This window comes from Chiloscyllium plagiosum, unplaced genomic scaffold (genome assembly GCF_037043375.1).
Source record: "Chiloscyllium plagiosum isolate Xiang-an unplaced genomic scaffold, Cpla_swu_hap1 HiC_scaffold_27, whole genome shotgun sequence".
NCBI classification, from domain to species: Eukaryota; Metazoa; Chordata; class Chondrichthyes; order Orectolobiformes; family Hemiscylliidae; genus Chiloscyllium; species Chiloscyllium plagiosum.
In genome coordinates, this window is record NW_028270165.1 from 76,698,773 (window position 1) to 76,770,861 (window position 72,089).

A 72,089-nucleotide genomic window follows, 5' to 3' on the forward strand; every position below is an offset into this window, starting at 1 on the left:
TTCATTCATTCAATGAATCAAACTGTTAATTCAATGAGTAGAGCTTCTCTCATTAAATCCATGTCTCCAAATTAACGCTTTCATTCAATAAAATAAACTGCATTTATTCATTATGGATTCAAACTGAATTCATGCATTCAATACGTCAGAAGTGTTACATTGATGCAATGAAACTAAAAGTAACTCATACATTTTAGGAAGAAACCAGCACTCATTAATTTAGTGATTGAAGCTCTATTCATCCATTCAGTGAATCAAACAGCGCTCTTTCTCTGAAGGAATGAAACTGCACGTATGAATTCAATGAGTAGAGCGTACTACATTAAGTCAATGTCTCTAGCTTAACGCAAGCATTCACTGAGACACACTGCAGGCATTCATTCCTTGATTAACATTTCAACGATGCATTCAATGAAACAAACATATTTCATTGATACATTAAAATAAGCCTAAATCATGCATTTCATGAATCCAAATTCATTCAAATATCTACTGAAATAAATTGCATTCTTTCATCAATTAAACTGCACTCATTCATTCAATTAAACAAATTGCAAGTGTTAATTCAATGAGTACAGCTTCTCTCATTTTTTCAATGTCTCAAGCTTAACTCATTCGTTCAATGAAACAAATTGCATATATTAATTGAATCTAACTTCAAAACTTTTCAATGATCCAAACGTTTTTCATTGAATCATTTAAACAATAGTAATTCATACATTCAATGAATCCAAATTCACTTATTTATCTACTGAAACAAACTGCATTCTTTCATTCATTCAATGCAATGAAACAAACTCCATCTGTTAATTCAATGAGTAGAGCTTCTCTCATTAAATCCATGTCTCCAAATTAACTCTTTCATTCAATAAAATAAACTGCATTTATTCATTATGGAATCAAACTGAATTCATGCATTCAATACGTCAGACGTGTTACATTGATGAAATGAAACTAAAAGTAACTCATACATTTTAGGAAGAAACCAGCACTCATTAATTTAGTGATTGAAGCTCTATTCATCCATTCAGTGAATCAAACAGCGCTCTTTCTCTGAAGGAATGAAACTGCACGTATGAATTCAATGAGTAGAGCATAATATATTAAGTCAATGTCTCTAGCTTAACGCAAGCATTCACTGAGACACACTGCAGGCATTCATTTCTTGAATTACATTTCAACGATGCATTCAGTGATACAAACGTTTTCCATTGATTCATTGAAATAAGCTTAATTCATGCATTTCATGCATCCAAATTCATTCAAATATCTACTGAAATAATTTGCATTCTTTCATCAATTAAACTGCACTCATTCATTCAATTAAACAAATTGCAAGTGTTAATTCAATGAGTAAAGCTTCTCTCATTTTTTCAATGTCTCAAGCTTAACTCATTCGTTCAATGAAACAAATTGCATATATTAATTGAATCGAACTTCAAAACTTTTCAATGATCCAAACGTTTTTCATTGATTCATTTAAACAATAGTAATTCATCCATTCAATGAATCCAAATTCACTTATTTATCTACTGAAACAAACTGCATTCTTTCATTCATTCAATGCAATGAAACAAACTCCATCTGTCAATTCAATGAGTAGAGCTTCTCTCATTAAATCCATGTCTCCAAGTTAACGCTTTCATTCAATAAAATAAACTGCATTTACTCATTATGGAATCAAACTGAATTCATGCATTCAATACGTTCAGACGTGTTACATTGATGCAATGAAACTAAAAGTAACTCATACATTTTAGGAAGAAACCAGCACTCATTAATTTAGTGATTGAAGCTCTATCCATCCATTCAGTGAATCAAACAGCGCTCTTTCTCTGAAGGAATGAAACTGCACGTATGAATTCAATGAGTAGAGCGTAATACATTAAGTCAATGTCTCTAGCTTAACGCAAGCATTCACTGAGACACACTGCAGGCATTCATTCCTTGATTAACATTTCAACGATGCATTCAATGAAACAAACGTTTTCCATTGATTCATTGAAACAAGCGTAATTCATGCATTTCATGCATCCAAATTCATTCAATTATCTACTGAAATAATTTGCATTCTTTCATCAATTAAACTGCACTCATTCATTCAATTAAACAAATTGCAAGTGTTAATTCAATGAGTACAGCTTCTCTCATTTTTTTAATGTCTCAAGCTTAACTCATTCGTTCAATGAAACAAATTGCATATATTAATTGAATCTAACTTCAAAACTTTTCAATGATCCAAACGTTTTTCATTGATTCATTTAAACAATAGTAATTCATCCATTCAAGGAATCCAAATTCACTTATTTATCTACTGAAACAAACTGCATTCTTTCATTCATTCAATGAATCAAACTGCACTCGTTCATGCAATGAAACAAACTCCATCTCTTAATTCAATGAGTACAGCTTTCAATGTATCAAGAATGTACAGCTTTCATTCTTTCAATGTATCAAGCTTAACTCATTCGTTCAATAAAACAAAATGCATACATTAATTGAATCTAACTTCAAAATTTCTTTCAATGATTCAAACGTATTTCATTGATTCGTTTAAAGAAACGTAATTCATATATTCAATGAATCGAAATTTATTTATTTATCTACTGAAACAAACTACATTCTTTCATTCATTCAAAAAATCAAACTGCACTCGTTCATGCAAAGAAACAAACTCCTCCTGTTAATTCAATGGGTAGAGCAGACTACAAATAGTCAATGTCTTTAGCTTAACGCAAGCATTCAATGAGACAAATTGCAGGCATTCATTCATTGAATTACATTTCAACGAAGCATTCAACGTAAGAAACGTATTTCATTGATACATTAAAATAAGCTTAATTCATGCATTTCATGAATCCAAATTCATTCAAATATCTACTGAAATAAATTGCATTCTTTCATCAATTAATCTGCACTCATTCATTCAATTAAACACATTGCAAGTGTTAATTCAATGAGAAGAGCTTCTCTCATTCTTTCAATGTCTCAAGCTTAACTCATTCGTTCAATGAAACAAATTGCATATATTAATTGAATCTAACTTCAAAACTTTTCAATGATCCAAACGTTTTTCATTGATTCATTTAAACAATAGTAATTCATACAATCAATGAATCCAAATTCACTTATGTATCTACTGAAACAAACTGCATTATTTCATTCATTCAATGAATCAAACTGTTAATTCAATGAGTAGAGCTTCTCTCATTAAATCCATGTCTCCAAATTAACGCTTTCATTCAATAAAATAAACTGCATTTATTCACTATGGATTCAAACTGAATTCATGCATTCAATACGTCAGAAGTGTTACATTGATGCAATGAAACTAAAAGTAACTCATACATTTTAGGAAGAAACCAGCACTCATTAATTTAGTGATTGAAGCTCTATTCATCCATTCAGTGAATCAAACAGCGCTCTTTCTCTGAAGGAATGAAACTGCACGTATGAATTCAATGAGTAGAGCGTACTACATTAAGTCAATGTCTCTAGCTTAACGCAAGCATTCACTGAGACACACTGCAGGCATTCATTCCTTGATTAACATTTCAACGATGCATTCAATGAAACAAACGTATTTCATTGATACATTAAAATAAGCCTAAATCATGCATTTCATGAATCCAAATTCATTCAAATATCTACTGAAATAAATTGCATTCTTTCATCAATTAAACTGCACTCATTCATTCAATTAAACAAATTGCAAGTGTTAATTCAATGAGTACAGCTTCTCTCATTTTTTCAATGTCTCAAGCTTAACTCATTCGTTCAATGAAACAAATTGCATATATTAATTGAATCTAACTTCAAAACTTTTCAATGATCCAAACGTTTTTCATTGAATCATTTAAACAATAGTAATTCATACATTCAATGAATCCAAATTCACTTATTTATCTACTGAAACAAACTGCATTCTTTCATTCATTCAATGCAATGAAACAAACTCCATCTGTTAATTCAATGAGTAGAGCTTCTCTCATTAAATCCATGTCTCCAAATTAACGCTTTCATTCAATAAAATAACCTGCATTTATTCATTATGGAATCAAACTGAATTCATGCATTCAATACGTCAGACGTGTTACATTGATGAAATGAAACTAAAAGTAACTCATACATTTTAGGAAGAAACCAGCACTCATTAATTTAGTGATTGAAGCTCTATTCATCCATTCAGTGAATCAAACAGCGCTCTTTCTCTGAAGGAATGAAACTGCACGTATGAATTCAATGAGTAGAGCGTAATACATTAAGTCAATGTCTCGAGCTTAACGCAAGCATTCACTGAGACACACTGCAGGCATTCATTTCTTGAATTACATTTCAACGATGCATTCAGTGATACAAACGTTTTCCATTGATTCATTGAAATAAGCTTAATTCATGCTTTTCATGCATCCAAATTCATTCAAATATCTACTGAAATAATTTGCATTCTTTCATCAATTAAACTGCACTCATTCATTCAATTAAACAAATTGCAAGTGTTAATTCAATGAGTACAGCTTCTCTCATTTTTTCAATGTCTCAAGCTTAACTCATTCGTTCAATGAAACAAATTGCATATATTAATTGAATCTAACTTCAAAACTTTTCAATGATCCAAACGTTTTTCATTGATTCATTTAAACAATAGTAATTCATACATTCAATGAATCCAAATTCACTTATTTATCTACTGAAACAAACTGCATTCTTTCATTCATTCAATGCAATGAAACAAACTCCATCTGTCAATTCAATGAGTAGAGCTTCTCTCATTAAATCCATGTCTCCAAATTAACGCTTTCATTCAATAAAATAAACTGCATTTATTCATTATGGAATCAAACTGAATTCATGCATTCAATACGTCAGAAGCGTTACATTGATGCAATGAAACTAAAAGTAACTCATACATTTTAGGAAGAAACCAGCACTCATTAATTTAGTGATTGAAGCTCTATTCATCCATTCAGTGAATCAAACAGCGCTCTTTCTCTGAAGGAATGAAACTGCACGTATGAATTCAATGAGTAGAGCATACTACATTAAGTCAATGTCTCTAGCTTAACGCAAGCATTCACTGAGACACACTGCAGGCATTCATTCCTTGATTAACATTTCAACGATGCATTCAATGAAACAAACGTATTTCACTGATACATTAAAATAAGCCTAAATCATGCATTTCATGAATCCAAATTCATTCAAATATCTACTGAAATAAATTGCATTCTTTCATCAATTAAACTGCACTCATTCATTCAATTAAACAAATTGCAAGTGTTAATTCAATGAGTACAGCTTCTCTCATTTTTTCAATGTCTCAAGCTTAACTCATTCGTTCAATGAAACAAATTGCATATATTAATTGAATCTAACTTCAAAACTTTTCAATGATCCAAACGTTTTTCATTGAATCATTTAAACAATAGTAATTCATCCATTCAAGGAATCCAAATTCACTTATTTATCGACTGAAACAAACTGCATTCTTTCATTCATTCAATGCAATGAAACAAACTCCATCTGTTAATTCAATGAGTAGAGCTTCTCTCATTAAATCCATGTCTCCAAATTAACGCTTTCATTCAATAAAATAAACTGCATTTATTCATTATGGAATCAAACTGAATTCATGCATTCAATACGTCAGACGTGTTACATTGATGAAATGAAACTAAAAGTAACTCATACATTTTAGGAAGAAACCAGCACTCATTAATTTAGTGATTGAAGCTCTATTCATCCATTCAGTGAATCAAACAGCGCTCTTTCTCTGAAGGAATGAAACTGCACGTATGAATTCAATGAGTAGAGCGTAATACATTAAGTCAATGTCTCTAGCTTAACGCAAGCATTCACTGAGACACACTGCAGGCATTCATTTCTTGAATTACATTTCAACGATGCATTCAGTGATACAAACGTTTTCCATTGATTCATTGAAATAAGCTTAATTCATGCATTTCATGCATCCAAATTCATTCAAATATCTACTGAAATAATTTGCATTCTTTCATCAATTAAACTGCACTCAATTAAACAAATTGCAAGTGTTAATTCAATGAGTACAGCTTCTCTCATTTTTTCAATGTCTCAAGCTTAACTCATTCGTTCAATGAAACAAATTGCATATATTAATTGAATCTAACTTCAAAACTTTTCAATGATCCAAACGTTTTTCATTGATTCATTTAAACAATAGTAATTCATACAATCAATGAATCCAAATTCACTTATTTATCTACTGAAACAAACTGCATTATTTCATTCATTCAATGAATCAAACTGTTAATTCAATGAGTAGAGCTTCTCTCATTAAATCCATGTCTCCAAATTAACGCTTTCATTCAATAAAATAAACTGCATTTATTCATTATGGATTCAAACTGAATTCATGCATTCAATACGTCAGAAGTGTTACATTGATGCAATGAAACTAAAAGTAACTCATACATTTTAGGAAGAAACCAGCACTCATTAATTTAGTGATTGAAGCTCTATTCATCCATTCAGTGAATCAAACAGCGCTCTTTCTCTGAAGGAATGAAACTGCACGCATGAATTCAATGAGTAGAGCGTACTACATTAAGTCAATGTCTCTAGCTTAACGCAAGCATTCACTGAGACACACTGCAGGCATTCATTCCTTGATTAACATTTCAACGATGCATTCAATGAAACAAACGTATTTCATTGATACATTAAAATAAGCCTAAATCATGCATTTCATGAATCCAAATTCATTCAAATATCTACTGAAATAAATTGCATTCTTTCATCAATTAAACTGCACTCATTCATTCAATTAAACAAATTGCAAGTGTTAATTCAATGAGTACAGCTTCTCTCATTTTTTCAATGTCTCAAGCTTAACTCATTCGTTCAATGAAACAAATTGCATATATTAATTGAATCTAACTTCAAAACTTTTCAATGATCCAAACGTTTTTCATTGAATCATTTAAACAATAGTAATTCATACATTCAATGAATCCAAATTCACTTATTTATCTACTGAAACAAACTGCATTCTTTCATTCATTCAATGCAATGAAACAAACTCCATCTGTTAATTCAATGAGTAGAGCTTCTCTCATTAAATCCATGTCTCCAAATTAACGCTTTCATTCAATAAAATAACCTGCATTTATTCATTATGGAATCAAACTGAATTCATGCATTCAATACGTCAGACGTGTTACATTGATGAAATGAAACTAAAAGTAACTCATACATTTTAGGAAGAAACCAGCACTCATTAATTTAGTGATTGAAGCTCTATTCATCCATTCAGTGAATCAAACAGCGCTCTTTCTCTGAAGGAATGAAACTGCACGTATGAATTCAATGAGTAGAGCGTAATACATTAAGTCAATGTCTCTAGCTTAACGCAAGCATTCACTGAGACACACTGCAGGCATTCATTTCTTGAATTACATTTCAACGATGCATTCAGTGATACAAACGTTTTCCATTGATTCATTGAAATAAGCTTAATTCATGCATTTCATGCATCCAAATTCATTCAAATATCTACTGAAATAATTTGCATTCTTTCATCAATTAAACTGCACTCATTCATTCAATTAAACAAATTGCAAGTGTTAATTCAATGAGTACAGCTTCTCTCATTCTTTCAATGTCTCAAGCTTAACTCATTCGTTCAATGAAACAAATTGCATATATTAATTGAATCTAACTTCAAAACTTTTCAATGATCCAAACGTTTTTCATTGATTCATTTAAACAATAGTAATTCATACATTCAATGAATCCAAATTCACTTATTTATCTACTGAAACAAACTGCATTCTTTCATTCATTCAATGAATCAAACTGTTAATTCAATGAGTAGAGCTTCTCTCATTAAATCCATGTCTCCAAATTAACGCTTTCATTCAATAAAATAAACTGCATTTATTCATTATGGATTCAAACTGAATTCATGCATTCAATACGTCAGAAGTGTTACATTGATGCAATGAAACTAAAAGTAACTCATACATTTTAGGAAGAAACCAGCACTCATTAATTTAGTGATTGAAGCTCTATTCATCCATTCAGTGAATCAAACAGCGCTCTTTCTCTGAAGGAATGAAACTGCACGTATGAATTCAATGAGTAGAGCGTACTACATAAAGTCAATGTCTCAAGCTTAACGCAAGCATTCACTGAGACACACTGCAGGCATTCATTCCTTGATTAACATTTCAACGATGCATTCAATGAAACAAACGTATTTCATTGATACATTAAAATAAGCCTAAATCATGCATTTCATGAATCCAAATTCATTCAAATATCTACTGAAATAAATTGCATTCTTTCATCAATTAATCTGCACTCATTCATTCAATTAAACACATTGCAAGTGTTAATTCAATGAGAAGAGCGTCTCTCATTCTTTCAATGTCTCAAGTTTAACTCATTCGTTTAGTGAAACAAATTGCATATATTAATTGAATCTAACTTCAAAACTTTTCAATGATTCAAACGTTTTTCATTGATTCATTTAAACAATAGTAATTCATACAATTAATGAATCCAAATTCACTTATTTATCTACTGAAACAAACTGCATTCTTTCATTCATTCAATGAATCAAACTGCACTCGTTCATGCAATGAAACAAACTCCATCTCTTAATTCAATGAGTACAGCTTTCAATGTATCAAGAATGTACAGCTTTCATTCTTTCAATGTATCAAGCTTAACTCATTCGTTCAATAAAACAAAATGCATACATTTATTGAATCTAACTTCAAAACTACTTTCAATGATTCAAACGGATTTCATTGATTCGTTTAAAGAAACGTAATTCATATATTCAATGAATCGAAATTTATTTATTTATCTACTGAAACAAACTACATTCTTCCGTTCATTCAAAAAATCAAACTGCACTCGTTCATGCAAAGAAACAAACTCCTCCTGTTAATTCAATGAGTAGAGCATACTAAATAAAGTCAATGTCTTTAGCTTAACGCAAGCATTCAATGAGACAAATTGCAGGCATTCATTCATTGAATTACATTTCAACGAAGCATTCAATGAAACAAACGTATTTCATTGATACATTAAAATAAGCTTAAATCATGCATTTCATGAATCCAAATTCATTCAAATATCTACTGAAATAAATTGCATTCTTTCATCAATTAATCTGCACTCATTCATTCAATTAAACACATTGCAAGTGTTAATTCAATGAGAAGAGATTCTCTCATTCTTTCAATGTCTCAAGCTTAACTCATTCGTTCAATGAAACAAATTGCATATATTAATTGAATCTAACTTCAAAACTTTTCAATGATCCAAACGTTTTTCATTGAATCATTTAAACAATAGTAATTCATACATTCAATGAATCCAAATTCACTTATTTATCGACTGAAACAAACTGCATTCTTTCATTCATTCAATGCAATGAAACAAACTCCATCTGTTAATTCAATGAGTAGAGCTTCTCTCATTAAATCCATGTCTCCAAATTAACGCTTTCATTCAATAAAATAAACTGCATTTATTCATTATGGAATCAAACTGAATTCATGCATTCAATACGTCAGAAGTGTTACATTGATGCAATGAAACTAAAAGTAACTCATACATTTTAGGAAGAAACCAGCACTCATTAATTTAGATTGAAGCTCTATTCATCCATTCAGTGAATCAAACAGCGCTCTTTCTCTGAAGGAATGAAACTGCACGTATGAATTCAATGAGTAGAGCGTACTACATTAAGTCAATGTCTCAAGCTTAACGCAAGCATTCACTGAGACACACTGCAGGCATTCATTCCTTGAATTACATTTCAACGATGCATTCAATGAAACAAACGTTTTCCATTGATTCATTGAAATAAGCTTAATTCATGCATTTCATGCATCCAAATTCATTCAAATATCTACTGAAACAAATTGCTTTCTTTCATCAATTACACTGAACTCATTCATTCAATTAAACAAATTGCAAGTGTTAATTCAATGAGTACAGCTTCTCTCATTTTTTCAATGTCTCAAGCTGAACTCATTCGTTCAATGAAACAAATTGCATATATTAATTGAATCTAACTTCAAAACTTTTCAATGATCCAAACGTTTTTCATTGATTCATTTAAACAATAGTAATTCATACATTCAATGACTCCAAATTCACTTATTTATCTACTGAAACAAACTGCATTCTTTCATTCATTCAATGAATCAAACTGCACTCGTTCATGCAATGAAACAAACTCCATCTCTTAATTCAATGAGTACAGCTTTCAATGTATCAGGAATGTACAGCTTTCATTCTTTCAATGTATCACGCTTAACTCATTCGTTCAATAAAACACAATGCATACATTAATTGAATCTAACTTCAAAACTTCTTTCAATGATTCAAACGTATTTCATTGATTCGTTTAAAGAAACGTAATTCATATATTCAATGAATCGAAATTTATTTATTTATCTACTGAAACAAACTGCATTCTTTCATTCATTCAAAAAATCAAACTGCACTCGTTCATGCAAAGAAACAAACTCCTCCTGTTAATTCAATGAGTAGAGCATACTACATAAAGTCAATGTCTTTAGCTTAACGCAAGCATTCAATGAGACAAATTGCAGGCATTCATTCCTTGATTAACATTTCAACGAAGCATTCAATGAAACAAACGTATTTCATTGATACATTAAAATAAGCTTAAATCATGCATTTCATGAATCCAAATTCATTCAAATATCTACTGAAATAAATTGCATTCTTTCATCAATTAAACTGCACTCATTCATTCAATTAAACACATTGCAAGTGTTAATTCAATGAGATCGGCTTCTCTCATTCTTTCAATGTCTCAAGCTTAACTCATTCGTTCAATGAAACAAATTGCATATATTAATTGAATCTAACTTCAAAACTTTTCAATGATCCAAACGTTTTTCATTGATTCATTTAAACAATAGTAATTCATACAATCAATGAATCCAAATTCACTTATTTATCTACTGAAACAAACTGCATTCTTTCATTCATTCAATGAATCAAACTGTTAATTCAATGAGTAGAGCTTCTCTCATTAAATCCATGTCTCCAAATTAACGCTTTCATTCAATAAAATAAACTGCATTTACTCATGGAATCAAACTGAATTCATGCATTCAATACGTCAGAAGTGTTACATTGATGCAATGAAACTAAAAGTAACTCATACATTTTAGGAAGAATCCAGCAATCATTAATTTAGTGATTGAAGCTCTATTCATCCATTCAGTGAATCAAACAGCGCTCTTTCTCTGAAGGAATGAAACTGCACGTATGAATTCAATGAGTAGAGCGTACTACATTAAGTCAATGTCTCTAGTTTAACGCAAGCATTCACTGAGACACACTGCAGGCATTCATTCCTTGAATTACATTTCAACGATGCATTCAATGAAACAAACGTTTTCCATTGATTCATTGAAATAAGCTTAATTCATGCATTTCATGCATCCAAATTCATTCAAATATCTATTGAAACAAATTGATTTCTTTCATCAATTACACTGAACTCATTCATTCAATTAAACAAATTGCAAGTGTTAATTCAATGAGTACAGCTTCTCTCATTTTTTCAATGTCTCAAGCTTAACTCATTCGTTCAATGAAACAAATTGCATATATTAATTGAATCTAACTTCAAAACTTTTCAATGATCCAAACGTTTTTCATTGATTCATTTAAACAATAGTAATTCATACATTCAATGAATCCAAATTCACTTATTTATCTACTGAAACAAACTGCATTCTTTCATTCATTCAATGAATCAAACTGCACTCGTTCATGCAATGAAACAAACTCCATCTCTTAATTCAACGAGTACAGCTTTCAATGTATCAAGAATGTACAGCTTTCATTCTTTCAATGTATCACGCTTAACTCATTCGTTCAATAAAACACAATGCATACATTAATTGAATCTAACTTCAAAACTTCTTTCAATGATTCAAACGTATTTCATTGATTCGTTTAAAGAAACGTAATTCATATATTCAATGAATCGAAATTTATTTATTTATCTACTGAAACAAACTGCATTCTTTCATTCATTCAAAAAATCAAACTGCACTCGTTCATGCAAAGAAACAAACTCCTCCTGTTAATTCAATGAGTAGAGCATACGACATAAAGTCAATGTCTTTAGCTTCACGCAAGCATTCAATGAGACAAATTGCAGGCATTCATTCATTGAATTACATTTCAACGAAGCATTCAATGAAACAAACGTATTTCATTGATACATTAAAATAAGCTTAAATCATGCATTTCATGAATCCAAATTCATTCAAATATCTACTGAAATAAATTGCATTCTTTCATCAATTAAACTGCACTCATTCATTCAATTAAACACATTGCAAGTGTTAATTCAATGAGATCGGCTTCTCTCATTCTTTCAATGTCTCAAGCTTAACTCATTCGTTCAATGAAACAAATTGCAAATATTAATTGAATCTAACTTCAAAACTTTTCAATGATCCAAACGTTTTTCATTGATTCATTTAAACAATAGTAATTCATACAATCAATGAATCCAAATTCACTTATTTATCTACTGAAACAAACTGCATTCTTTCATTCATTCAATGCAATGAAACTGTTAATTCAATGAGGAGAGCTTCTCTCATTAAATCCATGTCTCCAAATTAACGCTTTCATTCAATAAAATAAACTGCATTTACTCATGGAATCAAACTGAATTCATGCATTCAATACGTCAGAAGTGTTACATTGATGCAATGAAACTAAAAGTAACTCATACATTTGAGGAAGAAACCAGCACTCATTAATTTAGTGATTGAAGCTCTATTCATCCATTCAGTGAATCAAACAGCGCTCTTTCTCTGAAGGAATGAAACTGCACGTATGAATTCAATGAGTAGAGCGTACTACATTAAGTCAATGTCTCGAGCTTAACGCAAGCATTCACTGAGACACACTGCAGGCATTCATTCCTTGAATTACATTTCAACGATGCATTCAATGAAACAAACGTTTTCCATTGATTCATTGAAATAAGCTTAATTCATGCATTTCATGTATCCAAATTCATTCAAATATCTACTGAAATAATATGCATTCTTTCATCAATTAAACTGCACTCATTCATTCAATTAAACAAATTGCAAGTGTTAATTCAATGAGTACAGCTTCTCTCATTCTTTCAATGTCTCAAGCTTAACTCATTCGTTCAATGAAACAAATTGCATATATTAATTGAATCTAACTTCAAAACTTTTCAATGATCCAAACGTTTTTCATTGATTCATTTAAACAATAGTAATTCATACATTCAATGAATCCAAATTCACTTATTTATCTACTGAAACAAACTGCATTCTTTCATTCATTCAATGAATCAAACTGTTAATTCAATGAGTAGAGCTGCACTCGTTCATGCAATGAAACAAACTCCATCTCTTAATTCAATGAGTACAGCTTTCAATGTATCAAGAATGTACAGCTTTCATTCTTTCAATGTATCAAGCTTAACTCATTCGTTCAATAAAACAAAATGCATACATTAATTGAATCTAACTTCAAAACTTCTTTCAATGATTCAAACGTATTTCATTGATTCGTTTAAAGAAACGTAATTCATATATTCAATGAAACGAAATTTATTTATTTATCTACTGAAACAAACTACATTCTTTCATTCATTCAAAAAATCAAACTGCACTCGTTCATGCAAAGAAACAAACTCCTCCTGTTAATTCAATGGGTAGAGCAGACTACATATAGTCAATGTCTTTAGCTTAACGCAAGCATTCAATGAGACAAATTGCAGGCATTCATTCATTGAATTACATTTCAACGAAGCATTCAACGAAAGAAACGTATTTCATTGATACATTAAAATAAGCTTAAATCATGCATTTCATGAATCCAAATTCATTCAAATATCTACTGAAATAATTTCCATTCTTTCATCAATTAAACTGCACTCATTCATTCAATTAAACAAATTGCAAGTGTTAATTCAATGAGTACAGCTTCTCTCATTTTTTCAATGTCTCAAGCTTAACTCATTCGTTCAATGAAAAAAATTGCATATATTAATTGAATCTAACTTCAAAACTTTTCAATGATCCAAACGTTTTTCATTGATTCATTTAAACAAAATAATTCATACATTCAATGAATCCAAATTCACTTATTTATCTACTGAAACAAACTGCATTCTTTCATTCATTCAATGCAATGAAACAAACTCCATCTGTTAATTCAATGAGTAGAGCTTCTCTCATTAAATCCATGTCTCCAAATTAACGCTTTCATTCAATAAAATAAACTGCATTTATTCATTATGGAATCAAACTGAATTCATGCATTCAATACGTCAGACGTGTTACATTGATGAAATGAAACTAAAAGTAACTCATACATTTTAGGAAGAAACCAGCACTCATTAATTTAGTGATTGAAGCTCTATTCATCCATTCAGTGAATCAAACAGCGCTCTTTCTCTGAAGGAATGAAACTGCACGTATGAATTCAATGAGTAGAGCGTAATACATCAAGTCAATGTCTCTAGCTTAACGCAAGCATTCACTGAGACACACTGCAGGCATTCATTTCTTGAATTACATTTCAACGATGCATTCAGTGATACAAACGTTTTCCATTGATTCATTGAAATAAGCTTAATTCATGCATTTCATGCATCCAAATTCATTCAAATATCTACTGAAATAATTTGCATTCTTTCATCAATTAAACTGCACTCAATTAAACAAATTGCAAGTGTTAATTCAATGAGTACAGCTTCTCTCATTTTTTCAATGTCTCAAGCTTAACTCATTCGTTCAATGAAACAAATTGCATATATTAATTGAATCTAACTTCAAAACTTTTCAATGATCCAAACGTTTTTCATTGATTCATTTAAACAATAGTAATTCATACAATCAATGAATCCAAATTCACTTATTTATCTACTGAAACAAACTGCATTATTTCATTCATTCAATGAATCAAACTGTTAATTCAATGAGTAGAGCTTCTCTCATTAAATCCATGTCTCCAAATTAACGCTTTCATTCAATAAAATAAACTGCATTTATTCATTATGGATTCAAACTGAATTCATGCATTCAATACGTCAGAAGTGTTACATTGATGCAATGAAACTAAAAGTAACTCATACATTTTAGGAAGAAACCAGCACTCATTAATTTAGTGATTGAAGCTCTATTCATCCATTCAGTGAATCAAACAGCGCTCTTTCTCTGAAGGAATGAAACTGCACGTATGAATTCAATGAGTAGAGCGTACTACATTAAGTCAATGTCTCAAGCTTAACGCAAGCATTCACTGAGACACACTGCAGGCATTCATTCCTTGATTAACATTTCAACGATGCATTCAATGAAACAAACGTATTTCATTGATACATTAAAATAAGCCTAAATCATGCATTTCATGAATCCAAATTCATTCAAATATCTACTGAAATAAATTGCATTCTTTCATCAATTAAACTGCACTCATTCATTCAATTAAACAAATTGCAAGTGTTAATTCAATGAGTACAGCTTCTCTCATTTTTTCAATGTCTCAAGCTTAACTCATTCGTTCAATGAAACAAATTGCATATATTAATTGAATCTAACTTCAAAACTTTTCAATGATCCAAACGTTTTCCATTGAATCATTTAAACAATAGTAATTCATACATTCAATGAATCCAAATTCACTTATTTATCTACTGAAACAAACTGCATTCTTTCATTCATTCAATGCAATGAAACAAACTCCATCAGTTAATTCAATGAGTGGAGCTTCTATCATTAAATCCATGTCTCCAAATTAACGCTTTCATTCAATAAAATAAACTGCATTTATTCATTATGGAATCAAACTGAATTCATGCATTCAATACGTCAGACGTGTTACATTGATGAAATGAAACTAAAAGTAACTCATACATTTTAGGAAGAAACCAGCACTCATTAATTTAGTGATTGAAGCTCTATTCATCCATTCCGTGAATCAAACAGCGCTCTTTCTCTGAAGGAATGAAACTGCACGTATGAATTCAATGAGTAGAGCGTAATACATTAAGTCAATGTCTCCAGCTTAACGCAAGCATTCACTGAGACACACTGCAGGCATTCATTCCTTGATTAACATTTCAGCGATGCATTCAATGAAACAAACGTTTTCCATTGATTCATTGAAATAAGCTTAATTCATGCATTTCATGCATCCAAATTCATTCAAATATCTACTGAAATAATTTGCATTCTTTCATCAATTAAACTGCACTCAATTAAACAAATTGCAAGTGTTAATTCAATGAGTACAGCTTCTCTCATTTTTTCAATGTCTCAAGCTTAACTCATTCGTTCAATGAAACAAATTGCATATATTAATTGAATCGAACTTCAAAACTTTTCAATGATCCAAACGTTTTTCATTGATTCATTTAAACAATAGTAATTCATACATTCAATGAATCCAAATTCACTTATTTATCTACTGAAACAAACTGCATTCTTTAATTCATTCAATGCAATGAAACAAACTCCATCTGTCAATTCAATGAGTAGAGCTTCTCTCATTAAATCCATGTCTCCAAATTAAAGCTTTCATTCAATAAAATAAACTGCATTTATTCATTATGGAATCAAACTGAATTCATGCATTCAATACGTCAGACGTGTTACATTGATGAAATGAAACTAAAAGTAACTCATACATTTTAGGAAGAAACCAGCACTCATTAATTTAGTGATTGAAGCTCTATTCATCCATTCAGTGAATCAAACAGCGCTCTTTCTCTGAAGGAATGAAACTGCACGTATGAATTCAATGAGTAGAGCGTAATACATTACGTCAATGTCTCTAACTTAACGCAAGCATTCACTGAGACACACTGCAGGCATTCATTTCTTGAATTACATTTCAACGATGCATTCAGTGACACAAACGTTTTCCATTGATTCATTGAAATAAGCTTAATTCATGCATTTCATGCATCCAAATTCATTCAAATATCTACTGAAATAATTTGCATTCTTTCATCAATTAAACTGCACTCATTCATTCAATTAAACAAATTGCAAGTGTTAATTCAATGAGTACAGCTTCTCTCATTTTTTCAATGTCTCAAGCTTAACTCATTCGTTCAATGAAACAAATTGCATATATTAATTGAATCTAACTTCAAAACTTTACAATGATCCAAACGTTTTTCATTGATTCATTTAAACAATAGTAATTCATACATTCAATGAATCCAAATTCACTTATTTATCTACTGAAACAAACTGCATTCTTTCATTCATTCAATGCAATGAAACAAACTCCATCTGTCAATTCAATGAGTAGAGCTTCTCTCATTAAATCCATGTCTCCAAATTAACGCTTTCATTCAATAAAATAAACTGCATTTATTCATTATGGAATCAAACTTAATTCATGCATTCAATACGTCAGAAGCGTTACATTGATGCAATGAAACTAAAAGTAACTCATACATTTTAGGAAGAAACCAGCACTCATTAATTTAGTGATTGAAGCTCTATTCATCCATTCAGTGAATCAAACAGCGCTCTTTCTCTGAAGGAATGAAACTGCACGTATGAATTCAATGAGTAGAGCGTACTACATTAAGTCAATGTCTCTAGCTTAACGCAAGCATTCACTGAGACACACTGCAGGCATTCATTCCTTGATTAACATTTCAACGATGCATTCAATGAAACAAACGTATTTCATTGATACATTAAAATAAGCCTAAATCATGCATTTCATGAATCCAAATTCATTCAAATATCTACTGAAATAAATTGCATTCTTTCATCAATTAAACTGCACTCATTCATTCAATTAAACAAATTGCAAGTGTTAATTCAATGAGTACAGCTTCTCTCATTTTTTCAATGTCTCAAGCTTAACTCATTCGTTCAATGAAACAAATTGCATATATTAATTGAATCTAACTTCAAAACTTTTCAATGATCCAAACGTTTTTCATTGAATCATTTAAACAATAGTAATTCATACATTCAATGAATCCAAATTCACTTATTTATCTACTGAAACAAACTGCATTCTTTCATTCATTCAATGCAATGAAACAAACTCCATCAGTTAATTCAATGAGTAGAGCTTCTCTCATTAAATCCATGTCTCCAAATTAAAGCTTTCATTCAATAAAATAAACTGCATTTATTCATTATGGAATCAAACTGAATTCATGCATTCAATACGTCAGACGTGTTACATTGTTGAAATGAAACTAAAAGTAACTCATACATTTTAGGAAGAAACCAGCACTCATTAATTTAGTGATTGAAGCTCTATTCATCCATTCAGTGAATCAAACAGCGCTCTTTCTCTGAAGGAATGAAACTGCACGTATGAATTCAATGAGTAGAGCGTAATACATTAAGTCAATGTCTCTAGCTTAACGCAAGCATTCACTGAGACACACTGCAGGCATTCATTTCTTGAATTACATTTCAACGATGCATTCAGTGATACAAACGTTTTCCATTGATTCATTGAAATAAGCTTAATTCATGCATTTCATGCATCCAAATTCTTTCAAATATCTACTGAAATAATTTGCATTCTTTCATCAATTAAACTGCACTCATTCATTCAATTAAACAAATTGCAAGTGTTAATTCAATGAGTACAGCTTCTCTCATTTTTTCAATGTCTCAAGCTTAACTCATTCGTTCAATGAAACAAATTGCATATATTAATTGAATCTAACTTCAAAACTTTTCAATGATCCAAACGTTTTTCATTGATTCATTTAAACAATAGTAATTCATACATTCAATGAATCCAAATTCACTTATTTATCTACTGAAACAAACTGCATTCTTTCATTCATTCAATGCAATGAAACAAACTCCATCTGTCAATTCAATGAGCAGATCTTCTCTCATTAAATCCATGTCTCCAAATTAACGCTTTCATTCAATAAAATAAACTGCATTTATTCATTATGGAATCAAACTGAATTCATGCATTCAATACGTCAGAAGCGTTACATTGATGCAATGAAACTAAAAGTAACTCATACATTTTAGGAAGAAACCAGCACTCATTAATTTAATGATTGAAGCTCTATTCATCCATTCAGTGAATCAAACAGCGCTCTTTCTCTGAAGGAATGAAACTGCACGTATGAATTCAATGAGTAGAGCATACTACATTAAGTCAATGTCTCTAGCTTAACGCACGCATTCACTGAGACACACTGCAGGCATTCATTCCTTGATTCACATTTCAACGATGCATTCAATGAAACAAACGTATTTCATTGATACATTAAAATAAGCCTAAATCATGCATTTCATGAATCCAAATTCATTCAAATATCTACTGAAATAATTTGCATTCTTTCATCAATTAAACTGCACTCATTCATTCAATTAAACAAATTGCAAGTGTTAATTCAATGAGTACAGCTTCTCTCATTTTTTCAATGTCTCAAGCTTAACTCATTCGTTCAATGAAACAAATTGCATATATTAATTGAATCTAACTTCAAAACTTTTCAATGATCCAAACGTTTTTCATTGATTCATTTAAACAATAATAATTCATACATTCAAGGAATCCAAATTCACTGATTTATCTACTGAAACAAACTGCATTCTTTCATTCATTCAATGAATCAAACTGTTAATTCAATGTGTAGAGCTTCTCTCATTAAATCCATGTCTCCAAATTAACGCTTTCATTCAATAAAATAAACTGTATTTACTCATTATGGAATCAAACTGAATTCATGCATTCAATACGTCAGAAGTGTTACATTGATGCAATGAAACTGAAAGTAACTCATACAGTTTAGGAAGAAACCAGCACTCATTAATTTAGTGATTGAAGCTCTATTCATCCATTCAGTGAATCAAGCAGCGCTCTTTCTCTGAAGGAATGAAACTGCACGTATGAATTCAATGAGTAGAGCGTACTACATTAAGTCAATGTCTCTAGCTTAACGCAAGCATTCAATGAGACAAATTGCAGGCATTCATTCCTTGAATTACATTTCAACGAAGCATTCAATGAAACAAACGTATTTCATTGATACATTAAAATAAGCTTAAATCATGCATTTCATGAATCCAAATTCATTCAAATATCTACTGAAAGAAATTGCATTCTTTCATCAATTAATCTGCACTCATTCATTCAATTAAACACATTGCAAGTGTTAATTCAATGAGAAGAGCGTCTCTCATTCTTTCAATGTCTCAAGCTTAACTCATTCGTTCAAGGAAACAAATTGCATATATTAATTGAATCCAACTTCAAAACTTTTCAATGATTCCAACGTTTTTCATTGATTCATTTAAACAAGAGGAATTCATACAATTAATGAATCCAAATTCACTTATTTATCCACTGAAACAAACTGCATTCTTTCATTCATTCAATGCAATGAAACAAACTCCATCTGTTAATTCAATGAGTAGAGCTTCTCTCATTAAATCCATGTCTCCAAATTAACGCTTTCATTCAATAAAATAAACTGCGTTTACTCATGGAATCAAACTGAATTCATGTATTCAATACGTCAGAAGTGTTACATTGATGCAATGAAACTAAAAGTAACTCATACATTTTAGGAAGAAACCAGCACTCATTAATTTAGTGATTGAAGCTCTATTCATCCATTCAGTGAATCAAACAGCGCTCTTTCTCTGATGGAATGAAACTGCACGTATGAATTCAATGAGTAGAGCGTACTACATTAAGTCAATGTCTCTAGCTTAACGCAAGCATTCACTGAGACACACTGCAGGCATTCATTCCTTGATAAACATTTCAACGATGCATTCAATGAAACAAACGTTTTCCATTGATTCATTGAAATAAGCTTAATTCATGCATTTCATGCATCCAAATTCATTCAAATATCTACTGAAATAATTTGCATTCTTTCATCAATTAAACTGCACTCATTCATTCAATTTAACAAATTGCAAGTGTTAATTCAATGAGTACAGCTTCTCTCATTTTTTCAATGTCTCAAGCTTAACTCATTCGTTCAATGAAACAAATTGCATATATTAATTGAATCTAACTTCAAAACTTTTCAATGATCCAAACGTTTTTCATTGATTCATTTAAACAATAGTAATTCATACATTCAAGGAATCCAAATTCACTTATTTATCTACTGAAACAAACTGCATTCTTTCATTCATTCAATGAATCAAACTGCACTCGTTCATGCAATGAAACAAACTCCATCTCTTAATTCAATGAGTACAGCTTTCAATGTCTCAAGAATGTACAGCTTTCATTCTTTCAATGTATCAAGCTTAACTCATTCGTTCAATAAAACAAAATGCATACATTAATTGAATCTAACTTCAAAACTTCTTTCAATGATTCAAACGTATTTCATTGATTCGTTTAAAGAAACGTAATTCATATATTCAATGAATCGAAATTTATTTATTTATCTACTGAAACAAACTGCATTCTTTCATTCATTCAAAAAATCAAACTGCACTCGTTCATGCAAAGAAACAAACTCCTCCTGTTAATTCAATGAGTAGAGCATACTACATAAAGTCAATGTCTTTAGCTTAACGCAAGCATTCAATGAGACAAATTGCAGGCATTCATTCATTGAATTACATTTCAACGAAGCATTCAACGAAACAAACGTATTTCATTGATACATTAAAATAAGCTTAAATCATGCATTTCAAGAATCCAAATTCATTCAAATATCTACTGAAATAAATTGCATTCTTTCATCAATTAATCTGCACTCATTCATTCAATTAAACACATTGCAAGTGTTAATTCAATGAGAAGAGATTCTCTCATTCTTTCAAAGTCTCAAGCTTAACACATTCGTTCAATGAAACAAATTGCAAATATTAATTGAATCTAACTTCAAAACTTTTCAATGATCCAAACGTTTTTCATTGATTCATTTAAACAATAGTAATTCATACAATCAATGAATCCAAATTCACTTATTTATCTACTGAAACAAACTGCATTCTTTCATTCATTCACTGAATCAAACTGTTAATTCAATGAGTAGAGCTTCTCTCATTAAATCCATGTCACCAAATTAACGCTTTCATTCAATAAAATAAACTGCATTTACTCATGGAATCAAACTGAATTCATGCATTCAATACGTCAGAAGTGTTACATTGATGCAATGAAACTAAAAGTAACTCATACATTTTAGGAAGAAACCAGCACTCATTAATTTAGTGATTGAAGCTCTATTCATCCATTCAGTGAATCAAACAGCGCTCTTTCTCTGAAGGAATGATACTGCACGTATGAATTCAATGAGTAGAGCGTACTACATTAAGTCAATGTCTCTAGCTTAACGCAAGCATTCACTGAGACACACTGCAGGCATTCATTCCTTGATTAACATTTCAACGATGCATTCAATGAAACAAACGTTTTCCATTGATTCATTGAAATAAGCTTAATTCATGCATTTCATGCATCCAAATTCATTCAAATATCTACTGAAATAATTTGCATTCTTTCATCAATTAAACTGCACTCATTCATTCAATTAAACAAATTGCAAGTGTTAATTCAATGAGTACAGCTTCTCTCATTTTTTCAATGTCTCAAGCTTAACTCATGCGTTCAATGAAACAAATTGCATATATTAATTGAATCTAACTTCAAAACTTTTCAATGATCCAAACGTTTTTCATTGATTCATTTAAACAATAGTAATTCATCCATTCAAGGAATCCAAATTCACTTATTTATCTACTGAAACAAACTGCATTCTTTCATTCATTCAATGAATCAAACTGCACTCGTTCATGCAATGAAAGAAACTCCATCTCTTAATTCAATGAGTACAGCTTTCAATGTCTCAAGAATGTACAGCTTTCATTCTTTCAATGTATCAAGCTTAACTCATTCGTTCAATAAAACAAAATGCATACATTAATTGAAACTAACTTCAAAACTTCTTTCAATGATTCAAACGTATTTCTTTGATTCGTTTAAAGAAACGTAATTCATATATTCAATGAATCGAAATTTATTTATTTATCTACTGAAACAAACTGCATTCTTTCATTCATTCAAAAAATCAAACTGCACTCGTTCATGCAAAGAAACAAACTCCTCCTGTTAATTCAATGAGTAGAGCATACTACATAAAGTCAATGTCTTTAGCTTAACGCAAGCATTCAATGAGACAAATTGCAGGCATTCATTCATTGAATTACATTTCAGCGAAGCATTCAACGAAACAAACGTATTTCATTGATACATTAAAATAAGCTTAAATCATGCATTTCAAGAATCCAAATTCATTCAAATATCTACTGAAATAAATTGCATTCTTTCATCAATTAATCTGCACTCATTCGTTCAATTAAACACATTGCAAGTGTTAATTCAATGAGAAGAGATTCTCTCATTCTTTCAAAGTCTCAAGCTTAACTCATTCGTTCAATGAAACAAATTGCATATATTAATTGAATCTAACTTCAAAACCTTTCAATGATCCAAACGTTTTTCATTGATTCATTTAAACAATAGTAATTCATACAATCAATGAATCCAAATTCACTTATTTATCTACTGAAACAAACTGCATTCTTTCATTCATTCAATGCAATGAAACAAACTCCATCTGTTCATTCAATGAGTAGAGCTTCTCTCATTAAATCCATGTCTCCAAATAAACGCTTTAAATCAATAAAATAAACTGCATTTACTCATTATGGAATCAAACTGAATTCATGCATTCAATACTTTCAGACGTGTTACATTGATGCAATGAAACTAAAAGTAACTCATACATTTTAGGAAGAAACCAGCACTCATTAATTTAGTGATTGAAGCTCTATTCATCCATTCAGTGAATCAAACAGCGCTCTTTCTCTGAAGGAATGAAACTGCACCTATGAATTCAATGAGTAGAGCGTAATACATTAAGTCAATGTCTCTAGCTTAACGCAAGCATTCACTGAGACACACTGCAGGCATTCATTCCTTGATTAACATTTCAACGATGCATTCAATGAAACAAACGTTTTCCATTGATTCATTGAAATAAGCTTAATTCATGCACTTCATGCATCCAAATTCATTCAATTATCTACTGAAATAATTTGCATTCTTTCATCAATTAAACTGCACTCATTCATTCAATTAAACAAATTGCAAGTGTTAATTCAATGAGTACAGCTTCTCTCATTTTTTCAATGTCTCAAGCTTAACTCATTCGTTCAATGAAACAAATTGCATATATTAATTGAATCTAACTTCAAAACTTTTCAATGATCCAAACGTTTTTCATTGATTCATTTAAACAATAGTAATTCATCCATTCAAGGAATCCAAATTCACATATTTATCTACTGAAACAATCTGCATTCTTTCATTCATTCAATGAATCAAACTGCACTCGTTCATGCAATGAAACAAACTCCATCTCTTAATTCAATGAGTACAGCTTTCAATGTATCAAGAATGTACAGCTTTCATTCTTTCAATGTATCAAGCTTAACTCATTCGTTCAATAAAACAAAATGCATACATTAATTGAATCTAACTTCAAAACTTCTTTCAATGATTCCAACGTATTTCATTGATTCGTTTAAAGAAACGTAATTCATATATTCAATGAATCGAAATTTATTTATTTATCTACTGAAACAAACTACATTCTTTCATTCATTCAAAAAATCAAACTGCACTCGTTCATGCAAAGAAACAAACTCCTCCTGTTAATTCAATGAGTAGAGCAGACTACATATAGTCAATGTCTTTAGCTTAACGCAAGCATTCAATGAGACAAATTGCAGGCATTCATTCATTGAATTACATTTCAACGAAGCATTCAACGAAAGAAACGTATTTCATTGATACATTAAAATAAGCTTAAATCATGCATTTCATGAATCCAAATTCATTCAAATATCTACTGAAATAAATTGCATTCTTTCATCAATTAATCTGCACTCATTCATTCAATTAAACACATTGCAAGTGTTAATTCAATGAGAAGAGCTTCTCTCATTCTTTCAATGTCTCAAGCTTAACTCATTCGTTCAATGAAACAAATTGCATATATTAATTGAATCTAACTTCAAAACTTTTCAATGATCCAAACGTTTTTCATTGATTCATTTAAACAATAGTAATTCATACAATCAATGAATCCAAATTCACTTATTTATCTACTGAAACAAACTGCATTCTTTCATTCATTCAATGAATCAAACTGTTAATTCAATGAGTAAAGCTTCTCTCATTAAATCCATGTCTCCAAATTAACGCTTTCATTCAATAAAATAAACTGCATTTATTCATTATGGAATCAAACAGAATTCATGCATTCAATACGTCAGAAGTGTTACATTGATGCAATCAAACTAAAAGTAACTCATACATTTTAGGAAGAAACCAGCACTCATTAATTTAGTGATTGAAGCTCTATTCATCCATTCAGTGAATCAAGCAGCGCTCTTTCTCTGAAGGAATGAAACTGCACCTATGAATTCAATGAGTAGAGCGTAATACATTAAGTCAATGTCTCTAGCTTAACGCAAGCATTCACTGAGACACACTGCAGGCATTCATTCCTTGATTAACATTTCAACGATGCATTCAATGAAACAAACGTTTTCCATTGATTCATTGAAATAAGCTTAATTCATGCATTTCATGCATCCAAATTCATTCAAATATCTACTGAAATAATTTGCATTCTTTCATCAATTAAACTGCACTCATTCATTCAATTAAACAAATTGCAAGTGTTAATTCAATGAGTACAGCTTCTCTCATTTTTTCAATGTCTCAAGCTTAACTCATTCGTTCAATGAAACAAATTGCATATATTAATTGAATCTAACTTCAAAACTTTTCAATGATCCAAACGTTTTTCATTGATTCATTTAAACAATAGTAATTCATACATTCAATGAATCCAAATTCACTTATTTATCTACTGAAACAAACTGCATTCTTTCATTCATTCAATGAATCAAACTGCACTCGTTCATGCAATGAAACAAACTCCATCTCTTAATTCAATGAGTACAGCTTTCAATGTATCAAGAATGTACAGCTTTCATTCTTTCAATGTATCAAGCTTAACTCATTCGTTCAATAAAACACAATGCATACATTAATTGAATCTAACTTCAAAACTTCTTTCAATGATTCAAACGTATTTCATTGATTCGTTTAAAGAAACGTAATTCATATATTCAATGAATCGAAATTTATTTATTTATCCACTGAAACAAACTGCATTCTTTCATTCATTCAAAAAATCAAACTGCACTCGTTCATGCAAAGAAACAAACTCCTCCTGTTAATTCAATGAGTAGAGCATACTACATAAAGTCAATGTCTTTAGCTTAACGCAAGCATTCAATGAGACAAATTGCAGGCATTCATTCATTGAATTACATTTCAACGAAGCATTCAACGAAACAAACGTATTTCATTGATACATTAAAATAAGCTTAAATCATGCATTTCAAGAATCCAAATTAATTCAAATATCTCCTGAAATAAATTGCATTCTTTCATCAATTAATCTGCGCTCATTCGTTCAATTAAACACATTGCAAGTGTTAATTCAATGAGAAGAGATTCTCTCATTCTTTCAAAGTCTCAAGCTTAACTCATTCGTTCAATGAAACAAATTGCATATATTAATTGATTCTAACTTCAAAACTTTTCAATGATCCAAACGTTTTTCATTGATTCATTTAAACAATAGTAATTCATACAATCAATGAATCCAAATTCACTTATTTATCTACTCAAACAAACTGCATTCTTTCATTCATTCAATGCAATGAAACAAACTCCATCTGTTAATTCAATGAGTAGAGCTTCTCTCATTAAATCCATGTCTCCAAATAAACGCTTTAATTCAATAAATAAACTGCATTTACTCATTATGGAATCAAACTGAATTCATGCATTCAATACGTTCAGATGTGTTACATTGATGCAATGAAACTAAAAGTAACTCATACATTTTAGGAAGAAACCAGCACTCATTAATTTAGTGATTGAAGCTCTATTCATCCATTCAGTGAATCAAACAGCGCTCTTTCTCTGAAGGAATGAAACTGCACGTATGAATTCAATGAGTAGAGCGTAATACATTAAGTCAATGTCTCTAGCTTAACGCAAGCATTCACTGAGACACACTGCAGGCATTCATTCCTTGACTAACATTTCAACGATGCATTCAATGAAACAATCGTTTTCCATTGATTCATTGAAATAAGCTTAATTCATGCATTTCATGCATCCAAATTCATTCAATTATCTACTGAAATAATTTGCATTCTTTCATCAATTAAACTGCACTCATTCATTCAATTAAACAAATTGCAAGTGTTAATTCAATGAGTACAGCTTCTCTCATTTTTTCAATGTCTCAAGCTTAACTCATTCGTTCAATGAAACAAATTGCATATATTAATTGAATCTAACTTCAAAACTTTTCAATGATCCAAACGTTTTTCATTGATTCATTTAAACAATAGTAATTCATACATTCAAGGAATCCAAATTCACTTATTTATCTACTGAAACAATCTGCATTCTTTCATTCATTCAATGAATCAAACTGCACTCGTTCATGCAATGAAACAAACTCCATCTCTTAATTCAATGAGTACAGCTTTCAATGTATCAAGAATGTACAGCTTTCATTCTTTCAATGTATCAAGCTTAACTCATTCGTTCAATAAAACAAAATGCATACATTAATTGAATCTAACTTCAAAACTTCTTTCAATGATTCCAACGTATTTCATTGATTCGTTTAAAGAAACGTAATTCATATATTCAATGAATCGAAATTTATTTATTTATCTACTGAAACAAACTACATTCTTTCATTCATTCAAAAAATCAAACTGCACTCGTTCATGCAAAGAAACAAACTCCTCCTGTTAATTCAATGAGTAGAGCAGACTACATATAGTCAATGTCTTTAGCTTAACGCAAGCATTCAATGAGACAAATTGCAGGCATTCATTCATTGAATTACATTTCAACGAAGCATTCAACGAAAGAAACGTATTTCATTGATACATTAAAATAAGCTTAAATCATGCATTTCATGAATCCAAATTCATTCAAATATCTACTGAAATAAATTGCATTCTTTCATCAATTAAACTGCACTCATTCATTCAATTAAACACATTGCAAGTGTTAATTCAATAAGTTCAGCTTCTCTCATTCTTTCAATGTCTCAAGCTTAACTCATTCGTTCAATGAAACAAATTGCATATATTAATTGAATCTAACTTCAAAACTTTTCAATGATCCAAACGTTTTTCATTGATTCATTTAAACAATAGTAATTCATACAATCAATGAATCCAAATTCACTTATTTATCTACTGGAACAAACTGCATTCTTTCATTCATTCAATGCAATGAAACAAACTCCATCTGTTAATTCAATGAGTAGAGCTTCTCTCATTAAATCCATCTCTCCAAATTAACGCTTTCATTCAATAAAATAAACTGCATTTACTCATTATGGAATCAAACTGAATTCATGCATTCAATACGTCAGAAGTGTTACATTGATGCAATGAAACTAAAAGTAACTCATACATTTTAGGAAGAAACCAGCACTCATTAATTTAGTGATTGAAGCTCTATTCATCCATTCAGTGAATCAAACAGCGCTCTTTCTCTGAAGGAATGAAACTGCACGTATGAATTCAATGAGTAGAGCGTACTACATTAAGTCAACGTCTCTAGCTTAACGCATGCATTCACTGAGACACACTGCAGGCACTCATTCCTTGATTAACATTTCAACGATGCATTCAATGAAACAAACGTTTTCCATTGATTCATTGAAATAAGCTTAATTCATGCATTTCATGCATCCAAATTCATTCAAATATCTACTGAAATAATTTGCATTCTTTCATCAATTAAACTGCACTCATTCATTCAATTAAACAAATTGCAAGTGTTAATTCAATGAGTACAGCTTCTCTCATTTTTTCAATGTCTCAAGCTTAACTCATTCGTTCAATGAAACAAATTGCATATATTAATTGAATCTAACTTCAAAACTTTTCAATGATCCAAACGTTTTCATTGATTCATTAAAACAATAGTAATTCATTCATTCAATGAATCCAAATTCACTTATTTATCTACTGAAACAAACTGCATTCTTTCATTCATTCAATGAATCAAACTGCACTCGTTCATGCAATGAAACAAACTCCATCTCTTAATTCAATGAGTACAGCTTTCAATGTATCAAGAATGTACAGCTTTCATTCTTTCAATGTATCAAGCTTAACTCATTCGTTCAATAAAACACAATGCTTACATTAATTGAATCTAACTTCAAAACTTCTTTCAATGATTCAAACGTATTTCATTGATTCGTTTAAATAAAACGTAATTCATATATTCAATGAATCGAAATTTATTTATTTATCTACTGAAACAAACTGCATTCTTTCATTCATTCAAAAAATCAAACTGCACTCGTTCATGCAAAGAAACAAACTCCTCCTGTTAATTCAATGAGTAGAGCATACTACATAAAGTCAATGTCTTTAGCTTAACGCAAGCATTCAATGAGACAAATTGCAGGCATTCATTCATTGAATTACATTTCAACGAAGCATTCAATGAAACAAACGTATTTCATTGATACATTAAAATAAGCTTAAATCATGCATTTCATGAATCCAAATTCATTCAAATATCTACTGAAATAAATTGCATTCTTTCATCAATTATTCTGCACTCATTCATTCAATTAAACACATTGCAAGTGTTAATTCAATGAGATCAGCTTCTCTCATTCTTTCAATGTCTCAAGCTTATCTCATTCGTTCAATGAAACAAATTGCATATATTAATTGAATCTAACTTCAAAACTTTTCAATGATCCAAACGTTTTTCATTGATTCATTTAAACAATAGTAATTCATACAATCAATGAATCCAAATTCACTTATTTATCTACTGAAGCAAACTGCATTCTTTCATTCATTCAATGAATCAAACTGTTAATTCAATGAGTAGAGCTTCTCTCATTAAATCCATCTCTCCAAATTAACGCTTTCATTCAATAAAATAAACTGCATTTATTCATTATGGAATCAAACTGAATTCATGCATTCAATACGTCAGAAGTGTTACATTGATGCAATGAAACTAAAAGTAACTCATACATTTTAGGAAGAAACCAGCACTCATTAATGTAGTGATTGAAGCTCTATTCATCCATTCAGTGAATCAAACAGCGCTCTTTCTCTGAAGGAATGAAACTGCACGTATGAATTCAATGAGTAGAGCGTACTACATTAAGTCAATGTCTCTAGCTTAACGCAAGCATTCACTGAGACACACTGCAGGCACTCATTCCTTGATTAACATTTCAACGATGCATTCAATGAAATAAACGTTTTCCATTGATTCATTGAAATAAGCTTAATTCATGCATTTCATGCATCCAAATTCATTCAAATATCTACTGAAATAATTTGCATTCTTTCATCAATTAAACTGCACTCATTCATTCAATTAAACAAATTGCAAGTGTTAATTCAATGAGTACAGCTTCTCTCATTTTTTCAATGTCTCAAGCTTAACTCATACGTTCAATGAAACAAATTGCATATATTAATTGAATCTAACTTCAAAACTTTTCAATGATCCAAACGTTTTTCATTGATTCATTTAAACAATAGTAATTCATACATTCAAGGAATCCAAATTCACTTATTTATCTACTGAAACAAACTGCATTCTTTCATTCATTCAATGAATCAAACTGCACTCGTTCATGCAATGAAACAAACTCCATCTCTTAATTCAATGAGTACAGCTTTCAATGTCTCAAGAATGTACAGCTTTCATTCTTTCAATGTATCAAGCTTAACTCATTCGTTCAATTAAACAAAATGCATACACGAATTGAATCTAACTTCAAAACTTCTTTCAATGATTCAAACGTATTTCATTGATTCGTTTAAAGAAACGTAATTCATATATTCAATGAATCGAAATTTATTTATTTATCTACTGAATCAAACTGCATTCTTTCATTCATTCAAAAAATCAAACTGCACTCGTTCATGCAAAGAAACAAACTCCTCCTGTTAATTCAATGAGTAGAGCATACTACATAAAGTCAATGTCTTTAGCTTCACGCAAGCATTCAATGAGACAAATTGCAGGCATTCATTCATTGAATTACATTTCAACGAAGCATTCAACGAAACAAACGTATTTCATTGATACATTAGAATAAGCTTAAATCATGCATTTCAAGAATCCAAATTCATTCAAATATCTACTGAAATAAATTGCATTCTTTCATCAATTAATCTGCACTCATTCATTCAATTAAACACATTGCAAGTGTTAATTCAATGAGAAGAGATTCTCTCATTCTTTCAATGTCTCAAGCTTAACTCATTCGTTCAATGAAACAAATTGCATATATTAATTGAATCTAACTTCAAAACTTTTCAATGATCCAAACGTTTTTCATTGATTCATTTAAACAATAGTAATTCATACAATCAATGAATCCAAATTCACTTATTTATCTACTCAAACAAACTGCATTCTTTCATTCATTCAATGCAATGAAACAAACTCCATCTGTTAATTCAATGAGTAGAGCTTCTCTCATTAAATCCATGTCTCCAAATAAACGCTTTTATTCGATAAAATAAACTGCATTTACTCATTATGGAATCAAACTGAATTCATGCATTCAATACGTTCAGACGTGTTACATTGATGCAATGAAACTAAAAGTAACTCATACATTTTAGGAAGAAACCAGCACTCATTAATTTAGTGATTGAAGCTCTATCCATCCATTCAGTGAATCAAACAGCGCTCTTTCTCTGAAGGAATGAAACTGCACGTATGAATTCAATGAGTAGAGCGTAATACATTAAGTCAATGTCTCTAGCTTAACGCAAGCATTCACTGAGACACACTGCAGGCATTCATTCCTTGATTAACATTTCAACGATGCATTCAATGAAACAAACGTTTTCCATTGATTCATTGAAATAAGCTTAATTCATGCATTTCATGCATCCAAATTCATTCCATTATCTACTGAAATAATTTGCATTCTTTCATCAATTAAACTGCACTCATTCATTCAATTAAACAAATTGCAAGTGTTAATTCAATGAGTACAGCTTCTCTCATTTTTTTAATGTCTCAAGCTTAACTCATTCGTTCAATGAAACAAATTGCATATATTAATTGAATCTAACTTCAAAACTTTTCAATGATCCAAACGTTTTTCATTGATTCATTTAAACAATAGTAATTCATCCATTCAAGGAATCCAAATTCACTTATTTATCTACTGAAACAATCTGCATTCTTTCATTCATTCAATGAATCAAACTGCACTCGTTCATGCAATGAAACAAACTCCATCTCTTAATTCAATGAGTACAGCTTTCAATGTATCAAGAATGTACAGCTTTCATTCTTTCAATGTATCAAGCTTAACTCATTCGTTCAATAAAACAAAATGCATACATTAATTGAATCTAACTTCAAAACTTCTTTCAATGATTCAAACGTATTTCATTGATTCGTTTAAAGAAACGTAATTCATATATTCAATGAATCGAAATTTATTTATTTATCTACTGAAACAAACTACATTCTTTCATTCATTCAAAAAATCAAACTGCACTCGTTCATGCAAAGAAACAAACTCCTCCTGTTAATTCAATGGGTAGAGCAGACTACAAATAGTCAATGTCTTTAGCTTAACGCAAGCATTCAATGAGACAAATTGCAGGCATTCATTCATTGAATTACATTTCAACGAAGCATTCAACGTAAGAAACGTATTTCATTGATACATTAAAATAAGCTTAAATCATGCATTTCATGAATCCAAATTCATTCAAATATCTACTGAAATAAATTGCATTCTTTCATCAATTAATCTGCACTCATTCATTCAATTAAACACATTGCAAGTGTTAATTCAATGAGAAGAGCTTCTCTCATTCTTTCAATGTCTCAAGCTTAACTCATTCGTTCAATGAAACAAATTGCATATATTAATTGAATCTAACTTCAAAACTTTTCAATGATCCAAACGTTTTTCATTGATTCATTTAAACAATAGTAATTCAAACAATCAATGAATCCAAATTCACTTATGTATCTACTGAAACAAACTGCATTCTTTCATTCATTCAATGAATCAAACTGTTAATTCAATGAGTAGAGCTTCTCTCATTAAATCCATGTCTCCAAATTAAAGCTTTCATTCAATAAAATAAACTGCATTTATTCATTATGGATTCAAACTGAATTCATGCATTCAATACGTCAGAAGTGTTACATTGATGCAATGAAACTAAAAGTAACTCATACATTTTAGGAAGAAACCAGCACTCATTAATTTAGTGATTGAAGCTCTATTCATCCATTCAGTGAATCAAACAGCGCTCTTTCTCTGAAGGAATGAAACTGCACGTTTGAATTCAATGAGTAGAGCGTACTACATTAAGTCAATGTCTCTAGCTTAACGCAAGCATTCACTGAGACACACTGCAGGCATTCATTCCTTGATTAACATTTCAACGATGCATTCAATGAAACAAACGTATTTCATTGATACATTAAAATAAGCCTAAATCATGCATTTCATGAATCCAAATTCATTCAAATATCTACTGAAATAAATTGCATTCTTTCATCAATTAAACTGCACTCATTCATTCAATTAAACAAATTGCAAGTGTTAATTCAATGAGTACAGCTTCTCTCATTTTTTCAATGTCTCAAGCTTAACTCATTCGTTCAATGAAACAAATTGCATATATTAATTGAATCTAACTTCAAAACTTTTCAATGATCCAAACGTTTTTCATTGAATCATTTAAACAATAGTAATTCATACATTCAATGAATCCAAATTCACTTCTTTATCTACTGAAACAAACTGCATTCTTTCATTCATTCAATGCAATGAAACAAACTCCATCTGTTAATTCAATGAGTAGAGCTTCTCTCATTAAATCCATGTCTCCAAATTAACGCTTTCATTCAATAAAATAAACTGCATTTATTCATTATGGAATCAAACTGAATTCATGCATTCAATACGTCAGACGTGTTACATTGATGAAATGAAACTAAAAGTAACTCATACATTTTAGGAAGAAACCAGCACTCATTAATTTAGTGATTGAAGCTCTATTCATCCATTCAGTGAATCAAACAGCGCTCTTTCTCTGAAGGAATGAAACTGCACGTATGAATTCAATGAGTAGAGCGTAATACATTAAGTCAATGTCTCTAGCTTAACGCAAGCATTCACTGAGACACACTGCAGGCATTCATTCCTTGAATTACATTTCAACGATGCATTCAATGAAACAAACGTTTTCCATTGATTCATTGAAATAAGCTTAATTCATGCATTTCATGCATCCAAATTCATTCAAATATCTACTGAAATAATTTGCATTCTTTCATCAATTAAACTGCACTCATTCATTCAATTAAACAAATTGCAAGTGTTAATTCAATGAGTACAGCTTCTCTCATTTTTTCAATGTCTCAAGCTTAACTCATTCGTTCAATGAAACAAATTGCATATATTAATTGAATCTAACTTCAAAACTTTTCAATGATCCAAACGTTTTCATTGATTCATTTAAACAATAGTAATTCATACATTCAATGAATCCAAATTAACTTATTTATCTACTGAAACAAACTGCATTCTTTCATTCATTCAATGCAATGAAACAAACTCCATCTGTTAATTCAATGAGTAGAGCTTCTCTCATTAAATCCATGTCTCCAAATTAACGCTTTCATTCAATAAAATAAACTGCATTTATTCATGATGGAATCAAACTGAATTCATGCATTCAATACGTCAGACGTGTTACATTGATGAAATGAAACTAAAAGTAACTCATACATTTTAGGAAGAAACCAGCACTCATTAATTTAGTGATTGAAGCTCTATTCATCCATTCAGTGAATCAAACAGCGCTCTTTCTCTGAAGGAATGAAACTGCACGTATGAATTCAATGAGTAGAGCGTACTACATTAAGTCAATGTCTCTAGCTAAACGCAAGCATTCACTGTGACACACTGCAGGCATTCATTCCTTGAATTACATTTCAACGATGCATTCAATGAAACAAACGTTTTCCATTGATTCATTGAAATAAGCTTAATTGAATCTAACTTCAAAACTTTTCAATGATCTAAACGTTTTTCATTGATTCATTTAAACAATAGTAATTCATACATTCAATGAATCCAAATTCACTTATTTATCTACTGAAACAAACTGCATTCTTTCATTCATTCAAGGCAATGAAACAAACTCCATCTGTTAATTCAATGAGTAGAGCTTCTCTCATTAAATCCATCTCTCCAAATTAACGCTTTCATTCAATAAAATAAACTGCATTTATTCATTATGGAATCAAACTGAATTCATGCATTCAATACGTCAGACCTGTTACATTGATGAAATGAAACTAAAAGTAACTCATACATTTTAGGAAGAAACCAGCACTCATTAATTTAGTGATTGAAGCTCTATTCATCCATTCAGTGAATCTAACAGCGCTCTTTCTCTGAAGGAATGAAACTGCACGTATGAATTCAATGAGTAGAGCGTACTACATTAAGTCAACGTCTCTAGCTTAACGCATGCATTCACTGAGACACACTGCAGGCATTCATTCCTTGAATTACATTTCAACGATGCATTCAATGAAACAAACGTTTTCCATTGATTCATTGAAATAAGCTTAATTCATGCATTTCATGCATCCAAATTCATTCAAATATCTACTGAAATAATTTGCATTCTTTCATCAATTAAGCTGTGCTCATTCATTCAATTAAACAAATTGCAAGTGTTAATTCAATGAGTACAGCTTCTCTCATTTTTTCAATGTCTCAAGCTTAACTCATTCGTTCAATGAAATAAATTGCATATATTAATTGAATCTAACTTCAAAACTTTTCAATGATCCAAACGTTTTTCATTGATTCATTTAAACAACAGTAATTCATACATTCAATGAATCCAAATTCACTTATTTATCTACTGAAACAAACTGCATTCTTTCATTCATTCAATGCAATGAAACAAACTCCATCTGTTAATTCAATGAGTAGAGCTTCTCTCATTAAATCCATGTCTCCAAATTAACGCTTTCATTCAATAAAATAAACTGCATTTATTCATTATGGAATCAAACTGAATTCATGCATTCAATACGTCAGACGTGTTACATTGATGAAATGAAACTAAAAGTAACTCATACATTTTAGGAAGAAACCAGCACTCATTAATTTAGTGATTGAAGCTCTATTCATCCATTCAGTGAATCAAACAGCGCTCTTTCTCTGAAGGAATGAAACTGCACGTATGAATTCAATGAGTAGAGCGTAATACATTAAGTCAATGTCTCTAGCTTAACGCAAGCATTCACTGAGACACACTGCAGGCATTCATTCCTTGAATTACATTTCAACGATGCATTCAATGAAACAAACGTTTTCCATTGATTCATTGAAATAAGCTTAATTCATGCATTTCATGCATCCAAATTCATTCAAATATCTACTGAAATAATTTGCATTCTTTCATCAATTAAACTGCACTCATTCATTCAATTAAACAAATTGCAAGTGTTAATTCAATGAGTACAGCTTCTCTCATTTTTTCAATGTCTCAAGCTTAACTCATTCGTTCAATGAAACAAATTGCATATATTAATTGAATCTAACTTCAAAACTTTTCAATGATCCAAACGTTTTCATTGATTCATTTAAACAATAGTAATTCATACATTCAATGAATCCAAATTAACTTATTTATCTACTGAAACAAACTGCATTCTTTCATTCATTCAATGCAATGAAACAAACTCCATCTGTTAATTCAATGAGTAGAGCTTCTCTCATTAAATCCATGTCTCCAAATTAACGCTTTCATTCAATAAAATAAACTGCATTTATTCATGATGGAATCAAACTGAATTCATGCATTCAATACGTCAGACGTGTTACATTGATGAAATGAAACTAAAAGTAACTCATACATTTTAGGAAGAAACCAGCACTCATTAATTTAGTGATTGAAGCTCTATTCATCCATTCAGTGAATCAAACAGCGCTCTTTCTCTGAAGGAATGAAACTGCACGTATGAATTCAATGAGTAGAGCGTACTACATTAAGTCAATGTCTCTAGCTAAACGCAAGCATTCACTGTGACACACTGCAGGCATTCATTCCTTGAATTACATTTCAACGATGCATTCAATGAAACAAACGTTTTCCATTGATTCATTGAAATAAGCTTAATTGAATCTAACTTCAAAACTTTTCAATGATCTAAACGTTTTTCATTGATTCATTTAAACAATAGTAATTCATACATTCAATGAATCCAAATTCACTTATTTATCTACTGAAACAAACTGCATTCTTTCATTCATTCAAGGCAATGAAACAAACTCCATCTGTTAATTCAATGAGTAGAGCTTCTCTCATTAAATCCATCTCTCCAAATTAACGCTTTCATTCAATAAAATAAACTGCATTTATTCATTATGGAATCAAACTGAATTCATGCATTCAATACGTCAGACCTGTTACATTGATGAAATGAAACTAAAAGTAACTCATACATTTTAGGAAGAAACCAGCACTCATTAATTTAGTGATTGAAGCTCTATTCATCCATTCAGTGAATCTAACAGCGCTCTTTCTCTGAAGGAATGAAACTGCACGTATGAATTCAATGAGTAGAGCGTACTACATTAAGTCAACGTCTCTAGCTTAACGCATGCATTCACTGAGACACACTGCAGGCATTCATTCCTTGAATTACATTTCAACGATGCATTCAATGAAACAAACGTTTTCCATTGATTCATTGAAATAAGCTTAATTCATGCATTTCATGCATCCAAATTCATTCAAATATCTACTGAAATAATTTGCATTCTTTCATCAATTAAGCTGTGCTCATTCATTCAATTAAACAAATTGCAAGTGTTAATTCAATGAGTACAGCTTCTCTCATTTTTTCAATGTCTCAAGCTTAACTCATTCGTTCAATGAAATAAATTGCATATATTAATTGAATCTAACTTCAAAACTTTTCAATGATCCAAACGTTTTTCATTGATTCATTTAAACAACAGTAATTCATACATTCAATGAATCCAAATTCACTTATTTATCTACTGAAACAAACTGCATTCTTTCATTCATTCAATGCAATGAAACAAACTCCATCTGTTAATTCAATGAGTAGAGCTTCTCTCATTAAATCCATGTCTCCAAATTAACGCTTTCATTCAATAAAATAAACTGCATTTATTCATGATGGAATCAAACTGAATTCATGCATTCAATACGTCAGACGTGTTACATTGATGAAATGAAACTAAAAGTAACTCATACATTTTAGGAAGAAACCAGCACTCATTAATTTAGTGATTGAAGCTCTATTCATCCATTCAGTGAATCAAAAAGCGCTCTTTCTCTGAAGGAATGAAACTGCACGTATGAATTCAATGAGTAGAGCGTACTACATTAAGTCAATGTCTCTAGCTTCACGCAAGCATTCACTGAGACACACTGCAGGCATTCATTCCTTGAATTACATTTCAACGATGCATTCAATGAAACAAACGTTTTCCATTGATTCATTGAAATAAGCTTAATTCATGCATTTCATGCATCCAAATTCATTCAAATATCTCCTGAAATAATTTGCATTCTTTCATCAATTAAACTGCACTCATTCATTCAATTAAACAAATTGCAAGTGTTATTTCAATGAGTATAGCTTCTCTCATTTTTTCAATGTCTCAAGCTTAACTCATTCGTTCAATGAAACAAATTGCATATATTAGTTGAATCTAACTTCAAAACTTTTCAATGATCGAAACGTTTTTCATTGATTCATTTAAACAATAGTAATTCATACATTCAATGAATCCAAATTCACTTATTTATCTACTGAAACATACTGCATTCTTTCATTCATTCAATGCAATGAAACAACCTCCATCTGTTAATTCAATGAGTAGAGCTTCTCTCATTAAATCCATGTCTCCAAATTAACGCTTTCATTCAATACAATATTCATTTATTCATTATGGAATCAAACTGAATTCATGCATTCAATACGTCAGACGTGTTACATTGATGAAATGAAACTAAAAGTAACTCATACATTTTAGGAAGAAACCAGCACTCATTAATTTAGTTATTGAAGCTCTATTCATCCATTCAGTGAATCAAACAGCGCTCTTTCTCTGAAGGAATGAAACTGCACGTATGAATTCAATGAGTAGAGCGTAATACATTAAGTCAATGTCTCTAGCTTAACGCAAGCATTCACTGAGACACACTGCAGGCATTCATTTCTTGAATTACATTTCAACGATGCATTCAGTGATACAAACGTTTTCCATTGATTCATTGAAATAAGCTTAATTCATGCATTTCATGCATCCAAATTCATTCAAATATCTACTGAAATAATTTGCATTCTTTCATCAATTAAACTGCACTCAATTAAACAAATTGCAAGTGTTAATTCAATGAGTACAGCTTCTCTCATTTTTTCAATGTCTCAAGCTTAACTCATTCGTTCAATGAAACAAATTGCATATATTAATTGAATCTAACTTCAAAACTTTTCAATGATCCAAACGTTTTTCATTGATTCATTTAAACAATAGTAATTCATACAATCAATGAATCCAAATTCACTTATTTATCTACTGAAACAAACTGCATTATTTCATTCATTCAATGAATCAAACTGTTAATTCAATGAGTAGAGCTTCTCTCATTAAATCCATGTCTCCAAATTAACGCTTTCATTCAATAAAATAAACTGCATTTATTCATTATGGATTCAAACTGAATTCATGCATTCAATACGTCAGAAGTGTTACATTGATGCAATGAAACTAAAATTAACTCATACAGTTTAGGAAGAAACCAGCACTCATTAATTTAGTGATTGAAGCTCTATTCATCCATTCAGTGAATCAAACAGCGCTCTTTCTCTGAAGGAATGAAACTGCACGTATGAATTCAATGAGTAGAGCGTACTACATTAAGTCAATGTCTCTAGCTTAACGCAAGCATTCACTGAGACACACTGCAGGCATTCATTCCTTGATTAACATTTCAACAATGAAACAAACGTATTTCATTGATACATTAAAATAAGCCTAAATCATGCATTTCATGAATCCAAATTCATTCAAATATCTACTGAAATAAATTGCATTCTTTCATCAATTAAACTGCACTCATTCATTCAATTAAACAAATTGCAAGTGTTAATTCAATGAGTACAGCTTCTCTCATTTTTTCAATGTCTCAAGCTTAACTCATTCGTTCAATGAAACAAATTGCATATATTAATTGAATCTAACTTCAAAACTTTTCAATGATCCAAACGTTTTCATTGATTCATTTAAACAATAGTAATTCATACATTCAATGAATCCAAATTAACTTATTTATCTACTGAAACAAACTGCATTCTTTCATTCATTCAATGCAATGAAACAAACTCCATCTGTTAATTCAATGAGTAGAGCTTCTCTCATTAAATCCATGTCTCCAAATTAACGCTTTCATTCAATAAAATAAACTGCATTTATTCATTATGGAATCAAACTGAATTCATGCATTCAATACGTCAGACGTGTTACATTGATGAAATGAAACTAAAAGTAACTCATACATTTTAGGAAGAAACCAGCACTCATTAATTTAGTGATTGAAGCTCTATTCATCCATTCAGTGAATCAAACAGCGCTCTTTCTCTGAAGGAATGAAACTGCACGTATGAATTCAATGAGTAGAGCGTAATACATTAAGTCAATGTCTCTAGCTTAACGCAAGCATTCACTGAGACACACTGCAGGCATTCATTCCTTGAATTACATTTCAACGATGCATTCAATGAAACAAACGTTTTCCATTGATTCATTGAAATAAGCTTAATTCATGCATTTCATGCATCCAAATTCATTCAAATATCTACTGAAATAATTTGCATTCTTTCATCAATTAAACTGCACTCATTCATTCAATTAACCAAATTGCAAGTGTTAATTCAATGAGTACAGCTTCTCTCATTTTTTCAATGTCTCAAGCTTAACTCATTCGTTCAATGAAACAAATTGCATATATTAATTGAATCTAACTTCAAAACTTTTCAATGATCCAAACGTTTTCATTGATTCATTTAAACAATAGTAATTCATACATTCAATGAATCCAAATTAACTTATTTATCTACTGAAACAAACTGCATTCTTTCATTCATTCAATGCAATGAAACAAACTCCATCTGTTAATTCAATGAGTAGAGCTTCTCTCATTAAATCCATGTCTCCAAATTAACGCTTTCATTCAATAAAATAAACTGTATTTATTCATGATGGAATCAAACTGAATTCATGCATTCAATACGTCAGACGTGTTACATTGATGAAATGAAACTAAAAGTAACTCATACATTTTAGGAAGAAACCAGCACTCATTAATTTAGTGATTGAAGCTCTATTCATCCATTCAGTGAATCAAACAGCGCTCTTTCTCTGAAGGAATGAAACTGCACGTATGAATTCAATGAGTAGAGCGTACTACATTAAGTCAATGTCTCTAGCTAAACGCAAGCATTCACTGAGACACACTGCAGGCATTCATTCCTTGAATTACATTTCAACGATGCATTCAATGAAACAAACGTTTTCCATTGATTCATTGAAATAAGCTTAATTGAATCTAACTTCAAAACTTTTCCATGATCTAAACGTTTTTCATTGATTCATTTAAACAATAGTAATTCATACATTCAATGAATCCAAATTCACTTATTTATCTACTGAAACAAACTGCATTCTTTCATTCATTCAAGGCAATGAAACAAACTCCATCTGTTAATTCAATGAGTAGAGCTTCTCTCATTAAATCCATCTCTCCAAATTAACGCTTTCATTCAATAAAATAAACTGCATTTATTCATTATGGAATCAAACTGAATTCATGCATTCAATACGTCAGACCTGTTACATTGATGAAATGAAACTAAAAGTAACTCATACATTTTAGGAAGAAACCAGCACTCATTAATTTAGTGATTGAAGCTCTATTCATCCATTCAGTGAATCTAACAGCGCTCTTTCTCTGAAGGAATGAAACTGCACGTATGAATTCAATGAGTAGAGCGTACTACATTAAGTCAACGTCTCTAGCTTAACGCATGCATTCACTGAGACACACTGCAGGCATTCATTCCTTGAATTACATTTCAACGATGCATTCAATGAAACAAACGTTTTCCATTGATTCATTGAAATAAGCTTAATTCATGCATTTCATGCATCCAAATTCATTCAAATATCTACTGAAATAATTTGCATTCTTTCATCAATTAAGCTGTACTCATTCATTCAATTAAACAAATTGCAAGTGTTAATTCAATGAGTACAGCTTCTCTCATTTTTTCAATGTCTCAAGCTTAACTCATTCGTTCAATGAAACAAATTGCATATATTAATTGAATCTAACTTCAAAACTTTTCAATGATCCAAACGTTTTTCATTGATTCATTTAAACAACAGTAATTCATACATTCAATGAATCCAAATTCACTTATTTATCTACTGAAACAAACTGCATTCTTTCATTCATTCAATGCAATGAAACAAACTCCATCTGTTAATTCAATGAGTAGAGCTTCTCTCATTAAATCCATGTCTCCAAATTAACGCTTTCATTCAATCAAATAAACTGCATTTATTCATTATGGAATCAAACTGAATTCATGCATTCAATACGTCAGACGTGTTACATTGATGAAATGAAACTAAAAGTAACTCATACATTTTAGGAAGAAACCAGCACTCATTAATTTAGTGATTGAAGCTCTATTCATCCATTCAGTGAATCAAAAAGCGCTCTTTCTCTGAAGGAATGAAACTGCACGTATGAATTCAATGAGTAGAGCGTACTACATTAAGTCAATGTCTCTAGCTTCACGCAAGCATTCACTGAGACACACTGCAGGCATTCATTCCTTGAATTACATTTCAACGATGCATTCAATGAAACAAACGTTTTCCATTGATTCATTGAAATAAGCTTAATTCATGCATTTCATGCATCCAAATTCATTCAAATATCTCCTGAAATAATTTGCATTCTTTCATCAATTAAACTGCACTCATTCATTCAATTAAACAAATTGCAAGTGTTATTTCAATGAGTATAGCTTCTCTCATTTTTTCAATGTCTCAAGCTTAACTCATTCGTTCAATGAAACAAATTGCATATATTAGTTGAATCTAACTTCAAAACTTTTCAATGATCGAAACGTTTTTCATTGATTCATTTAAACAATAGTAATTCATACATTCAATGAATCCAAATTCACTTATTTATCTACTGAAACATACTGCATTCTTTCATTCATTCAATGCAATGAAACAACCTCCATCTGTTAATTCAATGAGTAGAGCTTCTCTCATTAAATCCATGTCTCCAAATTAACGCTTTCATTCAATACAATATTCATTTATTCATTATGGAATCAAACTGAATTCATGCATTCAATACGTCAGACGTGTTACATTGATGAAATGAAACTAAAAGTAACTCATACATTTTAGGAATAAACCAGCACTCATTAATTTAGTGATTGAAGCTCTATTCATCCATTCAGTGAATCAAACAGCGCTCTTTCTCTGAAGGAATGAAACTGCACGTATGAATTCAATGAGTAGAGCGTACTACATTAAGTCAATGTCTCTAGCTTAACGCAAGCATTCACTGAGACACACTGCAGGCATTCATTCCTTGAATTACATTTCAACGATGCATTCAATGAAACAAACGTTTTCCATTGATTCATGCTTAATTCATGCATTTCATGCATCCAAATTCATTCAAATATCTACTGAAACAAATTGCATTCTTTCATCAATTAATCTGCACGCATTCATTCAATTAAACAAATTGCAAGTGTTAATTCAATGAGTACAGCTTCTCTCATTTTTTCAATGTCTCAAGCTTAACTCATTCGTTCAATGAAACAAATTGTGTATATCAATTGAATCTAACTTCAAAACTTTTCAATGCTCCAAACGTTTTTCATTGATTCATTTAAACAATAGTAATTCATACATTCAATGAATCCAAATTCACTTATTTATCTACTGAAACAAACTGCATTCTTTCATTCATTCAATGCAATGAAACAAACTCCATCTGTTAATTCAATGAGTAGAGCTTCTCTCATTAAATCCATGTCTCCAAATTAACGCTTTCATTCAATAAAATAAACTGCATTTATTCATTATGGAATCAAACTGAATTCATGCATTCAATACGTCAGACGTGTTACATTGATGAAATGAAACTAAAAGTAACTCATACATTTTAGGAAGAAACCAGCACTCATTAATTTAGTGATTGAAACTCAAATCATCCATTCAGTGAATCAAACAGCGCTCTTTCTCTGAAGGAATGAAACTGCACGTATGAATTCAATGAGTAGAGCGTACTACATTAAGTCAATGTCTCTAGCTTAACGTAAGCATTCACTGAGACACACTGCAGGCATTCATTCCTTGAATTACATTTCAACGATGCATTCAATGAAACAAACGTTTTCCATTGATTCATTGAAATAAGCTTAATTCATGCATTTCATGCATCCAAATTCATTCAAATATCTACTGAAACAAATTGCATTCTTTCATCAATTAAACTGCACTCATTCATTCAATTAAACAAATTGCAAGTGTTAATTCAATGAGTACAGCTTCTCTCATTTTTTCAATGTCTCAAGCTTAACTCATTCGTTCAATGAAACAAATTGCATATATTTATTGAATCTAACTTCAAAACTTTTCAATCCTCCAAACGTTTTTCATTGATTCATTTAAACAATAGTAATTCATACATTCAATGAATCCAAATTCACTTATTTCACTACAGAAACAAACTGCATTCTTTCATTCATTCAATGCAATGAAACAAACTCCATCTGTTAATTCAATGAGTAGAGCTTCTCTCATTAAATCCATGTCTCCAAATTAACGCTTTCATTCAATAAAATAAACTGCATTTATTCATTATGGAATCAAACTGAATTCATGCATTCAATACGTCAGACGTGTTACATTGATGAAAAGAAATTAAAAGTAACTCATACATTTTAGGAAGAAACCAGCACTCATTAATTTAGTGATTGAAGCTCTATTCATCCATTCAGTGAATCAAACAGCGCTCTTTCTCTGAAGGAATGAAACTGCATGTATGAATTCAATGAGTAGAGCGTACTATATTAAGTCAATGTCTCTAGCTTAACGCAAGCATTCACTGAGACACACTGCAGGCATTCATTCCTTGAATTACATTTCAACGATGCATTCAATGAAACAAACGTTTTCCATTGATTCATTGAAATAAGCTTAATTCATGCATTTCATGCATCCAAATTCATTCAAATATCTACTGAAACAAATTGCATTCTTTCATCAATTAAACTGCACTCATTCATTCAATTAAACAAATTGCAAGTGTTAATTCAATGAGTACAGCTTCTCTCATTTTTCATTGATTCATTTAAACAATAGTAATTCATACATTCAATGAATCCAAATTCACTTATTTATCTACTGAAACAAACTGCATTCTTTCATTCATTCAATGCAATGAAACAAATTCCATCAGTTAATTCAATGAGTAGAGCTTCTCTCATTAAATCCATGTCTCCAAATTAACGCTTTCATTCAATACAATATTCATTTATTCATTATGGAATCAAACTGAATTTATGCATTCAATACGTCAGACGTGTTACATTGATGAAATGAAACTAAAAGTAACTCATACATTTTAGGAAGAAACCAGCACTCACTAATTTAGTGATTGAAGCTCTATTCATCCATTCAGTGAATCAAACAGCGCTCTTTCTCTGAAGGAATGAAACTGCTGTATGAATTCAATGAGTAGAGCGTACTACATTAAGTCAATGTCTCTAGCTTAACGCAAGCATTCACTGAGACACACTGCAGGCATTCATTCCTTGAATTACATTTCAACGATGCATTCAATGAAACAAACGTTTTCCATTGATTCATGCTTAATTCATGCATTTCATGCATCCAAATTCATTCAAATATCTACTGAAACAAATTGCATTCTTTCATCAATTAAACTGCACTCATTCATTCAATTAAACAAATTGCAAGTGTTAATTCAATGAGTACAGCTTCTCTCATTTTTTCAATGTCTCAAGCTGAACTCATTCGTTCAATGAAACAAATTGTGTATATCAATTGAATCTAACTTCAAAACTTTTCAATGCTCCAAACGTTTTTCATTGATTCATTTAAACAATAGTAATTCATACATTCAATGAATCCAAATTCACTTATTTATCTACTGAAACAAACTGCATTCTTTCATTCATTCAATGCAATGAAACAAACTCCATCTGTTAATTCAATGAGTAGAGCTTCTCTCATTAAATCCATGTCTCCAAATTAACGCTTTCATTCAATCAAATAAACTGCATTTATTCATTATGGAATCAAACTGAATTCATGCATTCAATACGTCAGACGTGTTACATTGATGAAATGAAACTAAAAGTAACTCATACATTTTAGGAAGAAACCAGCACTCATTAATTTAGTGATTGAAGCTCTATTCATCCATTCAGTGAATCAAACATCGCTCTTTCTCTGAAGGAATGAAACTGCACGTATGAATTCAATGAGTAGAGCGTACTACATTAAGTCAATGTCTCTAGCTTAACGCAAGCATTCACTGAGACACACTGCAGGCATTCATTCCTTGAATTACATTTCAACGATGCATTCAATGAAACAAACGTTTTCCATTGATTCATTGAAATAAGCTTAATTCATGCATTTCATGCATCCAAATTCATTCAAATATCTACTGAAACAAATTGCATTCTTTCATCAATTAAACTGCACTCATTCATTCAATTAAACAAATTGCAAGTGTTAATTCAATGAGTACAGCTTCTCTCATTTTTCATTGATTCATTTAAACAATAGTAATTCATACATTCAATGAATCCAAATTCACTTATTTATCTACTGAAACAAACTGCATTCTTTCATTCATTCAATGCAATGAAACAAATTCCATCAGTTAATTCAATGAGTAGAGCTTCTCTCATTAAATCCATGTCTCCAAATTAACGCTTTCATTCAATACAATATTCATTTATTCATTATGGAATCAAACTGAATTTATGCATTCAATACGTCAGACGTGTTACATTGATGAAATGAAACTAAAAGTAACTCATACATTTTAGGAAGAAACCAGCACTCACTAATTTAGTGATTGAAGCTCTATTCATCCATTCAGTGAATCAAACAGCGCTCTTTCTCTGAAGGAATGAAACTGCACGTATGAATTCAATGAGTAGAGCGTACTACATTAAGTCAATGTCTCTAGCTTAACGCAAGCATTCACTGAGACACACTGCAGGCATTCATTCCTTGAATTACATTTCAACGATGCATTCAATGAAACAAACGTTTTCCATTGATTCATGCTTAATTCATGCATTTCATGCATCCAAATTCATTCAAATATCTACTGAAACAAATTGCATTCTTTCATCAATTAAACTGCACTCATTCATTCAATTAAACAAATTGCAAGTGTAAATTCAATGAGTACAGCTTCTCTCATTTTTTCAATGTCTCAAACTGAACTCATTCGTTCAATGAAACAAATTGTGTATATCAATTGAATCTAACTTCAAAACTTTTCAATGCTCCAAACGTTTTTCATTGATTCATTTAAACAATAGTAATTCATACATTCAATGAATCCAAATTCACTTATTTATCTACTGAAACAAACTGCATTCTTTCATTCATTCAATGCAATGAAACAAACTCCATCTGTTAATTCAATGAGTAGAGCTTCTCTCATTAAATCCATGTCTCCAAATTAACGCTTTCATTCAATCAAATAAACTGCATTTATTCATTATGGAATCAAACTGAATTCATGCATTCAATACGTCAGACGTGTTACATTGATGAAATGAAACTAAAAGTAACTCATACATTTTAGGAAGAAACCAGCACTCATTAATTTAGTGATTGAAGCTCTATTCATCCATTCAGTGAATCAAACATCGCTCTTTCTCTGAAGGAATGAAACTGCACGTATGAATTCAATGAGTAGAGCGTACTACATTAAGTCAATGTCTCTAGCTTAACGCAAGCATTCACTGAGACACACTGCAGGCATTCATTCCTTGAATTACATTTCAACGATGCATTCAATGAAACAAACGTTTTCCATTGATTCATTGAAATAAGCTTAATTGAATCTAACTTCAAAACTTTTCAATGATCTAAACGTTTTTCAATGATTCATTTAAACAATAGTAATTCATACATTCAATGAATCCAAATTCACTTATTTTTCTACTGAAACAAACTGCATTCTTTCATTCATTCAATGCAATGAAACAAACTCCATCTGTTAATTCAATGAGTAGAGCTTCTCTCATTAAATCCATGTCTCCAAATTAACGCTTTCCTTCAATAAAATAAACTGCATTTATTCATTATGGAATCAAACAGAATTCATGCATTCAATACGTCAGACGTGTTACATTGATGAAATGAAACTAAAAGTAACTCATACATTTTAGGAAGAAACCAGCACTCATTAATTTAGTGATTGAAGCTCTATTCATCCATTCAGTGAATCAAACAGCGCCCTTTCTCTGAAGGAATGAAACTGCACGTATGAATTCAATGAGTAGAGCGTACTACATGAAGTCAATGTCTCTAGCTTAACGCAAGCATTCACTGAGACACACTGCAGGCATTCATTCCTTGAATTACATTTCAACGATGCATTCAATGAAACAAACGTTTTCCATTGATTCATTGAAATAAGCTTAATTCATGCATTTCATGCATCCAAATTCATTCAAATATCTACTGAAATAATTTGCATTCTTTCATCAATTAAACTGCACTCATTCATTCAATTAAACACATTGCAAGTGTTAATTCAATGAGTTCAGCTTCTCTCATTCTTTCAATGTCTCAAGCTTAACTCATTCGTTCAATGAAACAAATTGCATATATTAATTGAATCTAATTTCAAAACTTTTCAATGATCCAAACGTTTTTCATTGATTCATTTAAACAATAGTAATTCATACATTCAATGAATCCAAATTCACTTATTTATCTACTGAAACAAACTGCATTCTTTCATTCATTCAATGAATCAAACTGCACTCGTTCATGCAATGAAACAAACTCCATCTCTTAATTCAATGAGTACAGCTTTCAATGTATCAAGAATGTACAGCTTTCATTCTTTCAATGTATCAAGCTTAACTCATTCGTTCAATAAAACAAAATGCATACATTAATTGAATCTAACTTCAAAACTTCTTTCAATGATTCAAACGTATTTCATTGATTCGTTTAAAGAAACGTAATTCATATATTCAATGAATCGAAATTTATTTATTTATCTACTGAAACAAACTGCATTCTTTCATTCATTCAAAAAATCAAACTGCACTCGTTCATGCAAAGAAACAAACTCCTCCTGTTAATTCAATGAGTAGAGCATACTACATAAAGTCAATGTCTTTAGCTTAACGCAAGCATTCAATGAGACAAATTGCAGGCATTCATTCATTGAATTACATTTCAACGAAGCATTCAACGAAACAAACGTATTTCATTGATACATTAAAATAAGCTTAAATCATGCATTTCATGAATCCAAATTCATTCAAATATCTACTGAAATAAATTGCATTCTTTCATCAATTAATCTGCACTCATTCATTCAATTAACCACATTGCAAGTGTTAATTCAATGAGAAGAGATTCTCTCATTCTTTCAAAGTCTCAAGCTTAACTCATTCGTTCAATGAAACAAATTGCATATATTAATTGAATCTACCTTCAAAACTTTTCAATGATCCAAACGTTTTTCATTGATTCATTTAAACAATAGTAATTCATACAATCAATGAATCCAAATTCACTTATTTATCTACTGAAACAAACTGCATTCTTTCAATCATTCAATGAATCAAACTGTTAATTCAATGAGTAGAGCTTCTCTCATTAAATCCATGTCTCAAAATTAATGTTTTCATTCAATAAAATAAACTGCTTTTACTCATTATGGAATCAAACTGAATTCATGCATTCCATACGTCAGAAGTGTTACATTGATGCAATGAAACTAAAAGTAACTCATACATTTTAGGAAGAAACCAGCACTCATTAATTTAGTGTTTGAAGCTCTATTCATCCATTCAGTGAATCAAACAGCGCTCTTTCTCTGAAGGAATGAAACTGCACGTATGAATTCAATGAGTAGAGCGTACTACATTAAGTCAATGTCTCTAGCTTAACGAAAGCATTCACTGAGACACACTGCAGGCATTCATTCCTTGAATTACATTTCAACGAGGCATTCAATGAAACAAACGTTTTCCATTGATTCATTGAAATAAGCTTAATTCATCCATTTCATGCATCCAAAGTCATTCAAATATCTACTGAAATAATTTGCACTCTTTCATCAATTAAATTGCACTCATTCATTCAATTAAACAAATTGCAAGTGTTAATTCAATGAGTACAGCTTCTCTCATTTTTTCAATGTCTCAAGCTTAACTCATTCGTTCAATGAAACAAATTGCATATATTAATTGAATCTAACTTCAAAACTTTTCAATGATCCAAACGTTTTTCATTGATTCATTTAAACAATAGTAATTCATACAATCAATGAATCCAAATTCACTTATTTATCTACTGAAACAAACTGCATTCTTTCATTCATTCAATGAATCAAACTGTTAATTCAATGAGTAGAGCTTCTCTCATTAAATCCATGTCTCCAAATTAACGCTTTCATTCAATAAAATAAACTGCATTTATTCATTTTGGAATCAAACTGAATTCATGCATTCAATACGTCAGAAGTGCATTGATGCAATGAAACTAAAAGTAACTCATACATTTTAGGAAGAAACCAGCACTCATTAATTTAGTGATTGAAGCTCTATTCATCCATTCAGTGAATCAAACAGCGCTCTTTCTCTGAAGGAATGAAACTGCACGTATGAATTCAATGAGTAGAGCGTACTACATTAAGTCAATGTCTCTAGCTTAACGCAAGCATTCACTGAGACACACTGTAGGCATTCATTCCTTGATTAACATTTCAACGATACATTCAATGAAACAAACGTTTTCCATTGATTCATTGAAATAAGCTTAATTCATCCATTTCATGCATCCAAATTCATTCAAATATTTACTGAAATAATTTGCATTCTTTCATCAATTAAACTGCACTCATTCATTCAAATAAACAAATTGCAAGTGTTAATTCAATGAGTACAGCTTCTCACATTTTTTCAATGTCTCAAGCTTAACTCATTCGTTCAATGAAACAAATTGCATATATTAATTGAATCTAACTTCAAAACTTTTCAATGATCCAAACGATTTTCATTGATTCATTTAAACAAGAGTAATTCATACATTCAATGAATCCAAATTCACATATTTATCTACTGAATCAAACTGCATTCTTTCATTCATTCAATGCAATGAAACAAACTCCATCTGTTAATTCAATGAGTAGAGCTTCTCTCATTAAATCCATGTCTCCAAATTAACGCTTTCATTCAATAAAATAAACTGCATTTATTCATTATGGAATCAAACTGAATTCATGCATTCAATACGTCAGACGTGTTACATTGATGCAATGAAACTAAAAGTAACTCATACATTTTAGGAAGAAACCAGCACTCATTAATTTAGTGATTGAAGCTCTATTCATCCATTCAGTGAATCAAACAGCGCTCTTTCTCTGAAGGAATGAAACTGCACGTATGAATTCAATGAGTAGAGCGTAATACATTAAGTCAATTTCTCTAGCTTAACGCAAGCATTCACTGAGACACACTGCAGGCATTCATTCCTTGAATTACATTTCAACGATGCATTTAATGAAACAAACGTTTTCCATTGATTCATTGAAATAAGCTTAATTCATGTATTTCATGCATCCAAATTCATTCAAATATCTACTGAAACAAATTGCATTCTTTCATCAATTAAACTGCACTCATTCATTCAATTAAACACATTGCAAGTGTTAATTCAATGAGTTCAGCTTCTCTCATTCTTCCAACGTCTCAAGCTTAACTCATTCGTTCAATGAAACAAATTGCATATATTAATTGAATCTAACTTCAAAACTTTTCAATGATCCAAACGTTTTTCATTGATTCATTTAAACAAAATAATTCATACATTCAATGAATCCAAATTCACTTATTTATCTACTGAAACAAACTGCATTCTTTCATTCATTCAATGAATCAAACTGTTAATTCAATGAGTAGAGCTTCTCTCATTAAATCCATGTCTCCAAATTAACGCTTTCATTCAATAACATAAACTGCTTTTATTCATTATGGAATCAAACTGAATTCATGCATTCAATACGTCAGACGTATTACATTGATGCAATGAAACTGAAAGTAACTCATACAGTTTAGGAAGAAACCAGCACTCATTAATTTAGTGATTGAAGCTCTATTCATCCATTCAGTGAATCAAACAGCGCTCTTTCTCTGAAGGAATGAAACTGCACGTATGAAGTCAATGAGTAGAGTGTACTACATTAAGTCAATGTCTCTAGCTTAACGCATGCATTCACTGAGACACACTGCAGGCATTCATTCATTTCAACGGTGCATTCAATGAAAAAAACGTTTTCCATTGATTCATTGAAATAAGCTTAATTCATGCATTTCATGCATCAAATTCATTCAAATATCTACTGAAATAAATTGCATTCTTTTATCAATTAAACTGCACTCATTCATTCAATTAAACAAATTGCAAGTGTTAATTCAATGAGTACAGCTTCTCTCATTTTTTCAATGTCTCAAGCTTAACTCATTCGTTCAATGAAACAAATTGCATATATTAATTGAATCTAACTTCAAAACGTTTAAATGATCCAAACGTTTTTCATTGATTCATTTAAACAATAGTAATTCATACATTCAATGAATCCAAATTCACTTATTTATCTACTGAAACAAACTGCATTCTTTCATTCATTCAATGCAATGAAACAAATTCCATCAGTTAATTCAATGAGTAGAGCTTCTCTCATTAAATCCATGTCTCCAATTTAACGCTTTCATTCAATAAAATAAACTGCATTTACTCATTATGGAATCAAACTGAATTCATGCATTCAATACGTCAGACGTGTTACATTGATGCAATGAAACTAAAAGTAACTCATACATTTTAGGAAGAAACCAGCACTCATTAATTTAGTGATTGAAACTCTATTCATCCATTCAGTGAATCAAACAGCGCTCTTTCTCTGAAGGAATGAAACTGCACGTATGAATTCAATGAGTAGAGCGTAATACATTAAGTCAATGTCTCTAGCTTAACGCAAGCATTCACTGAGACACACTGCAGGCATTCATTCCTTGAATTACATTTCAACGATGCATTTAATGAAACAAACGTTTTCCATTGATTCATTGAAATAAGCTTAATTCATGTATTTCATGCATCCAAATTCATTCAAATATCTACTGAAATAATTTGCATTCTTTCATCAATTAAACTGCACTCATTCATTCAATTAAACAAATTGCAAGTGTTAATTCAATGAGTACAGCTTCTCTCATTTTTTTCAATGTCTCAAGCTTAACGCATACGTTCAATGAAACAAATTGCATATATTAATTGAATCTAACTTCAAAACTTTTCAATGATCCAAACGTTTTTCATTGATTCATTTAAACAATAGTAATTCATACATTCAATGAATCCAAATTCACTTATTTATCTACTGAAACAAACTACATTCTTTCATTCATTCAATGCAATGAAACAAACTCCATCTGTTAATTCAATGAGTAGAGCTTCTCTCATTAAATCCATGTCTCCAAATTAACGCTTTCATTCAATAAAATAAACTGCATTTATTCATTATGGAATCAAACTGAATTCATGCATTCAATACGTCAGACGTGTTACATTGATGAAATGAAACTAAAAGTAACTCATACATTTTAGGAAGAAACCAGCACTCATTAATTTAATGATTGAAGCTCGAATCATCCATTCAGTGAATCAAACAGCGCTCTTTCTCTGAAGGAATGAAACTGCACGTATGAATTCAATGAGTAGAGCGTACTACATTAAGTCAATGTCTCTAGCTTAACGCAAGCATTCACTGAGACACACTGCAGGCATTCATTCCTTGAATTACATTTCAACGATGCATTCAATGAAACAAACGTTTTCCATTGATTCATTGAAATAAGCTTAATTCATGCATTTCATGCATCCAAATTCATTCAAATATCTACTGAAATAATTTGCATTCTTTCATCAATTAAACTGCACTCATTCATTCAATTAAACACATTGCAAGTGTTAATTCAATGAGTTCAGCTTCTCTCATTCTTTCAATGTCTCAAGCTTAACTCATTCGTTCAATGAAACAAATTGCATATATTAATTGAATCTAACTTCAAAACTTTTCAATGATCCAAACGTTTTTCATTGAATCATTTAAACAATAGTAATTCATCCATTCAAGGAATCCAAATTCACTTATTTATCTACTGAAACAAACTGCATTCTTTCATTCATTCAATGAATCAAACTGCACTCGTTCATGCAATGAAACAAACTCCATCTCTTAATTCAATGAGTACAGCTTTCAATGTATCAAGAATGTACAGCTTTCATTCTTTCAATGTATCAAGCTTAACTCATTCGTTCAATAAAACAAAATGCATACATTAATTGAATCTAACTTCAAAACTTCTTTCAATGATTCAAACGTATTTCATTGATTCGTTTAAAGAAACGTAATTCATATATTCAATGAATCGAAATTTATTTATTTATCTACTGAAACAAACTGCATTCTTTCATTCATTCAAAAAATCAAACTGCACTCGTTCATGCAAAGAAACAAACTCCTCCTGTTAATTCAATGAGTAGAGCATACTACATAAAGTCAATGTCTTTAGCTTAACGCAAGCATTCAATGAGACAAATTGCAGGCATTCATTCATTGAATTACATTTCAACGAAGCATTCAACGAAACAAACGTATTTCATTGATACATTAAAATAAGCTTAAATCATGCATTTCATGAATCCAAATTCATTCAAATATCTACTGAAATAAATTGCATTCTTTCATCAATTAATCTGCACTCATTCATTCAATTAACCACATTGCAAGTGTTAATTCAATGAGATCAGCTTCTCTCATTCTTTCAATGTCTCAAGCTTAACTCATTCGTTCAATGAAACAAATTGCATATATTAATTGAATCTACCTTCAAAACTTTTCAATGATCCAAACGTTTTTCATTGATTCATTTAAACAATAGTAATTCATACAATCAATGAATCCAAATTCACTTATTTATCTACTGAAACAAACTGCATTCTTTCAATCATTCAATGAATCAAACTGTTAATTCAATGAGTAGAGCTTCTCTCATTAAATCCATGTCTCAAAATTAATGTTTTCATTCAATAAAATAAACTGCTTTTACTCATTATGGAATCAAACTGAATTCATGCATTCCATACGTCAGACGTGTTACATTGATGCAATGAAACTAAAAGTAACTCATACATTTTAGGAAGAAACCAGCACTCATTAATTTAGTGTTTGAAGCTCTATTCATCCATTCAGTGAATCAAACAGCGCTCTTTCTCTGAAGGAATGAAACTGCACGTATGAATTCAATGAGTAGAGCGTACTACATTAAGTCAATGTCTCAAGCTTAACGAAAGCATTCACTGAGACACACTGCAGGCATTCATTCCTTGAATTACATTTCAACGAGGCATTCAATGAAACAAACGTTTTCCATTGATTCATTGAAATAAGCTTAATTCATCCATTTCATGCATCCAAATTCATTCAAATATCTACTGAAATAATTTGCATTCTTTCATCAATTAAATTGCACTCATTCATTCAATTAAACAAATTGCAAGTGTTAATTCAATGAGTACAGCTTCTCTCATTTTTTCAATGTCTCAAGCTTAACTCATTCGTTCAATGAAACAAATTGCATATATTAATTGAATCTAACTTCAAAACTTTTCAATGATCCAAACGTTTTTCATTGATTCATTTAAACAATAGTAATTCATACAATCAATGAATCCAAATTCACTTATTTATCTACTGAAACAAACTGCATTCTTTCATTCATTCAATGAATCAAACTGTTAATTCAATGAGTAGAGCTTCTCTCATTAAATCCATGTCTCCAAATTAACGCTTTCATTCAATAAAATAAACTGCATTTATTCATTTTGGAATCAAACTGAATTCATGCATTCAATACGTCAGAAGTGCATTGATGCAATGAAACTAAAAGTAACTCATACATTTTAGGAAGAAACCAGCACTCATTAATTTAGTGATTGAAGCTCTATTCATCCATTCAGTGAATCAAACAGCGCTCTTTCTCTGAAGGAATGAAACTGCACGTATGAATTCAATGAGTAGAGCGTACTACATTAAGTCAATGTCTCTAGCTTAACGCAAGCATTCACTGAGACACACTGTAGGCATTCATTCCTTGATTAACATTTCAACGATACATTCAATGAAACAAACGTTTTCCATTGATTCATTGAAATAAGCTTAATTCATCCATTTCATGCATCCAAATTCATTCAAATATTTACTGAAATAATTTGCATTCTTTCATCAATTAAACTGCACTCATTCATTCAAATAAACAAATTGCAAGTGTTAATTCAATGAGTACAGCTTCTCACATTTTTTCAATGTCTCAAGCTTAACTCATTCGTTCAATGAAACAAATTGCATATATTAATTGAATCTAACTTCAAAACTTTTCAATGATCCAAACGTTTTTCATTGATTCATTAAAACAAGAGTAATTCATACATTCAATGAATCCAAATTCACATATTTATCTACTGAATCAAACTGCATTCTTTCATTCATTCAATGCAATGAAACAAACTCCATCTGTTAATTCAATGAGTAGAGCTTCTCTCATTAAATCCATGTCTCCAAATTAACGCTTTCATTCAATAAAATAAACTGCATTTATTCATTATGGAATCAAACTGAATTCATGCATTCAATACGTCAGACGTGTTACATTGATGCAATGAAACTAAAAGTAACTCATACATTTTAGGAAGAAACCAGCACTCATTAATTTAGTGATTGAAGCTCTATTCATCCATTCAGTGAATCAAACAGCGCTCTTTCTCTGAAGGAATGAAACTGCACGTATGAATTCAATGAGTAGAGCGTAATACATTAAGTCAATTTCTCTAGCTTAACGCAAGCATTCACTGAGACACACTGCAGGCATTCATTCCTTGAATTACATTTCAACGATGCATTTAATGAAACAAACGTTTTCCATTGATTCATTGAAATAAGCTTAATTCATGTATTTCATGCATCCAAATTCATTCAAATATCTACTGAAACAAATTGCATTCTTTCATCAATTAAACTGCACTCATTCATTCAATTAAACACATTGCAAGTGTTAATTCAATGAGTTCAGCTTCTCTCATTCTTCCAACGTCTCAAGCTTAACTCATTCGTTCAATGAAACAAATTGCATATATTAATTGAATCTAACTTCAAAACTTTTCAATGATCCAAACGTTTTTCATTGATTCATTTAAACAAAATAATTCATACATTCAATGAATCCAAATTCACTTATTTATCTACTGAAACAAACTGCATTCTTTCATTCATTCAATGAATCAAACTGTTAATTCAATGAGTAGAGCTTCTCTCATTAAATCCATGTCTCCAAATTAACGCTTTCATTGAATAAAATAAACTGCATTTATTCATTATGGAATCAAACTGAATTCATGCATTCAATACGTCAGACGTATTACATTGATGCAATGAAACTGAAAGTAACTCATACATTTTAGGAATAAACCCGCACTCATTAATTTAGTGATTGAAGCTCTATTCATCCATTCAGTGAATCAAACAGCGCTCTTTCTCTGAAGGAATGAAACTGCACGTATGAAGTCAATGAGTAGAGTGTACTACATTAAGTCAATGTCTCTAGCTTAACGCATGCATTCACTGAGACACACTGCAGGCATTCATTCATTTCAACGATGCATTCAATGAAACAAACGTTTTCCATTGATTCATTGAAATAAGCTTAATTCATGCATTTCATGCATCAAATTCATTCAAATATCTACTGAAATAAATTGCATTCTTTTATCAATTAAACTGCACTCATTCATTCAATTAAACAAATTGCAAGTGTTAATTCAATGAGTACAGCTTCTCTCATTTTTTCAATGTCTCAAGCTTAACTCATTCGTTCAATGAAACAAATTGCATATATTAATTGAATCTAACTTCAAAACGTTTAAATGATCCAAACGTTTTTCATTGATTCATTTAAACAATAGTAATTCATACATTCAATGAATCCAAATTCACTTATTTATCTACTGAAACAAACTGCATTCTTTCATTCATTCAATGCAATGAAACAAATTCCATCAGTTAATTCAATGAGTAGAGCTTCTCTCATTAAATCCATGTCTCCAATTTAACGCTTTCATTCAATAAAATAAACTGCATTTACTCATTATGGAATCAAACTGAATTCATGCATTCAATACGTCAGACGTGTTACATTGATGCAATGAAACTAAAAGTAACTCACACATTTTAGGAAGAAACCAGCACTCATTAATTTAGTGATTGAAACTCTATTCATCCATTCAGTGAATCAAACAGCGCTCTTTCTCTGAAGGAATGAAACTGCACGTATGAATTCAATGAGTAGAGCGTAATACATTAAGTCAATGTCTCTAGCTTAACGCAAGCATTCACTGAGACACACTGCAGGCATTCATTCTTGAATTACATTTCAACGATGCATTTAATGAAACAAACGTTTTCCATTGATTCATTGAAATAAGCTTAATTCATGTATTTCATGCATCCAAATTCATTCAAATATCTACTGAAATAATTTGCATTCTTTCATCAATTAAACTGCACTCATTCATTCAATTAAACAAATTGCAAGTGTTAATTCAATGAGTACAGCTTCTCTCATTTTTTTCAATGTCTCAAGCTTAACGCATACGTTCAATGAAACAAATTGCATATATTAATTGAATCTAACTTCAAACCTTTTCAATGATCCAAACGTTTTTCATTGATTCATTTAAACAATAGTAATTCATACATTCAATGAATCCAAATTCACTTATTTATCTACTGAAACAAACTACATTCTTTCATTCATTCAATGCAATGAAACAAACTCCATCTGTTAATTCAATGAGTAGAGCTTCTCTCATTAAATCTATGTCTCCAAATTAACGCTTTCATTCAATCAAATAAACTGCATTTATTCATTATGGAATCAAACTGAATTCATGCATTCAATACGTCAGACGTATTACATTGATGCAATGAAACTGAAAGTAACTCATACAGTTTAGGAAGAAACCAGCACTCATTAATTTAGTGATTGAAGCTCTATTCATCCATTCAGTGAATCAAACAGCGCTCTTTCTCTGAAGGAATGAAACTGCACGTATGAATTCAATGAGTAGAGTGTACTACATTAAGTCAATGTCCCTAGCTTAACGCAAGCATTCACTGAGACACACTGCAGGCATTCATTCATTTCAACGATGCATTCAATGAAACAAACGTTTTCCATTGATTCATTGAAATAAGCTTAATTCATGCATTTCATGCATCAAATTCATTCAAATATCTACTGAAATAAATTGCATTCTTTTATCAATTAAACTGCACTCATTCATTCAATTAAACAAATTGCAAGTGTTAATTCAATGAGTACAGCTTCTCTCATTTTTTCAATGTCTCAAGCTTAACTCATTCGTTCAATGAAACAAATTGCATATATTAATTGAATCTAACTTCAAAACTTTTCAATGATCCAAACGTTTTTCATTGATTCATTTAAACAATAGTAATTCATACATTCAATGAATCCAAATTCACTTATTTATCTACTGAAACAAACTGCATTCTTTCATTCATTCAATGCAATGAAACAAATTCCATCTGTTAATTCAATGAGTAGAGCTTCTCTCATTAAATCCATGTCTCCAAATTAACGCTTTCATTCAATCAAATAAACTGCATTTATTCATGATGGAATCAAACAGAATTCATGCATTCAATACGTCAGACGTGTTACATTGATGAAATGAAACTAAAAGTAACTCATACATGTTAGGAATAAACCAGCACTCATTAATTTAGTGATTGAAGCTCTATTCATCCATTCAGTGAATCAAACAGCGCTCTTTCTCTGAAGGAATGAAACTGCACGTATGAATTCAATGAGTAGAGTGTACTACATTAAGTCAATGTCTCTAGCTTAACGCAAGCATTCACTGAGACACACTGCAGGCATTCATTCCTTGAATTACATTTCAACGATGCATTCAATGAAACAAACGTTTTCCATTGATTCATTGAAATAAGCTTAATTCATGCATTTCATGCTTCCAAATTCATTCAAATATCTACTGAAATAATTTGCATTCTTTTATCAATTAAACTGCACTCATTCATTCAATTAAACAAATTGCAAGTGTTAATTCAATGAGTACAGCTTCTCTCATTTTTTCAATGTCTCAAGCTTAACTCATTCGTTCAATGAAACAAATTGCATATATTAATTGAATCTAACTTCAAAACTTTTCAATGATCCAAACGTTTTTCATTGATTCATTTAAACAATAGTAAATCATACATTCAATGAATCCAAATTCACTTATTTATCTACTGAAACAAACTGCATTCTTTCATTCATTCAATGAATCAAACTGTTAATTCAATGAGTAGAGCTTCTCTCATTAAATCCATGTCTCCAAATTAACGCTTTCATTCAATAAAATAAACTGCATTTATTCATTATGGAATCAAACTGAATTCATGCATTCAATACGTCAGACGTATTACATTGATGCAATGAAACTGAAAGTAACTCATACAGTTTAGGAAGAAACCAGCACTCATTAATTTAGTGATTGAAGCTCTATTCATCCATTCAGTGAATCAAACAGCGCTCTTTCTCTGAAGGAATGAAACTGCACGTATGAATTCAATGAGTAGAGCGTAATACATTAAGTCAATGTCTCTAGCTTAACGCAAGCATTCACTGAGACACACTGCAGGCATTCATTGAATTACATTTCAACGATGCATTCAATGAAACAAACGTTTTCCATTGATTCATTGAAATAAGCTTAATTCATGCATTTCATGCATCCAAATTCATTCAAATATCTACTGAAACAAATTGCTTTCTTTCATCAATTACACTGAACTCATTCATTCAATTAAACAAATTGCAAGTGTTAATTCAATGAGTACAGCTTCTCTCATTTTTTCAATGTCTCAAGCTTAACTCATTCGTTCAATGAAACAAATTGCATATATTAATTGAATCTAACTTCAAAACTTTTCAATGATCCAAACGTTTTTCATTGATTCATTTAAACAATAGTAATTCATACATTCAATGACTCCAAATTCACTTATTTATCTACTGAAACAAACTGCATTCTTTCATTCATTCAATGAATCAAACTGCACTCGTTCATGCAATGAAACAAACTCCATCTCTTAATTCAATGAGTACAGCTTTCAATGTATCAAGAATGTACAGCTTTCATTCTTTCAATGTATCACGCTTAACTCATTCGTTCAATAAAACACAATGCATACATTAATTGAATCTAACTTCAAAACTTCTTTCAATGATTCAAACGTATTTCATTGATTCGTTTAAAGAAACGTAATTCATATATTCAATGAATCGAAATTTATTTATTTATCTACTGAAACAAACTGCATCCTTTCATTCATTCAAAAAATCAAACTGCACTCGTTCATGCAAAGAAACAAACTCCTCCTGTTAATTCAATGAGTAGAGCATACTACATAAAGTCAATGTCTTTAGCTTAACGCAAGCATTCAATGAGACAAATTGCAGGCATTCATTCATTGAATTACATTTCAACGAAGCATTCAATGAAACAAACGTATTTCATTGATACATTAAAATAAGCTTAAATCATGCATTTCATGAATCCAAATTCATTCAAATATCTCCTGAAATAAATTGCATTCTTTCATCAATTAATCTGCACTCATTCATTCAATTAAACACATTGCAAGTGTTAATTCAATGAGATCAGTTTCTCTCATTCTTTCAATGTCTCAAGCTTAACTCATTCGTTCAATGAAACAAATTGCAAATATTAATTGAATCTAACTTCAAAACTTTTCAATGATCCAAACGTTTTTCATTGATTCATTTAAACAATAGTAATTCATACAATCAATGAATCCAAATTCACTTATTTATCTACTGAAACAAACTGCATTCTTTCATTCATTCAATGAATCAAACTGTTAATTCAATGAGTAGAGCTTCTCTCATTAAATCCATGTCTCCAAATTAACGCTTTCATTCAATAAAATAAACTGCATTTACTCATGGAATCAAACTGAATTCATGCATTCAATACGTCAGAAGTGTTACATTGATGCAATGAAACTAAAAGTAACTCATACATTTTAGGAAGAAACCAGCACTCATTAATTTAGTGATTGAAGCTCTATTCATCCATTCAGTGAATCAAACAGCGCTCTTTCTCTGAAGGAATGAAACTGCACGTATGAATTCAATGAGTAGAGCGTACTACATTAAGTCAATGTCTCTAGTTTAACGCAAGCATTCACTGAGACACACTGCAGGCATTCATTCCTTGAATTACATTTCAACGATGCATTCAATGAAACAAACGTTTTCCATTGATTCATTGAAATAAGCTTAATTCATGCATTTCATGCATCCAAATTCATTCAAATACCTATTGAAACAAATTGCTTTCTTTCATCAATTACACTGAACTCATTCATTCAATTAAAGAAATTGCAAGTGTTAATTCAATGAGTACAGCTTCTCTCATTTTTTCAATGTCTCAAGCTTAACTCATTCGTTCAATGAAACAAATTGCATATATTAATTGAATCTAACTTCAAAACTTTTCAATGATCCAAACGTTTTTCATTGATTCATTTAAACAATAGTAATTCATACATTCAATGAATCCAAATTCACTTATTTATCTACTGAAACAAACTGCATTCTTTCATTCATTCAATGAATCAAACTGCACTCGTTCATGCAATGAAACAAACTCCATCTCTTAATTCAATGAGTACAGCTTTCAATGTATCAAGAATGTACAGCTTTCATTCTTCCAATGTATCACGCTTAACTCATTCGTTCAATAAAACACAATGCATACATTAATTGAATCTAACTTCAAAACTTCTTTCAATGATTCAAACGTATTTCATTGATTCGTTTAAAGAAACGTAATTCATATATTCAATGAATCGAAATTTATTTATTTATCTACTGAAACAAACTGCATTCTTTCATTCATTCAAAAAATCAAACTGCACTCGTTCATGCAAAGAAACAAACTCCTCCTGTTAATTCAATGAGTAGAGCATACTACATAAAGTCAATGTCTTTAGCTTCACGCAAGCATTCAATGAGACAAATTGCAGGCGTTCATTCATTGAATTACATTTCAACGAAGCATTCAATGAAACAAACGTATTTCATTGATACATTAAAATAAGCTTAAATCATGCATTTCATGAATCCAAATTCATTCAAATATCTACTGAAATAAATTGCATTCTTTCATCAATTAAACTGCACTCATTCATTCAATTAAACACATTGCAAGTGTTAATTCAATGAGATCGGCTTCTCTCATTCTTTCAATGTCTCAAGCTTAACTCATTCGTTCAATGAAACAAATTGCATATATTAATTGAATCTAACTTCAAAATTTTTCAATGATCCAAACGTTTTTCATTGATTCATTTAAACAATAGTAATTCATACAATCAATGAATCCAAATTCACTTATTTATCTACTGAAACAAACTGCATTCTTTCATTCATTCAATGAATCAAACTGTTAATTCAATGAGTAGAGCTTCTCTCATTAAATCCATGTCTCCAAATTAACGCTTTCATTCAATAAAATAAACTGCATTTACTCATGGAATCAAACTGAATTCATGCATTCAATACGTCAGAAGTGTTACATTGATGCAATGAAACTAAAAGTAACTCATACATTTTAGGAAGAATCCAGCAATCATTAATTTAGTGATTGAAGCTCTATTCATCCATTCAGTGAATCAAACAGCGCTCTTTCTCTGAAGGAATGAAACTGCACGTATGAATTCAATGAGTAGAGCGTACTACATTAAGTCAATGTCTCTAGTTTAACGCAAGCATTCACTGAGACACACTGCAGGCATTCATTCCTTGAATTACATTTCAACGATGCATTCAATGAAACAAACGTTTTCCATTGATTCATTGAAATAAGCTTAATTCATGCATTTCATGCATCCAAATTCATTCAAATATCTATTGAAACAAATTGATTTCTTTCATCAATTACACTGAACTCATTCATTCAATTAAACAAATTGCAAGTGTTAATTCAATGAGTACAGCTTCTCTCATTTTTTCAATGTCTCAAGCTTAACTCATTCGTTCAATGAAACAAATTGCATATATTAATTGAATCTAACTTCAAAACTTTTCAATGATCCAAACGTTTTTCATTGATTCATTTAAACAATAGTAATTCATACATTCAATGAATCCAAATTCACTTATTTATCTACTGAAACAAACTGCATTCTTTCATTCATTCAATGAATCAAACTGCACTCGTTCATGCAATGAAACAAACTCCATCTCTTAATTCAACGAGTACAGCTTTCAATGTATCAAGAATGTACAGCTTTCATTCTTTCAATGTATCACGCTTAACTCATTCGTTCAATAAAACACAATGCATACATTAATTGAATCTAACTTCAAAACTTCTTTCAATGATTCAAACGTATTTCATTGATTCGTTTAAAGAAACGTAATTCATATATTCAATGAATCGAAATTTATTTATTTATCTACTGAAACAAACTGCATTCTTTCATTCATTCAAAAAATCAAACTGCACTCGTTCATGCAAAGAAACAAACTCCTCCTGTTAATTCAATGAGTAGAGCATACTACATAAAGTCAATGTCTTTAGCTTCACGCAAGCATTCAATGAGACCAATTGCAGGCATTCATTCATTGAATTACATTTCAACGAAGCATTCAATGAAACAAACGTATTTCATTGATACATTAAAATAAGCTTAAATCATGCATTTCATGAATCCAAATTCATTCAAATATCTACTGAAATAAATTGCATTCTTTCATCAATTAAACTGCACTCATTCATTCAATTAAACACATTGCAAGTGTTAATTCAATGAGATCGGCTTCTCTCATTCTTTCAATGTCTCAAGCTTAACTCATTCGTTCAATGAAACAAATTGCAAATATTAATTGAATCTAACTTCAAAACTTTTCAATGATCCAAACGTTTTTCATTGATTCATTTAAACAATAGTAATTCATACAATCAATGAATCCAAATTCACTTATTTATCTACTGAAACAAACTGCATTCTTTCATTCATTCAATGCAATGAAACTGTTAATTCAATGATTAGAGCTTCTCTCATTAAATCCATGTCTCCAAATTAACGCTTTCATTCAATAAAATAAACTGCATTTACTCATGGAATCAAACTGAATTCATGCATTCAATACGTCAGAAGTGTTACATTGATGCAATGAAACTAAAAGTAACTCATACATTTTAGGAAGAAACCAGCACTCATTAATTTAGTGATTGAAGCTCTATTCATCCATTCAGTGAATCAAACAGCGCTCTTTCTCTGAAGGAATGAAACTGCACGTATGAATTCAATGAGTAGAGCGTACTACATTAAGTCAATGTCTCTAGCTTAACGCAAGCATTCACTGAGACACACTGCAGGCATTCATTCCTTGAATTACATTTCAACGATGCATTCAATGAAACAAACGTTTTCCATTGATTCATTGAAATAAGCTTAATTCATGCATTTCATGTATCCAAATTCATTCAAATATCTACTGAAATAATATGCATTCTTTCATCAATTAAACTGCACTCATTCATTCAATTAAACAAATTGCAAGTGTTAATTCAATGAGTACAGCTTCTCTCATTCTTTCAATGTCTCAAGCTTAACTCATTCGTTCAATGAAACAAATTGCATATATTAATTGAATCTAACTTCAAAACTTTTCAATGATCCAAACGTTTTTCATTGATTCATTTAAACAATAGTAATTCATACATTCAATGAATCCAAATTCACTTATTTATCTACTGAAACAAACTGCATTCTTTCATTCATTCAATGAATCAAACTGTTAATTCAATGAGTAGAGCTGCACTCGTTCATGCAATGAAACAAACTCCATCTCTTAATTCAATGAGTACAGCTTTCAATGTATCAAGAATGTACAGCTTTCATTCTTTCAATGTATCAAGCTTAACTCATTCGTTCAATAAAACAAAATGCATACATTAATTGAATCTAACTTCAAAACTTCTTTCAATGATTCAAACGTATTTCATTGATTCGTTTAAAGAAACGTAATTCATATATTCAATGAATCGAAATTTATTTATTTATCTACTGAAACAAACTACATTCTTTCATTCATTCAAAAAATCAAACTGCACTCGTTCATGCAAAGAAACAAACTCCTCCTGTTAATTCAATGGGTAGAGCAGACTACATATAGTCAATGTCTTTAGCTTAACGCAAGCATTCAATGAGACAAATTGCAGGTATTCATTCATTGAATTACATTTCAACGAAGCATTCAACGAAAGAAACGTATTTCATTGATACATTAAAATAAGCTTAAATCATGCATTTCATGAATCCAAATTCATTCAAATATCTACTGAAATAATTTCCATTCTTTCATCAATTAAACTGCACTCATTCATTCAATTAAACAAATTGCAAGTGTTAATTCAATGAGTACAGCTTCTCTCATTTTTTCAATGTCTCAAGCTTAACTCATTCGTTCAATGAAACAAATTGCATATATTAATTGAATCTAACTTCAAAACTTTTCAATGATCCAAACGTTTTTCATTGATTCATTTAAACAAAATAATTCATACATTCAATAAATTCAAATTCACTTATTTATCTACTGAAACAAACTGCATTCTTTCATTCATTCAATGCAATGAAACAAACTCCATCTGTTAATTCAATGAGTAGAGCTTCTCTCATTAAATCCATGTCTCCAAATTAACGCTTTCATTCAATAAAATAAACTGCATTTATTCATTATGGAATCAAACTGAATTCATGCATTCAATACGTCAGACGTGTTACATTGATGAAATGAAACTAAAAGTAACTCATACATTTTAGGAAGAAACCAGCACTCATTAATTTAGTGATTGAAGCTCTATTCATCCATTCAGTGAATCAAACAGCGCTCTTTCTCTGAAGGAATGAAACTGCACGTATGAATTCAATGAGTAGAGCGTAATACATTAAGTCAATGTCTCTAGCTTAACGCAAGCATTCACTGAGACACACTGCAGGCATTCATTTCATGAATTACATTTCAACGATGCATTCAGTGATACAAACGTTTTCCATTGATTCATTGAAATAAGCTTAATTCATGCATTTCATGCATCCAAATTCATTCAAATATCTACTGAAATAATTTGCATTCTTTCATCAATTAAACTGCACTCAATTAAACAAATTGCAAGTGTTAATTCAATGAGTACAGCTTCTCTCATTTTTTCAATGTCTCAAGCTTAACTCATTCGTTCAATGAAACAAATTGCATATATTAATTGAATCTAACTTCAAAACTTTTCAATGATCCAAACGTTTTTCATTGATTCATTTAAACAATAGTAATTCATACAATCAATGAATCCAAATTCACTTATTTATCTACTGAAACAAACTGCATTATTTCATTCATTCAATGAATCAAACTGTTAATTCAATGAGTAGAGCTTCTCTCATTAAATCCATGTCTCCAAATTAACGCTTTCATTCAATAAAATAAACTGCATTTATTCATTATGGATTCAAACTGAATTCATGCATTCAATACGTCAGAAGTGTTACATTGATGCAATGAAACTAAAAGTAACTCATACATTTTAGGAAGAAACCAGCACTCATTAATTTAGTGATTGAAGCTCTATTCATCCATTCAGTGAATCAAACAGCGCTCTTTCTCTGAAGGAATGAAACTGCACGTATGAATTCAATGAGTAGAGCGTACTACATTAAGTCAATGTCTCAAGCTTAACGCAAGCATTCACTGAGACACACTGCAGGCATTCATTCCTTGATTAACATTTCAACGATGCATTCAATGAAACAAACGTATTTCATTGATACATTAAAATAAGCCTAAATCATGCATTTCATGAATCCAAATTCATTCAAATATCTACTGAAATAAATTGCATTCTTTCATCAATTAAACTGCACTCATTCATTCAATTAAACAAATTGCAAGTGTTAATTCAATGAGTACAGCTTCTCTCATTTTTTCAATGTCTCAAGCTTAACTCATTCGTTCAATGAAACAAATTGCATATATTAATTGAATCTAACTTCAAAACTTTTCAATGATGCAAACGTTTTTCATTGAATCATTTAAACAATAGTAATTCATACATTCAATGAATCCAAATTCACTTATTTATCTACTGAAACAAACTGCATTCTTTCATTCATTCAATGCAATGAAACAAACTCCATCTGTTAATTCAATGAGTGGAGCTTCTATCATTAAATCCATGTCTCCAAATTAACGCTTTCATTCAATAAAATAAACTGCATTTATTCATTATGGAATCAAACTGAATTCATGCATTCAATACGTCAGACGTGTTACATTGATGAAATGAAACTAAAAGTAACTCATACATTTTAGGAAGAAACCAGCACTCATTAATTTAGTGATTGAAGCTCTATTCATCCATTCAGTGAATCAAACAGCGCTCTTTCTCTGAAGGAATGAAACTGCACGTATGAATTCAATGAGTAGAGCGTAATACATTAAGTCAATGTCTCTAGCTTAACGCAAGCATTCACTGAGACACACTGCAGGCATTCATTTCTTGAATTACATTTCAACGATGCATTCAGTGATACAAACGTTTTCCATTGATTCATTGAAATAAGCTTAATTCATGCATTTCATGCATCCAAATTCATTCAAATATCTACTGAAATAATTTGCATTCTTTCATCAATTAAACTGCACTCAATTAAACAAATTGCAAGTGTTAATTCAATGAGTACAGCTTCTCTCATTTTTTCAATGTCTCAAGCTTAACTCATTCGTTCAATGAAACAAATTGCATATATTAATTGAATCTAACTTCAAAACTTTTCAATGATCCAAACGTTTTTCATTGATTCATTTAAACAATAGTAATTCATACAATCAATGAATCCAAATTCACTTATTTATCTACTGAAACAAACTGCATTCTTTCATTCATTCAATGAATCAAACTGTTAATTCAATGAGTAGAGCTTCTCTCATTAAATCCATGTCTCCAAATTAACGCTTTCATTCAATAAAATAAACTGCATTTATTCATTATGGATTCAAACTGAATTCATGCATTCAATACGTCAGAAGTGTTACATTGATGCAATGAAACTAAAAGTAACTCATACATTTTAGGAAGAAACCAGCACTCATTAATTTAGTGATTGAAGCTCTATTCATCCATTCAGTGAATCAAACAGCGCTCTTTCTCTGAAGGAATGAAACTGCACGTATGAATTCAATGAGTAGAGCGTACTACATTAAGTCAATGTCTCAAGCTTAACGCAAGCATTCACTGAGACACACTGCAGGCATTCATTCCTTGATTAACATTTCAACGATGCATTCAATGAAACAAACGTATTTCATTGATACATTAAAATAAGCCTAAATCATGCATTTCATGAATCCAAATTCATTCAAATATCTACTGAAATAAATTGCATTCTTTCATCAATTAAACTGCACTCATTCATTCAATTAAACAAATTGCAAGTGTTAATTCAATGAGTACAGCTTCTCTCATTTTTTCAATGTCTCAAGCTTAACTCATTCGTTCAATGAAACAAATTGCATATATTAATTGAATCTAACTTCAAAACTTTTCAATGATCCAAACGTTTTTCATTGAATCATTTAAACAATAGTAATTCATACATTCAATGAATCCAAATTCACTTATTTATCTACTGAAACAAACTGCATTCTTTCATTCATTCAATGCAATGAAACAAACTCCATCTGTTAATTCAATGAGTGGAGCTTCTATCATTAAATCCATGTCTCCAAATTAACGCTTTCATTCAATAAAATAAACTGCATTTATTCATTATGGAATCAAACTGAATTCATGCATTCAATACGTCAGACGTGTTACATTGATGAAATGAAACTAAAAGTAACTCATACATTTTAGGAAGAAACCAGCACTCATTAATTTAGTGATTGAATCTCTATTCATCCATTCCGTGAATCAAACAGCGCTCTTTCTCTGAAGGAATGAAACTGCACGTATGAATTCAATGAGTAGAGCGTAATACATTAAGTCAATGTCTCCAGCTTAACGCAAGCATTCACTGAGACACACTGCAGGCATTCATTCATTGATTAACATTTCAGCGATGCATTCAATGAAACAAACGTTTTCCATTGATTCATTGAAATAAGCTTAATTCATGCATTTCATGCATCCAAATTCATTCAAATATCTACTGAAATAATTTGCATTCTTTCATCAATTAAACTGCACTCAATTAAACAAATTGCAAGTGTTAATTCAATGAGTACAGCTTCTCTCATTTTTTCAATGTCTCAAGCTTAACTCATTCGTTCAATGAAACAAATTGCATATATTAATTGAATCTAACTTCAAAACTTTTCAATGATCCAAACGTTTTTCATTGATTCATTTAAACAATAGTAATTCATACATTCAATGAATCCAAATTCACTTATTTATCTACTGAAACAAACTGCATTCTTTCATTCATTCAATGCAATGAAACAAACTCCATCTGTCAATTCAATGAGTAGAGCTTCTCTCATTAAATCCATGTCTCCAAATTAAAGCTTTCATTCAATAAAATAAACTGCATTTATTCATTATGGAATCAAACTGAATTCATGCATTCAATACGTCAGACGTGTTACATTGATGAAATGAAACTAAAAGTAACTCATACATTTTAGGAAGAAACCAGCACTCATTAATTTAGTGATTGAAGCTCTATTCATCCATTCAGTGAATCAAACAGCGCTCTTTCTCTGAAGGAATGAAACTGCACGTATGAATTCAATGAGTAGAGCGTAATACATTACGTCAATGTCTCTAGCTTAACGCAAGCATTCACTGAGACACACTGCAGGCATTCATTTCTTGAATTACATTTCAACGATGCATTCAGTGATACAAACGTTTTCCATTGATTCATTGAAATAAGCTTAATTCATGCATTTCATGCATCCAAATTCATTCAAATATCTACTGAAATAATTTGCATTCTTTCATCAATTAAACTGCACTCATCCATTCAATTAAACAAATTGCAAGTGTTAATTCAATGAGTACAGCTTCTCTCATTTTTTCAATGTCTCAAGCTTAACTCATTCGTTCAATGAAACAAATTGCATATATTAATTGAATCTAACTTCAAAACTTTTCAATGATCCAAACGTTTTTCATTGATTCATTTAAACAATAGTAATTCATACATTCAATGAATCCAAATTCACTTATTTATCTA